The sequence below is a fragment of the Ananas comosus genome, linkage group 7, assembly GCF_001540865.1.
Source record: "Ananas comosus cultivar F153 linkage group 7, ASM154086v1, whole genome shotgun sequence".
Classification (NCBI taxonomy): domain Eukaryota; kingdom Viridiplantae; phylum Streptophyta; class Magnoliopsida; order Poales; family Bromeliaceae; genus Ananas; species Ananas comosus.
In genome coordinates this window covers 587,445-639,261 of record NC_033627.1, presented here as the reverse complement: position 1 = coordinate 639,261, position 51,817 = coordinate 587,445, and the positions used below count along the sequence as shown (strand labels likewise).

Here is a 51,817-nt window from a genome sequence, read left to right as displayed (position 1 = left end):
TTTGATCAAGTGAACTACACTTTAATTGTAAAACAAATTATTTATTTATTTATTTTTTTTGCTTATTTATTTAATAAAAGCAAACAGATTTTGTCTAAATTATCAACTATTTTAAATTAACTATTCAACCTGTCATATTCTAATTTGACTATCCAAACTTTCAATAAGTTAGATTTGATTTAGTCAACTATACTTTAATTTTAAAAATTTTAAGCTAATTGCATGAAATTTAGTAATTAAATATGTAAAAATAAACAAAGCAACTATAAATTCTAGCACTTTAAAAATTTTAAACTAAAAAAAATTATCTTAAATTTCGAAGGCAAAATGTTATTGACAAACACAATTCTTCTTTACAATTTTACCCATTTATTTTCAATTATATATAATAAAATATACCCTCGGTAGTAATTTACCAATATACCCTTGGTAGGAGTGGTGAGGAAAACCCACCAAATATTTTTGTTTATAGTTAATATCTAGATAGGACTGTTTCACTGTGGTCAACAATGTAGGCATGAATTGTATTAGTTTTTAACAATTTTAAACGAATAAAAGCCAATGCCTATATCATTTAAAGAGTATTCAATTTATATATTAACATTTTATGTAATTGCAAAAAAAAAGAATCAGCAAATTTTAGGATTAAATAGTTGATTAAATAGCCGGAAAACTTATGTCACCTATTTTTTATTTTAAATTTTGAACGACTATATGTAATCAAGTAAATTTCTGAAAATAAATATTATATTTATTTTTTTGAAAAACAATATTATCAGGATAATCTCGTACTCAAAGCATGTCTCTCTGTCATATGCCATTCCCACAAATCCCAAATGCACCTATCAATCAATTCCAAGCACCCCAAACCACTTCCATTTCCCCAATTTAAGCATTTTCCCAAATTTTAACTTCTCTTTTTTCAAAAAAAAAACCAAAAATAAGAATGTGCCTTTCTGTGGTACACGTCACCCCCCATCCCCACTCCCTAATACCTCTCCCCAAAGATAAGAATGTGCATGCCACGTCCTAATCCTCAAACTTTTACGCTTTATATTTTGACTAAAGTTTTAATATATTACTGATATAAAAGTACTGTTATATTTTAATTATTATCCTATCATCGTTTATAATACTGTTATATAATTTTTATATTAGCAATGCGTTAGTATTTACTCAACTAAAATAAGTTAAAACTTGATTGTAATAATTTAATAAGTACTAAGTACGAGAAGTGCGTCTTCTGCCCTTTCGAAAGCACGAAGACCTCTGTGTTTGTAAGTTATTTTTGACGATGGGACATCTGATTTCACGGTCGATTCTGTTAAATATAAATTATTTATTAGAATTATTTAAAAACTAAATTTTATAATTTTTTGATATTATTTATCAAGTAAACAAAAAATCTCAAAAACAATTATTTTATTTGTTGATGCGGAACGTTCATAAGTTTAATGAGATAGAAGAATCCAAATTATATAAAACTTTAGTGAACAATTCTACTTTCAATTTGAAATTTAAATTTTTTTTATTCTTTTTTTATTAAAATTTGTATTTTCAGCGATTCATTTTGAGGCTATTTGCTCCGTAAACAAACAAAATTAAAAAACTATAAACTTTAATTTTTAAATAATTCTAATAGCGTAAATCATATCTAAAGGAGCTGATCGCAGAATTGAATATTTTATTATTAAAAATAATTTATAAGCACGGATGCTTTCGTGCTTTTAAAAGCGTAGGAGACTGAGTCTGAGTCAAAAATTACTATAAATCAAAATATTAATTAAGGACTAAAAGTGTGATTTATAGTCAAAAACTTCACTCTCTCCTCAACACGTCCCCGAAAGAAAAGCGCAAGGGCGACGACCAAAAGGCACTCTTCCTCGACGCGCTATCCACGCCGAACCTTTTATCCGCACCGAAGCCGCCCGGTGCGGACGCGTAATCCCTCGCGTCCGCATTTTAGAAACTCAATCTCGTCCGCACGCCCCGCGAGCGTGCTGGATCCGACGGTGATGCGCGCCGCGTCTTCGGATAAGGGGAATGAGAATAAGTTGGCGGAAATAACATAAACATAAGAAAAAGTCGGAATAAGAATAGTTCCACACGTCGTCTCCCACATTCCCAGTTGCGCTCCCGATAATAAGAGAAGAGAAGAGAAGAGAAGAGAAAAGAGAAGCACAAACCCCCACCCCCCAAACCCTAGGAGAACTAGGAGAGAGGGAGAACGACGAGGAGGAGGAGGAGGAGGTGATGTTGCGATCGTGCGTTCGACCGTTGGAGAGGTGCTTCGGGAGGTTAGGGTTCGGCGGAGGGGACGGGCTCCTGTGGCACCTGGAGCTGAAGCCGCACGCGTCGGGGGAGTTCTCGATCGCGGTGGTGCAAGCGAACGCGGCGCTCGAGGACCAGGGCCAGGTGCTCACCTCCCCCTCCGCCACCTACGTCGGCGTCTACGACGGCCATGGCGGCCCCGAGGCCTCCCGCTTCGTCAGCAGCCGCCTCTTCCCCCACCTCGACCGTAATCAACCCCGAACCCTCTTTCCCCTAGATCGCCCTAGATCGCCCTAGATCGCTCGTCTAACAATTTTGGTGTTTGCTCTGCGTCGCAAAATTAGGGCTCGCGTCGGAGCAGGGGGGATTGTCCGCGGACGTGATCAAGAAGGCGTTCGACGCGACGGAGGAGGAGTTCCTGCACCTGGTGAAGCGGTCGTGGCTGGCGCGCCCGCAGATCGCGTCGGTCGGGTCGTGTTGCCTCGTCGGGGCCATCGCCGACGACACGCTCTACGTCGCCAATCTGGGCGATTCCAGGGCGGTGCTCGGTCGCAGGGGAGGCGACGGGCGCGCCGTCGTGGCCGAGAGGCTCTCCACCGACCACAATGTCGCCGTCGAGGAGGTGAGGAGGGAGCTCGCCGCGCTCCACCCTGACGACTCGCATATCGTCGTCCATAGCCGTGGGGTTTGGCGTGTTAAGGGAATCATTCAGGTATGCCGACCAATTTTTATTTGTAGTTCAGGATTTTTTTATTTTTTTATTTTTTTATTTTTGAGTTTGGGAAAATTATTTGATCTCATTAAGCATATTTTCCTTTTTGCGTATACAAATGGTGAAATTTATGCTTATATAGCTGAATTTCAGGTTGCTTTTGTTGAGATCTTTTTTGTGCAGCTAAAGTAGTCACTTTGTTTGAGTTTCTTTGTTCTCACTTAAATATCTCATCAAAGATTGAGTAGTTTGAACTTGAGGTGTATACATCGTCGCTTGGAGAGAAGGATCTCTCTTTGGGGCGCATCATCAATGTGATACAGGTGGAAAAGAATTGATTCAGAACTTATTATCGGTGTGCATTAAGTCGACCTGGGAGAGCTAATTTATCTTTCTTCTTCATCAAAACATGAAATTTTGATCTAGTTTTGGGTATTATTTCATTTTTTTTTAAAAGAATTTTCGGTCCTAAAAACCGTTAATATTTGAATTACGGATGGTTTAAAGAATTAGATGCATGCTTTAGTAAGTATTTGTGACTTTTAAAATGCAAGTAAGCATTCTGGCTGGCATTACCTCAGAGGAGGTATTTGTTGAGCACTTGAACTTTGTTATCTGCTTAGAACCATAATAATTAAAACTAAGTGCGAGTAATGCATCATAGTGTGGGCTTTCTTCATCCTTCTCCTTTTTGCCCGTCTTCAGTTGGTAAAACAAATTACTCAATTTCAAAGCCATATTTTGGTTGTTTTGTAGCGTTATTGGTATGCCGATATACTTTATCTGGCATGTAAAGTTTGGAGGATGCTTAGTAAGCTTTATGCTTGCAACTGCTAGATTGGTGCTTGCAAATAAAAACTGAAAAATAGGTGGCTCATCATTCACATACTTAGAAATTTTCTCCTCTCATCAATAGGTTCTAGCTATATCTTTTTGAGCTAATAATTTGTGATGCCCAGTGTGATTACGATGATAATGTTTCAACTAGCATTTTTATTCTTATGGCAATTATTTGTTTTCTGTCAAGATGCCTTGACTTTCGTTGTTGAAGAAAGTAATGCTCTTTTCTAGGATGAAATTCCCACAACTCTATAGCTGTTTTGTGCTGTTATCAGATGCATGCATGCATCTAATTATTCTCTTCGAAATAATTGTACTAACTGCTATTATTCTTTTGGAAAGCAATTGTGGTTTTCAATATGTTCTTTTAGGATAATATTCTTTAAAAGGAAAGGAGGTTGGACAACTTGTGCTATAATTTTGATGTAGTGTATATGTAAATGTTATTAGTCTGTTGCAAACTGTAGGGCCATTCATACTTAATGATTGATAGAGGTGTTGTAGAAAACAGGTCTCATTTGGTTCTTAGCTTACATATAACATGCTTTTGCCCAACAAAACTTTCCACTTTCTACTTTTACTCGATAGAACTTCCACTTTCTTATTGTAGAATTCAGATTACCTGCATATGAGAGAAATAGGCTTGTTGACTAGTTCCAATTCTAGGTATAGAAAACCACCAATGGGGTTAAGAGAAGAGCAAAAACTAACGGAGAGTTGTTTTTAAAGGCTTGCCTGTCTTGCAACCTCCCATATTCTTAAGATATTAGTCCTTTTTAGGATTAATCTGTTGTTTCCAAATACTTGACGTATGATGGTTGTACTCAAGCTGTTGAGCACGTATTGTATGTTTTGCGTGATACCTCGTAATCTCTCTTTCATATTAATTTTGTTGGATCTTCTGTAGAAACTTAGTAGAGCCACCACCTCAAAATTTACTTGCACCAATAAAATTTCCATTGCAATAATTTAATACTCTCAACATGAATATGAGCAAAATTCTTTCCTTGATAGGTCTCAAGATCCATTGGAGACATCTATTTAAAGAAACCAGAATTCAGTAGGGACCCTCTATTTCAGCAGTTTGTTTCTCCGCTTCCTCTGAAACGGCCTGTCATGACTGCAGAACCCTCAATACAAATTCGTAAACTTAAACAACATGACCTGTTTCTCATTTTCGCATCGGATGGACTATGGGAACAACTAAGCGATGAAGCCGCCGTTGATATAGTCTTCAAGAACCCTAGAGCGGTAAGCTCCTTTCTCTTACTCTTGTTTTGAAGTTATCTGTTTGGGCTTGTTCGTCCGGGATTGGCCTTCTATAGAAGTTCTATTGAAGTTGAGCTGTGCGAAGAAGCATTAGTAGCTCTTTTCATTTAAGTCTCCAAAATCTTATTTTGGCTTTTTGCCGGAACAAAAGCTCATGTCTTTGTTAATCAAATGTTTGATTCCAATGCCTTTGCTTTCTAGAGCAGAGAAGTTCATGTAGAAGCCAGTTCAATCCGGCACTTATTTATGTGCATCGGACCACCGTTTAAATGTGGGGATATTGTGCAGGGAATAGCAAAGAGATTAGTAAGAGCGGCGCTTAACGAGGCTGCGAGGAAAAGGGAGATGAGATACAATGATATAAAGAAGATAGGTAAAGGAATAAGGCGGCACTTCCATGATGATATTACTGTGGTGGTGATCTATTTGGATCATCGTAACCAAATTGGCCAGTCCCGAATGAATCGTGCTTATGACTGCACGAGTGCGCCTGTTGATATCTTTTCCTTCAATTCGGACGAATCAGAGGACCCTCTTCGGCCCAATGTCAGAATGGATGCTGGTTGGGGTTGAAATTGTAAAATATAACCTGAGTTGGCTTTTCGTGAAACGAAACTTCTATATACAGGGATGAGTACATAAGTAGAATGGATGAGGAGGGTTGTATGGGAGACGGATTACGGCCGACCAGTCGAAAGGATTGTAAGCGGATGCAAGATGCAATAAAGACTTAAGAGATGGTGTATATAATGGGAATTCCTGAGAGCTCGTCTTTCAAATTCCCCCCCTTTTCTCATAGTTTTTGACTATATTTGTTACTGATAGGCAACTTCACATATTCTTGTTTGAACACTTTTGATTTGATTCTTCTATAAATATATAGTTTATTCTCAGTAACATCAGCACTTCCGGGACTCAAATCTGTTTCATCAGGTGGTGCAGAGTTTAATTCAGAACAAGTTTAATGATTTGGTGTTCTTTTTCTTGGCGCTGCTATCATTTTCTGTGGGATGAATCAGCGATCAGCGTCTTTAAAGTGGATCGCTTGTCTCAAATCTTGGTTTATTTTTTCAGAACCTGCAAAATAAGATTCAACTTACTAACTTCTTTTTTTTTTTTTTTTTTTTTTTTTGAGAGAGAGAGATAGATAGTACGCTATCCGTTTCGTTTATTTCATTTAGAAATAAACTTAACTGAAAATGTGAACCAACTAGGATTCGAATTTGAAATCTCAAGTACCAATTATCGAGTTTTTTGTCACTTACTTTAGGGACAGTCGGTAACTTACTCTTTAAGTTGGGATATTGTCGCGACTCGATTTAAATCCGTGAACGCTTCTGGGATTCTTTTGTCTGAGACTTGACTAATAAAGTGGCGAAACTGCGTGGCCGCTTCCTTGCGGTTTAGACATTCCATCCGACCGACAAAAATAAAGCCCAAACGCAACGCCAACGCTTTTCCCTTTTTTTAAAAAAAAAAAAAATCCTTTTTCCCTTATTAAAGAGTGATCGAATCCAACATTCGCACCTCAGGAATAAAACTATCTACAAACTATCTCTGTAGTCTACATAAACACTTTATACTGATATTATACAATATACATCATTTTTTGATTGGATAAATTATTTTGTATCTTCGTTAAATAAAAAAGATTCCACACATTTCATTACCCACACTAATGAAAGTGGCGGTGTTTTCCGCTAATCAAGTGGTTTAGTAAGGTTTTGTGTATCCTAACCTCAACCGCCTCATCCTTCCCAGGGGGATGGCCAAATGAACGGTTCAGATGGCTTCTTCTAAGGAGATCCGACGGTTCGCAACACTTCGCATATGAATTCTTCTGGGCGCGTCCGTACATAACGGAGCCTGGCTGTATGTAGTATAGAAGAGCGAATGGATTAAATTTTTATTCTCACTCCCTTCTTATCTACCATCACGCTATTTGACCCCACGTCAACAGCACTAAACTTGAGGCTGGGATTATTATTATACAGATCATTTGACAATTAGGCGATTGGTGCACAAAAGTTTAAATTAATATAAATTGTATATTAATTATTGTATTTATTATAAAGAATAAAAAGATAACGCTTCAATCTTGCATATTTGTATAGCAAAATACATTAGATATATTGTAAAGTTATGAAATAAATATTGAATAATATCAAAATGAACTGCTTGTACTAAAATTATTGTAATTTTTTTTCCACTATTTTGAGAATTATTGATTTTTTTATTTTTTATTTTTTTCTCTTTTTATTTGTTTTTGAGAGCTAATAATCTTATATTTGTTATTTGTAGTTCAGTTTATTTTCTGAATAAATAAAACAGATAGTATATTATTTTTATTTTTAAAAAATATATCGTAAATCTAATAATCTTTTTTATCTTATAATTTACTCATATTATTATTACTAAACTTTTGTATTTTACAAAAAATCAAACTTATTAAAATTAGAATATGAGATAGATAAAAAATTAATAGAACCATAATATAATAATGCTATAATAAAGTGCAACAAACCATCCGAACCAAATCCACGCTGGGAGAGCGTATAATTACAAAATGGGAGTAGGACAATAGCCCAAATAGGAAAACGGAAAAGTAATAAAAAAGAAAGACATTAATTTAGTAGGAGGACTAAAAACAAAATAAAAATAAAATAAATAAAACATAAAAAGCCCCAAATCCTTCCCTCTACCTCTCATTTCCTCCGTTCTCGTTATTCTTCGGCTTCTTCTTCCTCCGTGTCCCCCGCGATCTCACTCGTCTCTCCTCGGCGAGAGGCGTCGCTGTGGGTGAGCTAGGGCACGCACCCTCTCCTCTTCGCATCGGGGGGGAGAGGGATCGAACGACCATGGCGGCGTCGCCCGATCGCGCGGAGCTCGCCAAGATCTGCGGCTCCCGCAACTGGTCCAAGGCCATCCGCGTCCTCGATGCCCTCCTCGCCCAATCCTGCTCCATCCAAGATATCTGGTTTTGAACCGATCTCTTTGATCCCTTCTCTAAATCTCTCCCGGTGCCATGCTGAATCGCGTGTTTTCGTTGGATTTTGGCGTCTTCTCCTTTGTTTCTCGGTTAAGATTATCGTCATTTTGGGGCTGGATCCGAGTTCTTATAGTTTCTGTGGTGATTGCAGTAATCGGGCGTTCTGCTACAGCAAATTGGAGCTCCACAAGCACGTGATCAAGGATTGCGACAAGGCGTTGCAGCTCGATCCCACTCTTCTTCAAGCTTACATCCTTAAAGGTTAGTTCGATCGCGCATAACTAGGTCTCGCTAAGTTGTAGTGTTTTTGAACTAATTGATACTGGGTTTTTAGATTGGGATTCTATTTTCTTAAGGTAAGTGGCTTTTCTGATTGATTCCTTGCTTTAATTTTTTTCTGTAACCTCAGATGGTGACCCTTAGGGGAGTTGACGCATTTGTTTGCTGATGCTTGATTGTTAGAACAGCAAACTAAAATGAATCGAGCATTATTTGGAAGCTTTGTTAAGATTTGGATCTGCAAACATCTTTAAGCAGCTATTTATGACTATTAACTCCTCTGGATGTGCATCTATAGAAATGGTAGCTGAAAACTGGATAATTCAGTTACTATATTCTTAGGCGGGTCTGAAAATTCCTGTACAATGTTGTTGTGCCCGTGAAGTTTTTTGGTCTTAATATAGATATTATGGGATGTGTCGTAAAAATCAATAGTTCAGATCAGTGCCTACAGTTCCTTTGGCACAATTTGTAGTTTATGATTGAGCAGTGTATGATTTGCGATTTTACATGCAAGATGTCACAAAAAGGTTCTGGGAATAAATTCAGAACAAGCTTAACTCTTACTACGTTCTTTTAATACTTTGTATGCCAGTGAGTATTACCTTTTGCACTTATTCAATCAAATTACACTATTTATCCTGCCAAATCTTGTTGCTAGGTAATGCTTTATTGGCTTTGGGAAGAAAAGAGGACGCTTCGCTTGTTTGGGAGCAGGGTTATGAGCATGCGCTTCGAGATTCAAAAGATCTGAAGCTATTGCTGGAGTTGGAAGACCTTCTGGCTAGTGTTAAACAATCTAAACCTGTTGTTTGTCAAGACCATGCCTTGGATACATCACCATGCGATACAAAAGTTGTCGTATCTGAAGTCTCTGTTGTGCATTCTGACACTATTCCAACGGCTGATATGAAAACTGTTGTCTGTGAAGAACAAGTTGTAGATTCATCTAGTAAAGTAATGATGAACAGTGATTCCGGGTCTGAAATTGACAATACTTCAGGATCAGAGGATATGTATGAAATAACCAGTCAACCTAGTAATAGCCAGGAGATAATCAGAAGGTGCAATGAAACCATAAAACCAGACCATAAGCTATTTGTTACAAATATCTCAAAGAGCAAGTCAATAAGCTTGGATTTCCGATTATCTCGTGGCATAGGCCAGGTATACTCCTATGCTTTAGTCTTATTAAAATGAATTTTTTTCATTGCCACTTTCTGCATGTTCATGGGTAACCTGTGAACCCCCTTTTTCTGACAAGTGAACATTAATCTATGTTTTATTATAATTTGCTTAAGTTGTGCAAGTGTAAGAAATAATGAATAATTAATTGGCATGGTAAAGAGCTTTTAATGGTAGGTTAATCTTTGTAGCTAACAGATTGTTCTGAACTTTCATTACAATTATTGAAAAACCTACTTTTGCTTAGATGCTTGTCTTCTTAATGTAACTTTTTATAGTTTGCATCTCGCCAATGTTACTTAGATTAATCGTTTCTTTAACAGGTAAATGAAGGAAATTATGACCAGGCAATATCCATATTTGACCAGGTTCATACCTTCGATTGGTTGTTTAGTTAGTGACAATTGTTATCTGATAAATAACTTCATCTAAATGTTCTAATTGACATGGACAGATACTGAGAGAAACTCCTAAATATCCTGAGGCTCTGATAGGAAGAGGTACAGCTTATGCATTTCAAAGAGAACTTGACGCTGCTATTGCCGACTTTACTAAGGTAGTATAGTCCATGTTAAAAAAAAGGGGCTTCCACAGTTTTCTTTCTAAAAGTGCTTTTCTAGGCTATACAATACAATCCATCTGCTGGAGAAGCATGGAAGCGGCGGGGACAAGCACGAGCTGCAATTGGAGAATTCATGGAGGCAAGGCCATTCCATCCTTTCCGAATTGAACTTTCTTCATATTAATCTTTGTGAACATTCCAGGATGTTCACAACTACTAAGATATAAACAACTAGCCTCATATTACTTTCTCTTGGTGATTTTGGAATTGTCTAGTTCTTACATTTTCTATCACACTGTGAATCATGCTAATTCCATGGCTGTTGATAATGTCTATCTTTTACTTGGTCAAAATATTAGATTCTTAATTCTTAAGGTATTCTTTTTTTATATAAAGAGTAAATTGTGGTGTAACTATCTTGGGTTGCTTTATTTAAAACAGCAGTGGTATATTTCTATGGTTGCTGTGGATCCTTATATTTTATCGTGTGCTTCAGAAGCAGCTATTTCTTGACTCTTATCCCTGTTTATTTCAGCATGGACTGACTCTTATTATCTGACTTCTATTATCGTCCTATATATGAAGTTTTAGTTATGATTTTGAGTTTCAGGCCATTGAAGACTTGTCTAAGGCATTGGAATTTGAGCCAAGTTGTTGTGATATTCTACATGAAAGGGGTTAGTGCAACAAACTTTTTGCCCAGATAATAGCATCATTGTTCCATTGGTTTCATGCCCCGGTAAATGATGTTTCTCATTTTAGATCCATCCTTCATAGCATGGAAATAGAAATTAGTCTGGTTTATCTTGCCCACCCACTCCCTCCCCCTTTTTAACTCTGCTACATGTGTGAGTGCATACATACGTGTCTGTCTGTTTGTCACATTTTGTGATGACAATTTCTAGTTTCCTGCATGTTGAAGTTCAACCTTAATATTTCATGGAAGATAAGTGCTGAATTTCCCATCCCCTTACTAACGGGCTCATGTTTTCTGCTGAAACTCAAATCATGAGTAACGTTGGATGAGATGCTACTCACGACTTAGGACTATCAGCTGCATCATTCGGTTGTTCTATTGTGTTTTTGCTATGATTTTTTCTTATCTTTTATTTAAGGTTAGTAAGCTTAGCTACTGCAGGGAAAGCTAACATTATATACTTTTTGGAAGTTGACTGTTTCACATGGCACTGTAGAACATCTACTCTTATTTTGAGAAATAGTTGATGTTTTGATAATCTAATCTAATTTTTCAGGCATTGTTAATTTTAAATTCAAGGACTACAATGCAGCCGTAGAAGACCTTTCTGCATGTGTTAATCACGATAGGAAAAACAGCTCTGCTTACACATATTTGGTAATTCAAGATTAATATTTTTTCTGGCAAATAATTTTTCTTATTGTATGATTGTAGCAGATATAATCAAGAGTCAAGTCTTATCTTTAACCCTAGGCATGCTGCCTTGGTTTTGTGGTTCAAAATTTTCTATACTACTCTTTCCTTTCAAGGGCAATATGGTCAATAATGTCCACCAATATGGCCTTAATCGGTTCATCTTGTTCCTTGACAAAATTCATGCTCTTTTCTCGTAATGGAAATCCTTTAATCTTTGATGCAGACCTCTACACATTTAGAGAATTAATTAATACAGCTATTCTGGTTTCTAACTTGCATTTCTGGAGTTTACTTTCTGAACATATCATATATTTATATTGTTGTTTTCTCGGTTCTCTTTTTGCATGCTTTTTCTTGTCAAATAGAGTTTGATGCCATGCAATGCTCTCACTGTGATACTATTAATAATAATTTTGTACTTGTTTCTGTTTTATTGGTGTGCAAAGATTATGAGAACTTTCAACTTTTGTCCTTTTTCCCGTCTTACTATTAATATTATGTGATGTTGTATTTTGTCTCTGACGTTCCATATGTATTTATTTTAAGGTACACTTTGTTGTACATGGTTAAATTATCGTTGGTTTAGACTTTTTATCTTAAATTTGCGTATGGTCTCTGTAGGGTCTGGCTTTATCAGCAATTGGTGAGTATCAAAGAGCTGAAGAGGCACATCTTAAAGCAATACAACTTGATGAAAATTTTCTTGAGGGATGGGCCCATCTTGCCCAGGTAGCTGTTTCACAGCCTCTTAGTAGACTTTTATTTAAATGTTTCTTTCCTTTTTTTGGATTGAAGCTTATTCTTAATATTTTTTAGTTGTTTACTATTATTTCTGGATTTATTCTTTGTAAGCTTTATATTCCCTGAAATCTGCAGTCTCGTGAAAAATAAATAGTGAGAATGAAGTTCCATTTTATCCTCTTAATTTTTTGGTATGTCAATCCACTGATCTCTTGATTGTATTCTGTGTAGCCGATCTTTCATTGTATAAAGTTATGAATACTGGCTGCAACTCTGCAAGTTAGACTTGAAAATGTAATTGATCAAATGTGAGACTTTTCACATTACACTGTCAAGTGATTCTTATATTAATTGTTCATGATTTCCAATCACAAGACTTTTCTTCAATTAAACTTTAAATCTATAGGCACTTGATTTTATGGATTCATTACTTTGATATGGGGAACATCATGCTGATGCAAATGTTTGATTTGGATATCTGATCATGTAGATTTTTTTCACCTCTTTGCTAATTACGAGAGCCATTGTTTGCACAGGCAAGTTCTTCAATTCCTCTTTGGAGTTGAGCTTGTTTGTTGCAAGTTAAATACTATGTTCTGCGGAACATTTTTATATCTTTGTTGTAGAACCATGTCATTTCCAATAGTTATGAATTTCATACCTTTGGAATAAGTCCTTTTTTTTTCTTCCGTGTATACTCGTGCTCGTTAATTACATATATGCCTTATTTTGTAGTATTACCAAGATCTAGCGAATCAGGAGAAGGCCTTGCATTGCCTTGAAAAAGTATTGCTTGTTGATAAAAGGTAAATTTACCAATTATTATACATAAAAGGGCATGGTGAGCCCCTGAAGTATTGGTCATTTTAAAATAGGTAAAAATGTATGGGACTTACTTGAACTATGGAGCATTTGGATTTGGCTATCCAATCTTTCAAAATTTTGACTTTACTACCCAACTCTTCAATTTGTTTGATTTGAGTCAGTCAACACTTTGACTCTAAAATTTAAGCTAATTACTTACTTTAATGAATATATAGTTGTGAGAATTATATGAAATATACTAACTAAATTTGTAAAGATAAATAACGCATTCAAATTTTAAAGTGAAAGTATTGTTGGCTAACTCAAATCAAACAAATTGAAAGGTTAGGTAGTAAAATCATAATTTTGAAAAGTTAAGTAGCCAAATCCAAACGCTCCATAGTCAGGTTAGTTCCATATGTTTTCACCTTTAAAATATTTACCCCTACTCTTTTTGACTGATCATTGGCACCCCTCTTTTTTTTTTTTCGCTCTTTTTCATTGTGAATTATCTATCGAAACTGGGGATTCCAATAAAATTAACGGCTCAATTGGTTAGCTATTAATTGTTAACCACATCCTCAATTTGTTAGCTAAAACAAGGGGCTAAGCTGTAAATTTATTGAAATCTCAATCCAATTAATGGAAATTATTGAAATTAAAGTATAACTTTACCACCCTGTAGTTTGGCAATTTTCTACCTTGTGGTTGAAAATGTAGCACATTACCACCCTATTTAGTAGCAGGTCCTTACGGTGAAATAAAAACCGTAGGATAGCAAAGTATAACATTGCAAACCACAAGGTTGCAAAGTGCAAATGTTCTAGTCTAAATCACACGTGCTGCGTGAAGTTTACCGTTTAAAAAATGAAGTTGGGAACTTGACAATCTATTTCTATATCCACCATAGTTGGGGGGTTCTCCTGACATTTTTAACATTTCTTTCAATTGCACCATAATTTCTGTCACCTTATATTCTGTTTTTGCTCTTAAACTTTTGCTAAATGTTGTAGCTATGCTAAAGCATATCACTTGCGTGGACTACTCTACCATGGAATGGGGCTGCACAGGTGAAATTTATGTTCTTATTTTTCTTGTTATTCTCCTGTGGTCACATAACATATAGCTAATTACATATTTAAGGCATGAGGCAATTTGTTAGAGTGGGAACACATAAGACTGCTCCAGAGCACAAAGTCCTGAACTTCAAAGTGAGATTCACCTCACCCACATACACAGTCTAGAGAAAATGGCATTGTAAGCACCCAAAGTTGACGGCACCATACAATGAGAACTAAAAGTATGTCCTTAAAAGTTATGAGCTCTGTATGATGTATTGCCTTCTGGATGCAATACGTGATACAGTTCAATCATGTTGTTTGATATATGATGCCTACTCAGCTTAGTGTCCTTTTCATAAGACAAGTTAAAATAGTGCAATGGCATATGCATACAAACACAAACAATTTAGTGTTGGAAAATTATTACTTTGAGTATTACTTTGATTGTAATTTTCAGTACATTTTATCTCAACTAGATTCAGCTGTTGTGCTTTTAGATAATCAGCCATATGTTTTATGCATAATTCAATAGCAGATAAACTAGGATCTAAAGCACTTAGAATTTATTGCTGCTGAGGAAGTATGTGTTGATAGAAGCTTGAATTAGTTCTTACATGACACTTAACCAGATTACAAGCTGGTTTCACATGCACAATTGCTCAGTATAGCAGTCTGATAATGTTGTCCTTTCAATATTCTTCTGTTAAACCATTTTTCTTTATTACTCAGATATACTCCTTTATTGTATTTCAATATTGCAGGATGGCCATTAAAGATTTATCTCTTGGGTTGAGTTTTGAAAGTTCAAATATTGAATGCTTATATTTACGTGCCTCATGCTATCATGCTATTGGAGATTTCAAAGCTGCGGTATTTATCTTCTTTTCCCCCCATATTTATCGCACTTAACCATAACTATCTCCTCTATCATCTCTCCAAGCTCGCAACCTTCTATATGCCTGTAAAAGCTCTTTTCTAATGAGAGTTTAATAAATACAAGAGGTAGTAAGCTTCTATTCATTATAAACCTAGTTTTTCATTTGACTTTGTTTCACAATTTGGGTTTCAGATTTCCTAGCATTTCCTATGACAGGGTGCTTGTTATTGTTTTCAATAATTTAACTATATCCGAGCTTGTTTAAATTTTCAATAGTTCATTTTTTATTTGGATGTTCATTTTCATTTGTGGACAATCTTCAGACTGGCTGTGGTTCATATTTTTCACTTTGAAATTGTAGTTCTTTTTTCCTTTGAAAATTTCAATGATAGTTTTTTCACTTTATTAGTACTTCTTTCCGCTTTTAATTTAGGCCAGGGACTATGATTCTGTCCTCGATCTGGAACTTGATTCTGTGGATAAATTTGTGCTACAGTGTTTGGCATTCTATCAGGTACTTGAATCACAATCTGATCCCCAACTTTCATCGTTAGTAATATAATCACAGAGAAGGATATGCAATAATCATGATTACCAATTGTTGTTCCATTGATACTGAAGTTTAGCTCTGCTTGATGTGCCTTGGTAATAAATTGGTGGCTTAATTACACCTTACTACACTGTACTTTAGTGTTATTTCATTTGCAACATTATACAATTTTTTTTTCAAAGACATGATTGTAATATTATATATTATCAATCTCTACACTGTATTTTAGATTTTTATTGGTTAAAATATAGAAAATTTCATTGTAAATACCTGCTTTTTCACTTTCCTTCCCCGACTTTCAGAAACCTACATTTTACCCCCTTAAATTTCAGAAATATTTTCAAGGGGGTACGGCGTTAATGGAGAGGATGAAATAACCAAATTGTCCTTAATTGTTATATATTAAAAAAATATTTTTTTAATAATCTCTGTCATTTTGAAGGGCATTTTCGGTATAAATTATAAGAAATGTACGGAATAATGATGGAACCCTGACAAAGGGGGGCTAAATGCAACAAGTTGAAATGTTGAGAGAGTAAAATATAGGTTTTTGAAAGTTAGGGAGGGAAAGTGAAAAAACGAATACTTATAAAAGGGTCTTCTATAATTTAGCCTTTTTTTCTACCTTACACTATTTTTTTTCCCATAAATATCACTGAACTATTTTTTTTTTCTCGCCAATCTCTACATTACATTTAACAAGTTTATTAATTTAAACAAAATCTAACAACTTTATTAAGATGCACCGGTTAACTAGTAGGAAACGTATAAAATGAATTTCCATGATAGGCTCATTGAAAGCTTCTATCAAGTTATTTTTAATTATAATTTTGTTATTTTTTATGTATTTTATTGTTTTTTTTGTGTCAAAACTAGTTCGATATATGCTGTAACTTTCAACCAGTATTTTTAACAGCTTTTATTTAAAATTATAAATTTATTATTTATAGTCATTAATTGGAAAAAAAAAAAGATAGTTAAGTGGTGCCTTAAAAAAAAGGACAGTGTAAAAAGTGAAAAAAATCTGTGAGGTATAGTATAGTATAGTGTAATTAAGCCTGTTTTCGCTTATATATTTCGCTCAAATCTGACTGTCGTGCTTGAACTAAATATCTGACTTGGTTTTTTTTGTTGCGCTTTGTTTAGAAGGAAATTGCTTTATACACTGCTTCGAGGGCCAACTTTGAGTTCTCTCAGTTTAATATTGATGGTGATGTTGATCCTCTCTTCAAGGTACTTTACTGTATTCAACAAATTTGCCTTATATGATGAATTGTTTATTATTATTTGTTGATAGAAATATCATCCGTTTTCTCTAGCTACAACATAGATTACGAGCTTCAAAATTTATTTATTCATTTATTGGTTACTTCCTTTTTTCCATCTTTTTATTTTACTCACCTGTTTCTTTTCATTCATCCAAAAAAGCTTGCTCCGCTGTGTGAGTTGGTGAAACATCAGCTCTTGGATGTATTTGAGTTTTATGTAGTGACATGAAAATGCTTAATTAGCGAGGCTAGAGAGGCACGATTATGGTCGAAATGTATGAACTAAAAGATGACAAAAATTATATGAGCTCTTTTATTTTCTGCGAAAGCTGCAGTTATGTATTATAACTTATGGTTCTCTCCTAAGATAAATTGTCCATTGTCCTTCCAGCTCTCTTTTTTCTTCCACTTGCTCTTTGACATGCTTTTTTTGTTCCTGTTTTTGCATCATGCCAATCTGAGTAAACAGGAATACTGGTGCAAAAGACTTCATCCAAAAAATGTTGCCGAAAGGGTTTTTCGGCAACCTCCCCTTCGAACTTCCTTGAAAGGTGGACGCATTAGCAAGAAAGAATTTAATTTGACGAAGCATCAAGACAACCTTCTTCAAGCAGCAGATTCAATCGGAAAGAAGATTCAATATAACTGTCCAGGCTTCTTACCAAATAAACGTCAGGTGAACTTCCTGTCACATTATTTACATGTGTCCTTCCTGTCACATTATTTACTTGTAAGATGCATGTATTTTCATGTCATTTTTCATCATAACTTGCATCGAGCCCAAATGTGGTGAATTTTTTTCAAAAAAACCATTTTATGCTTTACTGTTTTATTAGTTATCCTACGCATATTGATGAAAAATTTTAGCATAAATATGGAGTGTTGGAGAAAAAATATATATGTATAAATCTGATAGTCATCAAAATATAACTAATTTAATTATAAAAGATAAAATTGAACTTACAGATAAACACAAATATCCAAATAAAAGATTTGATCGATCTGGAAACTTGCGAGACACTGCCCTAAGGCGTATTCCCGTCCTTGCGTGCGGGATTAACCGAGAATAACACTGCAAGGTACGACCGGAATTCTTCCTTCTGCGAGCACGATCGTGAGGTTGACGGAGATTCTTTCAACACTGATAAGAAGAATAGGAAAATGGTAAAAGATAAAAGGATGTATATGGATTAATCTTTGATCTTAAGATCTTTCACTTACTCTGTCTTAACAGAGGAAAGGAGATTGCATAAAAAGAAAGCAGAATTCCACGTTCTTTCTCGTTAGGAGAAAGAAGTGGAACCCGTGCAGTGGAACGGGATTCCGTTTGTCGCAAGAAATGGAATGGAAAAAACAACCCGTTAGGTTTCTTTCTCGCTAAGAAAGAGAAAAAAAAAAGATAAATAAACATAAATAAATAAAATAATAAATAACAATAAATATTAATAAATAAATTCAAAATTCAAATAAAATAAATTCAAATTTAAAAATTTTGAGTTTTTCACCAACATGGAGAATATGTGAGGGTTGGTGAAACTGAAAAACATGTTAAATTTATTGTCACATCTTAATGTTTTGTTATACATTTTAATTTCCTTAATTAGTTGAGTGCACTGAATTAGGGACTCCAGTTATTTCAAATACAAGAAGAGAAATATTGCTCAATTAGGATTGTTATATTTGATATTTCCACTTAGTTCTATTAGATAAAGATGGTAGGAGAACAATGATACATTTAAATATGAATATATTAGTGGTATTACATAATTGTAAACAGGTCAATGATGTGTCTTTACGACTATCCTTGTTTTGTTTACACTAATTGCAACCTTTTATTTGTCCTCCTCAGTATCGCATGGCTGGTTTAGCTGCTATTGAGATAGCTCAAAAGGTTGCAAAGGCTTGGCGTGGTCTTCGAAATGTGAAAAAGAGTGGGAAACAAACCAGGAAAAAAGAAAAGCTTGGTATAGTGAGTCAAAACAGAGGCGGTGGCTGTTGTAGCTCTAGCAGCTCGTCAGACACATCAACCTCATATAGCTTAAATGAGGACAGGCATGCCTCTGGCCGTACTACATCATGGCAGGATATTTACCATATAGCTGTTAAGTGGAGGCAGATTTCTGAACCATGCGACCCTGTTGTTTGGGTAAACAAGTTGAGGTGAGTCAACTTCTATCAGTAGAAAACAACAAATTTAAGCTATCGTGGTGAAAGATGGCATGTTGCATAGTTACCCTTATTGAGGAATACATCATTCACACATGTGATTTAGTATAGGAATTATTTTGTTATTTTGGCAAGATAAACAAAATTCAAGTGTCTGGATTCTTAAGGGAAATTGAATAATTTTGTTGGAAATGGACTAGAGATGCAAAATTAGGTACTTAATTTTGGCATCAATTTGCTGTTCCTCATGATTAACATCAAATATTCAGATGCTTTAGCTGTAATTTCTTTCTTTCTTTCTTTCTTTTTTGAGAACATTAGCTGTAATTTCATATCAAGGTTGTTTGGACTGATGCTCCATACCATGCTATGCAATTATTATTGTTGATAATTTGTTTTGCACATTCAGTGAGGAGTTCAATTCTGGATTTGGTTCGCACACCCCTATGCTTCTTGGACAAGCGAAAGTGGTCCGCTACTATTCAAACTACGAAAGGTCTGAACACACTTCATTTCTCTTCCAAAGGCAGGATATTAGGAGGTGTCAACTAAGCTTTTGTTTAATTTGCAGGATATTAGATACTGCCAAGAGTGTAATAAAAGAGAGGAAGTATGTGAATATTGTGGAGGATAAATCAGTTGACCCCTCAGCACTTGTGGAATCAGAAAGAGTGAGCTTTCTCACCACTTCTTTACACTATGGCCAGTAGTTCTTCCAGAAGTCAGAGGATTTGTATCATATTAAATGGGTCCAATATTAGTAAAGCAATTTTTTTTTTAATATTTGTTTGTTCTTTTTAGAGGTGCTTTGCTCTAATAGTTTTATGGTGCTATGTCTATAAATGTGTACTTTTGAGTTAATTTCTGAGGTGCTAACAGTCAGAACTACAGATTTCAAATGCAGTATCTTGCTCCGACTTATACAATGTAGTTGGAGAGAACTTCTGGGTGGCTACTACATGCAACAGTACAGCATTTGAAGGGTAATAATCACCAAAATGGATTATGCCTGCTTTTTTTATTCGCATATATAATTGACCAATCCTAATTGACCTGAAGCCTTGTGTAGGATAAAATGTTCTATAATCTTTCGTGATGTTGATTGATTGATTTGTTGCCTTTTTCAGAAAGCCTCTTGAAGGGACAAGGATTACTGTTCAAAAGATGTATGTCCATAAGTGGCCTTGCCTCTGTCCAAATTACGTACTGTTGTGTTTTTCTCATTTTTCATGCTTGTGCGATGACCTGCAGGGACAAAATAGGATTTGATTTTGCTATCAGAACACCTTGTACACCATCTAGATGGGAGGAATATGATGCAGAAATGGCTGCCGCATGGGAGGTGAATGATTTTGTATCATTTTTTTTAGATATTTGATTTTGTGGTTTTTAACATCTATGTCGACTTTTTAGAAGCCTCTCTTTTCATCAATGCCTTTATTTTACTTAAAAAAGTTGTTAATGTACAGGCCCTGTGCACTGTCTATTGCGGTGAACTATTTGGCTCAAATGATGTCAATATGCTTGGTGATGTAAAGGATGCTATACTTAGAATGACCTATTATTGGTAATTGATCACTTCTGCATTGACCAAGTAATAACTCCCAAAAAGAAAAGTTATCAACAACATTAATGGAAACACTATTCAAATTTCAGGTACAACTTCATGCCGCTCTCGAGAGGGTCTGCTGCTGTGGGTTACACTGTTCTGCTCGGGTTATTTCTTGCAGCCAACATGGAAGTGACCGCGAGCATCCCACCTGGCATGCAGGTCGATTGGGAAGCCATTCTGACTTCCAATCCAGAAGCCTTTTCGGAAATCATTAAGAAATGGCTTTATCCGTCAATCAAATTCAACCGGTCTTGGAAAGATTACCCAGATGTTACTTCTACCTTCTCTACAACTGGATCAATTATTGCCGCCCTAAGTTCGTATAAAAATGAAACTCAATAGGTTGGAGCCACGAGAAATCCTCATGCTACACAAGTTATTATTAGTGATTTACTTGTTCCTTCGTCCAAACAGATCATTTGTTCCACCTGTTTAATGTTGCATACTTTCAGCGGTCGACACTCTTTGACTGTGTTCTTTGTTTGTCCAGGTTTGAGGTAATGCTCATCAAGCCAGCAGATGCACAAGAACATTCCGAGAGAGAATTCATCCTCGACTAATTCGTGCTTTTATCCCTAATATCCTCTCTATCTCTTGGTATGCGGTTTCACTGTACATTCTGTTAAGTAGCATAATCAGTCCCCTTAAATTTGTGGGAAGTACGTTGTTTCTAAAAATATAGAATAAATTATTCTAATGCTTTGAAAGCTCGTGAAATTGTCTGAAGGCTCAGGTGATGTTCGGCTTAAGGGGTAGACGCCAATAGGGTTGTTTGATTCCTCGGAAGAGCGAGAAAAAATCTTTTTTCTGAAATTTTTTTTTTCAATTTTTTTATTTGTTTAGTTTGAAAGAAAACAAAATCTTTTAAATTTTTTTTTTCTTATTTACAAAAAAATTAGTTTTTTTTTGTTTTTTTAATTTTTTTTAAGAAAACGAAGATATTAGTATTTTATAAAATATAAAAAAAATATATAAAAAGTTTGTTTTATTAGAACCAAACGGACGAAAAATTGAAAAAATATATTTTTCATGAATTTTATTTTTTTTAAAAAATTACATCTTTTTGAGAAATCAAACAGCCTATAAGGGATAGAGGCATTTGTGACGTTCTTGGCGTTATGCAGCGCCCAAAACCTTTTGCTTGCAACGAGTACTCTTGTTGTGTTGATGAGGTCCTTCTCGCAAAGGGGAGTGGTACTAAAGAAGGCATATTTTGATGGACGGTAGACAAAGTTAAGGGTGGTCTGTTTATATAACAAGCTTAGCAAAATCTCAATGTTTCTGTGCAAAGGAAAAGGTTGAATTATCAACCATTTATGAGCATGTAGTAGAGCTTCTCAAGTAAACTAAGAAATAAATTTGCAAGCAGCCTCAGCAATTCAGGAAGAAACTGCTACATGTATGGCACGGCATTGTCTGTTCTCATTTTGTTTGTCAGATACTAGGCATTGTTTTTCAAAGTAGAGAAGCTATTTCAGCGAGTAAACCGGCATATAACTTTTTCCGAAAAGCTGTCGATCATAAGCATATCCGAGCATGTAGAACATAGCTTAGATGCTTGTTGTTCAACACAGTCACTTTGAATTGCAATTCCCCAACGCCTCAAGCAATGATAGTCGTGAGCTCATCATCATATAGCGCTCCCAAACCGAATGAAACCGAAACGAAAATAACATAATACAAGCCTCTTCTCTCTAGACAAAGAATCCGAGTGAAAATGTGTTCCAGGGGTCCAAGCATCCATAATAAAACAAAGAAACACAGAGCCCAATCAAAAGCCTACTACAAAAAAGAAAACCACCCAACAGAGGTCGTACGTGACAGCAGCAACACCAGAAACACAGAGAGTAATAATAAGAGGCGCAGTATTGTAAAAGCCTATATGGCCACCACCGTAGCAACGGCCAGTAGAAGCGCCGAGCCCAACGTTCCTGCACCCCGCGTCCCAGCTCCACTCTGCATCAGAAACAAAGGTCCAAAACTCAATTTAGATCATCCAATCCAATCTCGGGAGAGTGCGCGCATTAAAAGCATCAAAAGCTTGGCTAATCAGATGGCCATACGTGTTCTCAAAGGACCAGTGGCCACAGTGATTGCCCTCGGATCTCAAGGGCCCACTCGCTGCCTCTCTTTATTTCTCATTTAATTTGAAGGGGGCCATCTCGGCCGTTGGTTTGTTACCCTCTACGGTTAAAAAGTAACTATCAAAAAAAAAAAAAAAATGGAATCTCGAGGTTACGGCGAGGATCACGGGGCCCGTGCGGCGCGTGACCCAACGGTCGAGATTCCCTCCTGCTTTAACGAGCAGTGAGAGGGCAAGGGACCGGGGCATAAGTTTGGAGAGGGCGGAATCCAAGCGAGGGGCTATGAATCGGATTTAAATGTAAATTCTGGGGTCCGGCTGGGTTTCTGTTAAGCGCCTTTGATACGGCGCAGGCTAGCGCAAAAAAGTAGATTTTTGCTACGATGCGCAACAGAGGTCGTGCGTGTGCGTGTGCGTGTGCGTGCGCGTGCGCGTGCGCGTGTGGGCGCGAGAGAGAGAACGTACCGTCTCGTCCGCGCCTCCGCGGCTGGGTCCGGGGGAAGAGGCCTCGTTGAACCCCGCCGGAGAGGGGGCCGTGGTGGCGGCGGCCGGAGCGGGGGTCGGGGTGGCGCCCTTCTTCTTGCTCGGCGCCGGCGCGGAGACCTCGGCGGGCTTCGGCGGCTCGGCGGAGGGCGCCGGAGCCGCCGTCACCACCGGAGCGGCCGCCAGGGGAGGCAATGCGGGCGGAGGGATCGGCGGGGAGCTCACCGGCGCCGGGGGAGGCAATGCGGGCGGAGGGATCGGCGGGGAGCTCACCGGCGCCGGGGGAGGCAATGCGGGCGGAGGGATCGGCGGGGAGCTCACCGGCGCCGGGGGAGGCAATGCGGGCGGAGGGATCGGCGGGGAGCTCACCGGCGCCGGGGGAGGCAATGCGGGCGGAGGGATCGGCGGGGAGCTCACCGGCGCCGGGGGAGGCAATGCGGGCGGAGGGATCGGCGGGGAGCTCACCGGCGCCGGGGGAGGCAATGCGGGCGGAGGGATCGGCGGGGAGCTCACCGGCGCCGGGGGAGGCAATGCGGGCGGAGGGATCGGCGGGGAGCTCACCGGCGCCGGGGGAGGCAATGCGGGCGGAGGGATCGGCGGGGAGCTCACCGGCGCCGGGGGAGGCAATGCGGGCGGAGGGATCGGCGGAGAGCTCACCGGCGCCGGGGGAGGCAATGCGGGCGGAGGGATCGGCGGAGAGCTCACCGGCGCCGGGGGAGGCAATGCGGGCGGAGGAATCTGCGGAGAGCTCACCGGCGCCGGCGACGGAGGTGGAAGGACCGGGGCGGGGGTCGGCGGGGCCTTCGCGAGGGGAGGAGATGAGGACGGGGCGCCGGCTGGGGGCGTGGCAATGGAGGAGGAGGGAGGGGGAGATACTGGAGCTGGTGTGGGGTTGAAGGCGGGTTTGGATGGGGAGGGGGCGGAGGTGGAGGTGGACTTGGAGGGTAAGGGAGCGGAGGTGGGGGCGGATTTGGACGGGGAGGGGGCGGAAGAGGAGGAGGAGGGAGAGAATGCGGGGGCCTGAGAGGCCACCGAGGAGAGGATGAGGGAGAGCACGGCAATGGCGAGGGCGACGCGCCGATCCATTCTCCCTCTCACGCTTGTCTCACCGAGTGTGCAAGTGTGCGCGCGCGCGCGCGAGACTGTGGGTTCGGTGTATATGACGAATACGAGAGAGAGAGAGAGAGAGAAGAGAGAGAGAGAGAGAGAGATATGTATGTGGAGGAGGAGGAGGAGTACTTGGTGCGAGGACAAAATGAGCTGGTTTATAAGGATTGTTAGGTAAGAAGTTATTGCTTGGCATGGTGCACCACGTCATCAGATGGGCTTTGGCTACTATTAGGCCCAGGGACTACACTTCGTCCTACAATTAGGCCCAAGGCCCATGAACAGGTGAATTGCATTACCTGTTCTGCCCCTCGCCCCTCCCCAACTTCCACTTCAAAATGTGCCGCTCTAGCTGCGTCCCTTCCCCCAATCCAAACAAAACCCAAACCGCCCAAAACCCTTCCCCCTCCTCTCTCTCTCTCTCTCTCTCTCTCTCTCCCCCTCACCTCAACCCTTCCAAGGTCCTCTCTCTCTCTCCCCCTCACCTCAACCCTTCCAAGGTCCTCCCATGGCGACGGTTCCCCAACATTGTTCCGCACGAGGTTCTTCCCCCCACCTCCTCCTCCCGCTTCCTCCACCGCCACCGGGCGGCGCCTCCGCTCGTGCTACGCGCGTCGTCGTCGTCGAGGCCCTCGGCCGTGGCGGCTGAGGCGGAGGGGAAGAGGCCGCTGAGGGGGATCATGAAGCCTCGGCCGGTGTCCCCGGCAATGCAAGCCCTCGTCGGGGTCCCGGAGATCCCCCGCACCCAAGCCCTAAAGCTCATCTGGGCTTACATCAAGCAACACGATCTCCAGGTCCTCATTATGCTTCATTTCCCTTTCGTTTTCTCTAATTCTACTCTCCTTAGGGTTTTAGGGTAACGTGTTCTCGTTATCTACTAGTTTTCTCTATGTTAAATCCTGTGCTAATCAGGCACCGACTCCCCTTTTGAATTATTCGCCAATACGTCATACAGCATTATTGGGTACTCATTAGGCACGTCATACTAATCTCTGTCCGTATGTTCTGTAGTGGTGATTATGATAGATTTTGCTGAGGGTTAGATCCTATTGGGCTTCATAAGAGATTATTTTGTAGTATAATCTCACTTATATTTGCTTTTGAAACTTATGAGCAAATCATGTAAGGACATATTAACAAGGGTCCTTGGTACTAGAGATACTAATATTATCGGGGCTGAAGAGGTTTAGTATAAAGATATATTGTATGGATGCTCTGGTTTGTCTAGGTTTTTGAGGTAGGCTAAATAGAAGAAATAAGAGCAATAAATAGGACCTGAGAAACAGCTTGTTTGATTAAGCTTGTGTAGTTACATTCGTGTGTGAGAATGATCTAGAAGATTTTGAAAATGGGATCAAGTATACATTTGTTATGCCGGGTACATGCTCTAAGCAACTCTTAGCCATTGCTGTTGTCATTTGGAGCTGAATGAAACTATTATATCACGGAGGGGATAAATTTGTATGAGAGTAGAACTTGTGTTAGACAACAGATTGTGAATTTGTGATATATTCTTTCAGACTCCTTTTATGTAATTTTGAATTGCTAAGAAGGTGAAAATAATACTTTTTTGTAATAAGGAAAAATGAAGAACTATATCAGTCAAGTATGAGCATAAAACCAAATATATTTTACTTCTTTCATTGTGAAAGTTGAACTCCAGGTAATTCTTCTTATTAGGTTGGAAACATTGATGGCATTAAATTAAGCACTCTGATAGGATAGATAATCATTGAATTTACTTTGCTACTACACAAATAACATAGTCAAGTTTTGCGTTCCACAAATTTTTCAGTCCATTATATTAATTTGCATCTTTGGCAGCTTAAACATGGTCAGAGGCTTATTGAGAGAGATGAAAGACTAAACGAAAAGGGAAATAGAAGAAAGAAAAGATCTGAAATACTATTTCCTGTTTATGCGTCAGTTGAATTCCTGTTCTCAAAGATCTGAAATACTATTTCCTGTTCTCACCAACCTTGCATGGATGAAGCCTATCGTCCCTAGATTGCAATGAAGATTATAATAGCCTTCTATTTAGCTTCGTAAGATCTCTAACGTAGGCTTGCATGATGCTCTCGTTCGGATGCAAGAATATCATCATTTTGGCGACATCAAGGACTAAAGCAAGTGCCATTTTTTTGCTGTTGATTTGTTTGCTTTAGGGCATGTTTGCTTGGGTGGAAGTGGGGTAGAAGTGGAGAGAAAGGAAGTCGTTTTCGCTATAAACGATCATTTCCGTTGTTTGGTTTGCTGTAAATAAGTTATGGTCGAAACTCGAGTTAACTTGAAACGGCGTAATTAACTTCTGCCCGTCGTGGGCCGAAGTCAATTACGATGAAAAGAGGTGAAGAAAAAATAATAAAATAATATACTAGATAAAGGTAGTTATACTTAAATATATTTAATTATGGTACTAATTACTATTTTATTCAGTTGACATATTTAAAATATGATAAAAATTGATTACTTAAGTTTTAATATTTTCTTTATTTAATTTGTACAATTAAAATATGATAAAAATTAATTAATTAAGTATAATATTTTTTTACTTTATAATTTTATTGTTGTATTACTATAATTTATGTATAAAAAAATAATATAGTTGTTTTAAATTAAATTTTAATTATATAAAAATATAATTATATTATTTTTATTTATTAAATTAATTATTATTTATATATAAATTATAGTTTTACATCATACACTTCCTACCAAACAAACAGCAAAACTAATAAAATTTTATTTCCATAACTACGAAATAAACAACGGAGAAGAAGTATTTTCCACCGAATTCTACTTCAACCCAAAGTTCAGTTTCGACGAAACAAACATGCCCTTAGTGTAACTACCTACTATAAGATTCATCTGGATCTCAATTCGGACATCAGTAGTCTAATGTTCTTGCCGCCATTATGAATCTCTTTCCTGATGCCATTTCATGGTTTCTCTTGTAATGTCTTTCATTAGGTGGGAGGTGTAGGGATTCAAAATCGTTTAAATATAATACCGTTTCTAAGCATTTGAAAAGTAATTCTATTTCCTGTATTTTACTGTCATTTCTCCAACTCAGGATCCAAAGAACAAAAAGATTATCATTTGTGATGAGAAGCTGAAAAACTTATTCGGAGGGAGAGAGCGTGTTGGGTTTCTTGAGATCTCAGGGTTGCTTAATCCGCATTTTGGAAAATGATATGTTCTCCTAAAACCCTGCTTTTTTGTAAATGAAACTAGATGCTTGCCAAAATGTCTCGTTTGGTTATTTTACTGATACTATGCTTTTTGCTTTGTTAGATTCATGTTTTGTATTCTGCTACCGATCATATTGTATCTTCAAAGTATTCAGGATCAGTAGTCATGCCTTGCTAATTAGGTGTCGGCATTATGCAATGAGCCTGATGTTTGCAAATGCTTATATTAGCACATTTGGTGATTTTTAGAGCAACACTCGTGATTAGATAAACTTAAAAAATTTACTCTTTCAATCATTCTTTTTTTATTTCCTCTGCTATGTAGGGTCGGTGAGTAATAGTTTTACAGCTGCATAGAATAAGTGAGATTTGGCATGAAAATAGGAAAAAGTCTAGAATGCATCTGATATTGCGGCCCTAACCAATCAGATCCTTTCTCTTGGATCCACCCATCCATTATGGTTATTAGAAAAATATTTTTATTGTGTTTTGCTTTTGATGTGGTGTGAGTGTTACGACGTAGACTTTAATGAAAATAGAGGGTGAATAAATTGGAGAGTGGTAATAAGTTGTTCATTGTTTGTTGCTTAAATTCCCCTATATCTATCTTTACCTGCATTGAATGCATCAATTCCACATAGATAGATACACTTGTGTGTCGAAACAATTGCGGTCCTCATGGATCGACCTAATTTCTGAGAGGCATTAATGTTCCATGTGCTCCTGTTTTGGTTATTTTTTCCAAAAAATCTTTGTAACAGCTATTTATTAGCTACTTGTAACGATGGCATTTATTCCTCTCATAGCAAAAATATTACCTGGTTGAGAAGATGAGTGTATAGCCGGAGCGAATTTCCTTCAAGTGGTAATTGTTTTCTGTGTGGGTTCTTTCTGAAATAATCTTTCTTTTTGTTGGAGCAATCGATCTACGTGAGATGAAACTGAAGTTTTATTTCAAGGCATGAACATTTCAGTGTTTTTTTCTCACGATAATTGGTTGAGGGTGTACACTTTTATTACCAAAGTTGAATGGGAGTAAATGAAATTTTAATTTTTCGATTGGGAATCAGTCCCATTACAAGTCCGTTAAGTCAAGCGAGAGAGGCCAAACTGCAAAATTTGTTGCTAATGTGGCAAAATTGTTTGTCGTAATTTTTATTCGAACAAACAAGTATTTTGACAACGAGGACTTGATTAACTAGTGTCGAAATCCAATTAAAATAATCATAGATACCAAAAACAAAATGAGAGACAGCAGTGTAATTAACCTGAAAGAGGAAAAATACTATAAAAAGAAAAAAAAATACCATAGATGCTTTTTATGTGGAGACCTCAATGGTTAAGTTACACGTCCCGTTTATTGCTCTGACACGTGGGGCCCACAATTTTCCAAAATGGGACATATCAGTTAGGGCGTCGTGGGCTCACTTAATGACCCGGCCCAAAAAGCCAGTAACCTTAGATTCAGTCCCCTCGACGCCCACACATTTGGGCCCAGTACGGCCTTAATGGGCCTCTCGAATCGGCCCATGCAAACTTCTAATTGATAAATCCATTTTGAAAACTCTCGCGTGTTTTTTTTTTTTTACCGAAGATAGCGAGTCTCGAGAAGTCCAACTGGTTTCACGTGAAATTTGCACAAGCAAGCAGCATCGGTGGGCCCAGCTCGAGCTTTTAAAAGGCCCCATGCAATTCGACACTCGCTTCTTCATCAATCTATCTACGCGAGGAATCATATTCCACAGCGCCCCAGTGGCATCAAGTACTTACAGGTCAAAGTTTTAATTCAACTACCGCTACTGATTATTAATTAAGCAGTACAAATCGACGCTTTATTCGCCTTATTAGTTTGGAGATGATAAACTTCATGGGCCTATTTCGAAATCTTCCTCTTTTTTTTCCTTTATAAGGTGGCTCCAATTGTGTGCTATTCGGTTTAAAAGGTGCAACCAGGTACCGACCGTCCCTAGAGCTAATGGCAAAGGGTTTGGTGGTTGGTATCCGAGACCCAAGTTCGAATCCTAGTTTATTCACATTTTCATCTAAATTTATTTCTAAATAAAATAAACGAAGCGGATAACATGCTACCTATCTCAAAAAAAAAAGAAAAAAAAAAAAATTGCAACCAGGTGAATGGCGATAGTACACCAAGAGCATGTGATCTGGGAGACAATCGTACGATCTCTTTATTGTGACGTGTATTGCTGTTATTGCGAAAAAAGGAGTCGTTTGTTGGACTTGGACCCAAAACAACCCCGACCGAGACTTAAATACCCCGGTATGGTTCATACTTCATACGTGAATTTTCTCACAGACCAATTGAATTCGAAGCTTCAACTAATCGTGCAGATTGATTGAACTGTTTGGCTTCGAGAAGCAAAACATAAATATACAGCAACATTGTACCTACACTTGTAGTAAGCATTTAGATCTAACCTTTTTTTTTTTTTGGTTACTAAAGTTGCAGAGAAATATAGAAGTAAGCAATGCAATTCTAGAGATTGAAAGGTTAGTATGAAAATAAACACACTTGTTTTTTTTTTTTTAATTTCAAGGGAATAATGCATAGGTTAGCAAAGTAAAAAACTAGGTACATCTAAAGAGACCTGCGATCTTACTTTTTTTACTCTCTTTTTTTCCTATCCACTATAGACTCTAGAAACAAAAGTAACAGTGATCATCACATCACCTTTACTCCTCTACATCCTGGTATTATAGACCCGGCCCCAGTTTCCTGAAGGTGAGAATTGAGGAAGCAGTGGATATTTTTTTTTATAGCCATTTGTTTATTTATTTTCATTATCGGTCCTCTTCATGCCCCAAAAAGACACGTTCCAGGTTTAAATATATCGACCTACTGTGCAGGAGGTGTGTGCAGAGTCATTAGTGCGAGCGACCTGAGAGTCATCATGATGCCCAAGCATGGTACAGCATTACATCAGAGTCGTGAAATTAATAGATCTAATATCTAACAAGTATAGTAGTGAATCATATTTAATAAAAATCATCTGTAAATATTAGAATAGAGCTGTTAACACCATCATCATCATCCATTACATTAGGAGCTAACTTCTCTCGAGCCCCTGTGGCCTCTAATCCAACCAATGGATGAAGGATGAAAGCCATCTCGTCCGCTAGATCCGACTTTTAGCCAGATCAGCCGATACACAGAAAAATAACTATAAAAAATATGGTCGTGTAGTATGGTCCCCTACACGACCCAGAAAGAAAAAGAGAAAAAAATAGGTAAAACTGAGTCCTCAGAGAAGGGTCCAACCAGACACAATGGAAACATGCCTGAGAGAGAGAGAGAGAGAGAGAGAGAGAGAGAGAGAGAGAGAGTATTCGTACGAGAAGCACATGGAGGCTTTCATAGTCCCAAGTAGTAGAGTAGTAGTTGCAATCATACTCTGGCATATCACTACCAGATAAATTAATGCAAGCAGAAGAATCGACCACAGCTATCTAGTATTAGGGATGCAAAACTATGGCGCACAAAAATACGGTTGAGAGCACTTAGCATATACAACCACATAAATCAACTAAACCCACAGAAGAAAGAATACATAACAGCATTCATTCAGCATCTGAAATAGTAGAAATTTAGCACGCAACCGTCTCATGCAATATGGAGAGATCGATTGCCGTTTAAGGGAAAGCTGATTCTCACCGCAAGAACCAACCCGATCAACTGATGAGAGTTATATCATCTACCAAAATACAGAGGACCTAAGTAAAAGCACACATAAGATAAAATCAAAAAGGAGAAACCATTCTCCATCGCCGGCGAAGAAGTTGCTTCTTCTCCTTCTTCTTCTTCTTCTTCTTCTCACCAGCAAGACAATTAATTCTACCAGTGAGGCAACACCAACACTGTGATCCTTCCACAGCTAATAATGAAGCTCATAAAAGATTCAAAGAGACTGCGAGATGCGAGACCTCTTCTCCTATATACAGAGAAATCTCCTTGAATTAGCTTTTTCTCTAACCTACCTTTCATGGCCGGTCGGCCGTATCAACAAATAAATAAGCTTAGAGTTCATCAGAATATATCAATCCGGTCTCTCCAGAGCTGCAACCTTAGCCCGACGACTAGATGCCGAACTGGTCTTCCCCCTTTCTCCTTGAGTAACATCTAAGGTTTCACCGATCGACCCGTATTTTATATCAGACGGAGGGATGAAACAATCAACGGAGAGGCCGGCAACATTGAACGCTACTTCCTCTATGGTCCACGCCTCCTCCATCCTGGTCTTCGTGTGGCTCATGGCCACTTCCCCGAACCTGAAAAGAGTGACTTGCGAGCGGCCAGAATGGGCGATCATCATACCGTCGATTGGGCGATAATCCTCGATGAATGAACTGATGGTGGTCTCCCAATACACGGCGTCACCACAGGTGTTGGATTGGATGCGTGTGAGGTGGGAATCCTCTATGTGGACTAGGAGCCCTGTCCTCTGGCTGAAATAGCCAAATAGGGCGTGCCGTATGACCTCCGCAGGGCCCTCACTCCGAGCCTGAAGGGTCTGCGGATCCGCAGAAAGCTTCAGGATGAAGCAGTCCTCTCCGTTCACCTTCTTCTCCCCGATGCATCGAGCATTGGCAAACATGCTTGCAGTTGTCAGTGGATCCAGGCCCTAGGTATTATTAGCAGAGATCAAACAATCACTACGTATTATGAGAACCGTGATCATGATATAATGGAATATCTAAAAAAATAGAACAGGGGAGCAACCTTAGCATAGCTTCAATTTGGAAAAAGGATTGATATCATATGATGAATTACACATGATCATCATAAAAGCCATTTTCTGACCTTTCAAATTATAAAATAGAGTTGATTTAGCTTATAAGGAAACTACATGACCATTTTTGTCCATTTACTTGATTAAATAAATTCACAAAAAAAAGGTGGAAATTGCATGGACATAAAATTATCCGACTGTTGGAAAAAAAGAAAAAAAACGACACTAGAAGATTGGAGGATCAATGTTCTCCATGGAATTGATAACCATGGGGAGATCCCCTCCGCACAGCTCTAGGTAGAAACTCCACTGCTTCCAATGTTTGATTATCCAAACTCTACACCCCAACTAAAGGCTACCTTAATGTGATTGACTCAAGGGTTTATTCTAAATTCAGGCACTGTAATTTGACTCAGGATTTCAATTTCGGCTCATAATTTCAACTAATCCAATTTGTCCCTAAAGTAACTGACACATACCAATATAGAATTTCCTCACCATCCTTTACAAAAGTGCCGCATCAAGCATGGATCAAACATTCTTCTTTTTCCCGAACTTGTTTCAAACTTCACAGATTACACTCTTCTTTAATCATTTATCCTTTTTACCTGGAGAGCTCGACGGAGAGGCCGGACGGGGCCCTTGGCAGCATGGGCCCCAAGCCAGGGGGTGTGGCGCCAGACGAGCTGGCCGTTGCAGCCGGCATGCACCTTGCTCCCCCCGACTACAATCTCAACGTACCACATCTCAGGCGCCATCTGCCACAGCACAAAGCCGCCCGATTCCGCCGACCTCATTGCATGGCGATTCTTTATGATCTTGTTCGCACTTTCAAACTCGGTTGCCACCATTTTCACCTTTCCCATTGCATATGAGTTCCGGATGGAGCTCAGTAGCTTCACGCCGCCACATGCCGCCGTGTACTGTTGCAGTATGTACTGAGCAGATGAAGTTTCCTATTGTAAGGGATTCAGGTGTAAGATCGCCGTGCATTTTCAAGGAAATCCATGAATTGAAGTGCCACATGATGATCATATTATTTAACGGTAAAACATTTATTTCATGGTACAGTTACAAGCTTGGCATCCAGGAGAAATACAATCATCAAAGCTAAAAAGTACAGAATTTAGCAAAGTTAAAACACAATCAATAAATAATTCTAAGTGTATAATCAATATTCGTAAATAATTCCAGAGTAGCTTAATTAGTTAAAGTAGAAGTTTTCAATCCTAAGTGTATAATCACGCAAACTTTCATGTAAAAGTACAAATAAGTTAAAACACAATCAATAATTCATCATGGCTAAGTTTCTTAAACAATTTGGATAGTTTGTAAACTTTACATAGTTCCTGCGATTTTCTATTGTGAAATATTCATGAGTTTTTCAAGAAATCAAATAATTTTAAGAGCAATGCTTGCATAAAGAGCCAACAAAAGCCACTGTGGCATTTGATCAAACAAGAGAACTGCAACAACAATAAATTCATTAAAGTACAAAAATATTGGGGAAAAGATAAATAAAACTAGGATGGAAAAAAAAAAAAAAAGGGGCAGTGAGCTTACAATGGGTGTGTCCTTTATGCTGAGGTGCGGGAGCGGCTCGGCGGCGCAAACGTGGATGGGGGCGAGCGGCGCCCCCATGACGCCGAGGAGGAGGCGGAGGTCGGAGCGTCGCCCGGAGGAGGCCGCGCCGCTTCCTCCGCCGCCGCCGCCGCCGCCGCCGGAGACGGAGGTCGCGCGCGCGAGGTGCCCCTTCACCCACCTCGCCCACCCCTCCTTCCTCCACTCCTCCCCCTCCCCCGGATCCGGCCCCTCCATGAGCGGCGCCAACGTTTCCCCTCCCCCTCCTCCTCCGCCGCCCCTCATGCCCCCGTATCTCGGCACCACCTCCACCTCCGCCGCCGCCGCCCCCGCCCCGTAGTACCGCTCCTTCCACCGCCGCGGGCGGAACAACCGCGCCACCTGGGACGGAGCCCTACCGGGGCTCTCCGACCTCGCCCTCCCCGGCGACAGCCCCCGCGCCACCTCCTCCCGGAGCGCCGAGAAGAACCCTTGCTTCTTCTCCATCCAAACCCCAAATCACCGAGAACCAAACCCTAGTCTCTCCAACTACACGTACCGATCATGCCAACAACTCTTCTTCTTCAAAGGACCTATTTGTAAAAAAAAAAAAAGAAAAAAAAATATCTCCCAGAGCAAAAGAGGAATGGAGAGAGTGAAAGCGTACGGCAGATATATAGAAAGTTGCTAGCCTGTGTGTGGGTTTGGTGCGATGAGTGTTTCCACTTTCCACAATAAGAGAGTGGGAAATAGAAGCACCGGAATTTGTGGACATTGGATTGGGATGCGAATTTAAAATAATACCGGGGGGTAATAACGAAAAAAAAAAAATTGCTAAGAGGGGGCAAAATAAATTAAAAAAGAATAAAGGGACGAAATAGAAGTGAGAACACAGTCGCCACTTGATACTGGAGCGAGGGGGTGCGCGGGGAGTGGTTTTACAGTTAGTTATAGGGAGTGTCAGGATCCGGTAAGGTCACCGCCCTTAAAGTTACCTCCGAAGGAGAAGCATGTTCCGCGGTCGCCAATGAAAGAATATTTGTGACGTGGCGTTCCTAATTAATTAAATAATTTTTTAAAAAATTATTTATTATTTTATGATTATAAAAATATTTTTATTATATTTTTTAAAAAAATATATAAAATAATTAGCTTGTTAATGATGATACGGTGTAAGGTTTAGTTTGGTATTGAGCTCTATTTAACGCTATTAGATAAAATAAAGTTGAGAAAAAAATATATAGGGATATGTTTCTGTGTTCTTCAGTGGAACCGTAGAAAATATATCGTAACCGATTCATCGCGATATGCGGAACGCAATATTACGTACGGAAACAAACAACTTATTTTTACAACGTACTTTCTCACTGCATGTAAAGCAATCTTTTCGTAATCCCAAATAAAGCCTAAGTGTAATACAGCGTGGTTCGGATTGGTTGTCTTTTGGAGGTGAACTTACTGAAGGTGACCGGACTCTAATTTGACGGCGCCGTTAGGCAAGTAACGGTCGCGCGTCACGTGGAACGCGGTTTCGTAACGGAAAGGATGCGAATGTATGCCGCGGCACGTGATTTGGGGTGGAGAAAATATAATTAAAATAAAAATTTAGAATTAATTAATCCCACTATCAAAAAAATATCAAAATTAAATTAAAAGGAGACAGATGCTAAACTCGGATTTGTGATGACGTTGATGTCGCAACGGTACTATGTTCATACAAAAATAGCAATAATCCTATGTTTACTCTCAAAACTATATTAATTTTCATAGCTTTTATTTTTTTGAGTAAATAAACTTTCTTATTAGGGAAAAAAAAAGGGTAAAAATGCTCACCAAACTTTTTAAAGTTTTGTTAGATGGCCTTGTAAACATTTAATTTTAACAGCTAAATTCTTTAAATTTAATTAAATCTATTTAATTAATTTTTTAAGTAAAATTACTAATTGAATAGTCATATAGGCGACAGGTCCTATAAATAATCTTATATACAACTTAAAAATGTAAAAAAAAAAAAAGCTAAATTATAAAAAATATTCTTATAAATATTCGTCTTTTCACTTTTTCTCTTTAACTTTTAAAATTTATATTTTATCCTCTCAATATTTCAAGTTATTATATTTAGCATCTCTCCGAATAAGTTCCATCGCTAGTTCCGTTTATTTCTTATGATTTATATTTAAAATACCTTTCAAAATAACAAAATTATATTTAAAATTTTATTTTTTTCTTATATACGAAATAAGAGAAATTTGGTTTTTTTTCTCTCCATTAATATCGTAACTCTCTGAAAATATTTTTAAAATATTAAAAGGATAAAATATAGATTTTTGAAAATCAAAAAAAAAAAAGTAAAAAAGCGAATATTTACAGAAGAATCTTATGTAATTTAGCCTAAAATAATTACTACTCTTCTATGAGATAAAAATAAAAAATCAAGCCTAAAAAATATAAAGACACCTAAGATTACATAGCAGGCATATATGACATATAAGTTAAGAGTGGCTATTTAATAAATCTTTCTCAAAAAAAAAAAAGAAGGGCTATTTAATAAATAATTTTTTTAATAGTAATGCCCGGCTATTAAACTATTTAATAAAATTTTGAAGATCTTTATGCATTTATCTCTTTCTATTATTTAGATTTTTGTTTTTTTGTAATAATGGGCATAATAAAGTGAATTAATATGCAGAGTTTTGAGGTTGTCACATCACTATAGTTTTTTAAATGAAATGGTGGGTGATGTTTAATAAGCACGGAGTTATAATGAGGTGGGGTTCCGCACAATAACACCCGTGCAATGGGGCAACTCAATGCCAGAATTAATGCAGTCCCCATCATGCATTGCCAAAAAAAAAAAAAAAGGAAATGGTAAAAATATTTGGCATACCCAAGTGTTTCCCAAAAGTGTACCAGTCAAATTACTTTTTTTTTTCCCTGCAAATTTTGATCTAAATTTTGAATTTTACTTTGGTAGTTTTAATTGGAACAAGGAAAGGGATAACCCCTATCCCCCCTTTATACCCAAACGTAAATTTTGTATCCGAAAATAGTAATTTTCGGTTATTTGAAATAAGTCGGTATAATTATTCTCAGCAATATTTTTATTTTTTATATATAAATACTCATTATTTTTCTTATTCCATATTATTTATCCGAACGCTATTTTTCTTATTTTCGGGAACAACCCAATTTTTATTTAAATACTATTTTTCTTATCTCCATATTTGTATCTATTCCTGTAATAGCTAGTTCTTATTTAATTATACCCGAACCAAACGTTACCTCAGAGTTTCTTTTTTCATACGATGTTATTGAACGTTTCTTTCGAGCTGGGCCAAGTTACTATCATTATTGATGACTTCGTGCTAGGATCATTTTCGTTTGAACTGAAGCTGAGTCTAAACTTTAAGAATATGATTACAATTTTTGTAGGTATAATTGAAACGGAGGTAAATTCAAAACTCAAGGAGATAAATTAAGGAGAGTTATTTAAATTAGAGTTCGCAGCAGGTAATTGTGGAACTTAATTAAAAGGGGAACATTTATGGGCTGGGTACATTTAGAGTACCCGTAGCAAATGGTTTCGGCCTCGTAACCCTGAAAATGATGCGAGTGACAACCGTCCAAATTACGATCCGAGGAGAATTGTACCCAGTTGCTATGGGCTTCTCAAAAAAGCGCTTTTAGTCGTGGCTTTTGGAATTATCCGCAGCTAAAATGGGGGGTTGGAGAAAGCGAAGTTACAATCTCGGTTTTATTGTTGGTACAAAAATAAAAACAAAATATGCAGGGCACACGTACAGGCATCTTGATCTTAATAAATTTTATGAAACAATCTAAATCGCGCATTTGTGTAAATGTATGCATGAATGGTTAAAAACTTAGTAGTTCGAAAGTGACTATTCGAAAACAACAACAAAGATACAATAGTATATGTATAAAACGATGCATGAATCCATGTATTTCGTGACGTTGGGTACGTTGCACTACAGTGCCTGATCACATGCTAACATGGGACCAGCCTAGCTAGCTAGAGGTTCCAATTGTGCACCAAAAGACAATGGAGCCCCCTCGTTTGATCAGCTCCTTCCTCTTTTTTTTTTTTATATATATATTTTTTGTTTTTTTATTTTTTGATGTCGCAGAATCGGAGTTTATATAGAATACCATCCAAATAGTTTTCTCAAACTAGTACTCGGATCCTCTTCCCCATTTAATCGCTTTCGATATCCTGTTGTATATTGAGAATCTTAGAAAACCATCCATCCAAATCCTCTTGCATTGATATATCTTGAATTAAAAAGATTGGAAAACTTGTTTGAGATACATGATTTGAAGAGGACTTTACGAAGCCTTACTGACCTTTTGGAAGGAGAAAGAATTAGTGTTTTTAGAGGAGGAGATATGATAATGGTGAATGCATGCAAAAAATGAGTTTTTCCTTCATAAATGTTTGGATATCAACTATCACAATTGGGAAAAAAATAAAATAAAAATGGAGGGATGAATGGGACCTATTGTATGGAGTCATTACTTGAATATATATATATATATATATATATATATATATATATATATATANGGTGGTTGGTTGAATAGTATGATCTAACGGATGAAAATGATCAAAATGGTAGATCTAACGGCAGAAAACTTGGTAGCACCAAGTGTTTCGTGCTATTAATAGCATAGTAGCCGGACTAATATATATATATATATATATATATATATATATATATATATGTATTCTCCAAATCCAACACTACAAGTACGCCAAATGATGCCTCATACATTGTTTGAGAAGTGCCTATTTGTATACTACAATATCGTATTCTATAGCAAATAAAAATTTATTGGAGATGGTCTTTAAAATGAAACTGTTCTATCTACTATTCATTACGTGTATGGTGCTACTCTTAAAGCCGCATGAATGGCCACTCAAATAATCTCATGTTAAAAACTGTCTTCATTAAATCTTTGTATTTAATTGGTGTTACTCTCAAGTTGCAATGCTTCTCAAAAGAATAATTATTGTGCATGATGCTCAATTCTCAGTGCCTTAAAAAAAAGAAAAACAATTAACTATGGATCAAACTGAAGTGTTAATTATTATTAATTGCTAAATGCAAAAAACGTCCTCTACGGAGGTGTGCTATATCCTGGGCATTGGCCACTGTACATGAAAGCTCCCCATCAAAAGGTGTCGTTAGGTATCCTATGTTCCAAATATCTGGAATTAATATGAAATATATTTTTGTACTCTAACTTTTTCTCTTTTTTTTTTTTTCTTTTCATTACTATATATACTTATCATTAATGCAGTACTGCATGCCTGTGTGTAAGTAGTAATTTTCTTTTTTTGTTTAAAGAATTAGAAGGTTAATCTCCTACATTTTAATTCCAAAGTCTCTTTAATTGAACTGGAATTCAACAAGTAACATTACTAATCACAACTTGCGCCTTACCGTTAGTATTCCAGTAATCTAAATATGGTCGTGATGCGATGCGTATTTATTTTATATATATATATATATATATATATATATATATATATATATATATATATATATATATATATATATATATATATATACCATATGACTTGTTTGTCTTTTTACTTTTTCTTCTATTTTATGCGACATAAAACTAAATAAATCATGAATGTGGGGATTATAAGGAATTATTCGCCTTCCTGCATGGCTTCTTATCGGTCAATATATTATCATCATCATTATTACTATCCAACAGCATCTTGTTCTCTAAGAATATATTATTTGTTGGATACAATAATAGAAAGATGCGACTTCATTATCCTGTTCTTTAGAATTCATTATTATGATGAGAAGTAAACTAGTTTCATACCCAACAAAATGCAGTTAATCTTTTGGCAAGAGAGTTTTAAATAATATTGGAGCAATTTCAAACAAAATTCTCGACTAAAACTTCAAGATATCATACACGTCCCTTCAAAATCTAAAATATTATTAATTCATACCGCTATAAATATATAAATTTATTACTTGTACCCTTCTAAACATAAAAATTTAACTTGACAATATTTAAACGTACCTCTATCTCTCTCTCCCTCCTTATGTTAGTTTATCTTTTCTTGGGACATCTCTTATCGATCAATGTATAGTATCATTTATTCCCATTCTTCTCTTCTTTTTTTTTTCTTTTTTTTCTTTTATTTTTTTCTTGTTTATGAACATAGTATGATTTTAGATCCTCCTTAATTACGATGTCACAACTTCTTTGCCCAAAAAGTAGCCTGTAAGACGCCATATCTACCTCATCTCATTAGGTCTCACGTACATTCTTAATCATTAAGCTTGACCACCTCTCACCACTCCTTTTTTTGAAAAAAGGAAAAAAAAAAAAAAAGAATGCTAGAGTTGTACTCTGCATCACTGAATGGCGCACCCTGGCCCGCTCCACGTTCATTCAGCTGAACCGTGCACGGATTCGGCCGAGCCATAGTGGTCCAATCGGACCCACGAGCCAGGTACTTGATGCAAAGTATCCGGACGCGACCCATTAGCACAATTAGTATTTAGAACTGACCCAAAGCATCTCGAGTCCAATCAAACCAGTCAGGTAAGATATAAAGCACCATATTACACTACAAAAGAATTAGATTATAGGAACATATTTAGAACACTTTTATGTAAGTGTCGTATTTATATCAAAACTTTTTTAAAAATTTACTAAGGCCTAAATATAAAACTCAATCCAATTGAAAATAAAAGATTCTCTACTCAACCCATCCCACCCAGCCCATTCAGCCCGATTATAAATAAAAAAAGAACAAAAAAAATAATAGATCATCATCTTCCCTTTCCCCATCACTCAATGCACTGAAACCTTAGACGAAGAGCCCTTTGCTCTCCTCCTCCTCCTCCGCAATAACAGCCAACGATGTAGAGTTCCGATAATTGCTAAATACTCAAATAAGTGTTTGTAAATTAGTAGCACTTTTTTTAGGTTATATCGACATTCTTAAACTGTCACTATATACCTAGCGATTTCATATATAGAAACACTTTTTAAAAGTGTCGGTAATTTAGCCAGCAACATTTTTTTTATCTGTACCGACATTTAAAAGTGTCGCTACACACTATTTTCGTTATAGTGTTAACTCAGTACAATTTGTATATTTAATTCAATTGATGTTAATTTCCATGGCGTAGTACTTACATTGAATCTGCTTGATTTGTCCGCGCTCTCAACTCAAGTAATATTACGGGGTTAAAAGTTAGAAATTATTTCTGAATGAAAAAATTTCTCTAATTCTCGTGTTTTCACGTGGATTTTTTTTTTCTTTATTTATATAGTTGTTAACTAATGGACATGAATGACTCAAATTAACTTTGACATGTGGGAGGGATTCATACCATTTTACCCATCAAATCAATCTGTTCGCAAATTAATTTGAATGCTCAATCTGAATTCTCACTACTTTTCATACGGAAAGAACAACTACGGCCAGGATATATAAATTCTGAACAATATTTGGAATCAGAATGCAGATTAAAAGAAAAAAAAAAGTTAGATTACTAAAACTAATTAAGTCTTGATTCTTTTGCTATTATCGGTAGTACACCCTACTTCTCAGTTCTTTGGTGATGTGATTAGATCCATATCAGAAAATTGGGATCCGCAGCAACCCCTTTTCTCTTCACAAAAGCACAGGGGTTGGGCATGACATGACACATGGGTCATGCCAAGGATTAGCATGGGCATGCTCTTTTGAACCACATGCATTGTAAACTTTGAAGCCCAAGCAGTGATGGTGGGGTTTGTTACCTTTGCATTTGGACTCTCTCTCTCTCTCTCTCTCTCTTTGTGTGTATATATATATATATATATATATATATATATATATATATATAGAGAGAGAGAGAGAGAGAGAGAGAGAGAGAGAGAGAGAGAGAGAGAGAGAGTTGAGCTAAAATGCTATAGNGCTCTAGTTTATAAAATTGGTTCAACCGCCGTTAAACCACCCAATAGACCTGCCTCGCATTGCCGTAAACGAAGGCGCTGCATGGAGAATTACAAAGGGCCCGAGAGCTTGCACAGCGGCAAAACTAGCTACGGACCTTGCCTCGTGAAACTAAGAGAGGGCTCTAGACGCGAAACGGGAGGCAAAAGGGTAAAAACAAATAAAACCAAAAGAAAACAAAGGACCCAGCGTGCCTGGACCAAAAACAAGAGAACAAAAAAGGAGCAGGGGAGCCGAGCCTCCGGGATCGACGAAGGTCAAACATACGATTTAAGTACAACGAATTACTTACTTCGTCTATCGAACGATGGACAAAGAGTTTTTTTTTTTTTTTTTTTCAAAGAGAGAGAGAGAAAGAGAGTGTGTGTGTGTGTGTAAGAGGACATTTGTTGTCAAAGAGAGAGAGAGAGAGAGAGTGTGTGTGTGTGTGTGTGTGTGTGTGTGTGAGTGTGTGATGTAGCGAAGGTGAGGTTCGTAGTAATTTCACATTTGACAAATTGTTTGTTTTGGTGTACTTCCATCACAGGAACGGTGGACGTTGGAGTAGGAGAGAAACTAGAAGAGAAGAACGAAATGAAAAAATGGGGGTGGAAATCCGAAATAGAAAGGGACGGTGACAGGAGACCCCTTACTTTACATGTGGTAGTAGGACCAAAATATATATATATATATATATATATATATATATATATATATATATATCTCAACTCGATCTTACGATAGCTATCATTTAGCCGTAAAAACGGTAGGTAAATAAAAGCTACTACCTCGGAGGTTTAGCTGCTAGCCGTGGCAACTTGTACTAGATATGATGAACTTTATAAATCTTTAGTTTAAAGTTTAGAAAAGCTGTAATAAACGAATTACTAGTTTCCCAAAGTTTTAAACATTAAAATTACCAGCTATACTCCGCAAAAGAGCAAATTGTCGCATTTCTATAGGTTTAATTAACTTAAAAACAATCTTTTAAGAAATTTGATAAATTTTGTTATAGATATGAGAACTAGAACTAATGTTCTGAGGATAGTAGTAAAAAATTTCTCATAAGTAAAAGTCGGAAAGTAAAAAGACAAGTGAACTACCTATTTTCTTGTAATAGCTTTTACGCACTTTAAACTAAAGATCCATCAAATTTACCAAATCTAGTATAAATTACCTCGGCTAGCAGTTAAACCTTCGAGATAGTAGCTTTTGTTTAGCCATCATTTTACCGAGCAAATTGGCTGTCATAAGATCGAGTTGATATATATATATATATATATATATATATATATCGTCCCGACGATACGAGAGTCCTCGTGCCTGCACTCGGCAAAAGCTACTACCTTAAAAGCTTAGCTGCTAGCCGAGGCAATCTGAACTAGATCGCATAAACTTCAAAGATCTTTTTATTAAAAACGCTAAAAAGTTATAGTAAATGGATCGTTAGCTTTCCTAAGTTTTAATTATTAAAAATTGATGACTTTTATTTTTGGGATATTTTTCACTACTATATCGTAATTTTAAAAGCTAGTCTTTATAAATAGAACAACATCTATCATATTATTTAAAACATACTTTTAAAGTAGACTAAAATTACGAAGATGTGGCAATTTGAACTTTTGCCGTCTTAAGAAAGCTAGTGATCTATTTACTATAGCTTTTTAGCGTTTTTAATAAAAGATCTTTGAAGTTTAAGGAATCTAGTTCAGATTACCTCGGCTAGCAGTTAAGCTTTTAAGGTAGTAGCTTTTACCGAGTCCTCGTGCCTCCGGAGGCACGAGGACTCTCGTATCGTCGGGACGATATATATATATATATTACAGCCTCGGGAATGTCCGAGAACTGTGTCCAAAGCTGTCGTACATCCCCCTCATCCGAATCCGCCTCCACTAAGGCTCCTACTTTAAAACGGAGAAATCTGACAACGATACAGTCGTGGAAAAGGTGATCAGCTGTTTCGGGTAGTAGCACACAGAACCTGCAGTGCTGCTCCACAATGCACCCTCGACGAAGCAGTCTGTCTGCCGTAGGTAATCTGAGAGAGAGAAACTGTTGTTTACAGGAGAACGTTAGTAAGAGTAATTGAAGGGAGATAGTACTCTGCTAGTCAAACGTTTTCACATGGCAACGTAGATTGTTACTGAGCAATATGAAGTTTTGGTCCACAGAGAACAAAGAGCACTGGAATAAATTCGGTTGTATCAGTTTCTTTTCCATTATAATTGTTCGAATTTTTACTGCGTACGTAAAACAATAGAATCCGTGACTGGCACGGAGATCGCCTGCCTGTTCGTCTTCTTTGAAGTCTCACGGAGAAGTGCCTGATCTGTGCTCTCCAATTCATGTACCATCCGTCTCAAGTCAGTCCTCGATCTCACTTCATATACGATAGGAAGTCATGACTCCGTGCGAACTACGAGCAATGTCGAGTTCAGAAAAGTCACTGTTCATAACTACCAAACACACCTGAAAGTCTGGTTCATCTCCGCCGCCGACGCGGATGCAAATGCTCGTAGGCCCGAAAGGCCTGATAGTATGAGGAGCAATATTTAGATGGGCTTGGACATAGGCCTAGGCCTATTAGATCACCACCAATTACTTAGCTGCACCCCAACTGATTAAGCCCTAGTTTGGTATTGAGATTTATCTGACGCTATCAGATAAAATTTAGTTGAGATAAAAGCATATGTATATATAGGAATATGTTTCTGTATTCTTCTTCGATGGGAATGCAGAAAATAGCGAAACGCAATATTATGTTCGGAAGATAACTTATCTATTAATCTACATATGAGATAGTGAGCTGAAAAAAAGCTAAGCATATAATCGGCCATTTAGCCCAGTTTAAAAATAAAGCAACGCAATAATAATAATGCAAGGAGCCCATCGGCCCAATGTATGCCCATTGGTTCATAAGGATAGCTCCGTGTGTGAAGCATATGACCTGTTGATGTATCATCAAACGGAAGACAACATATGAAGGTGTACATATATATATATAGTTATCGAAACTCAGGCCTATAACCGACCGTTCCTATAGCAAGTGGTAAAAAGTTTGATGGTTGGTATTCGAGACCCAAGTTCGAATCTTAGTTGATTTACATCTCTAACTAAGTTTATTTTTAAATAAAATAAACGAAGCAGGTAGCGTGCTACCTATCTCTCTCAAAAAAAAAAAAAAAAAAGTGGGATCAAACGATCGAGCTCCAGAAAACAGAAATGGGAGTGCGCACTCTTATTAAAGCCTAGCCCGTCGGTGTCGCGAAATTGCACTCCTGAGACGGTAGCTTAAAAAGCAAGCAAAGCAACACGGACCCCACTCGCGTGCGCTCATATCATTCATGCTTATTCATGCTTCTTCCCCTTGAAAGCTTTGACACATTCCTGCGTCCTACATTCTCAAAGATAAATAATTTTGTTTTTGTTTTTTTTTTTCTCTCTTGGAGAACTCCTTAATGAGGAAGTGGACGCAGGTGAACCATTGAGATTTAGCAAAAATTATATAATCAATATAACCTAATAAAGCTTAATTTGCAAATAAAGAACTAATTAAACAATATATTGTGAATAAGTTTGTTTTTATTTGACAGTACTAATTATTAAACGATGCTTCGTACTGTACTGTATCGTGCCTTACTTAATCATCACCCTCATTCAAGCCTTCTGGCTCAGCCTTTCAGATGCCAAACCCCTGCTGAGCTAAGGAACCTTGATTAATTACCAGTTACCACTCCACTCTCTCTCTCTCTCTCTCTCTCTCTCTATATATATATATATATATATCTCCATCTCACACCTATAAATATTAAACAAGCCTCTAGCTCCTCAGCTTGATCACCAAACCGATCATCCCACATTAACTCTATACTACCTACAAGGAGAATCATGAAGCTCCTCTACACCGCGTTACCCCTCCTCCTCCTCCTCCTCCTCCTCCTCTTGGCCTCTGATCATTTCCAAGCCACCATGGCTGGTTCAGGTGTCGTTCCTCCGCTTTTTTTGTTTTTTTGAATTCTTTGTTAAGATATATATATTCTTTCATTAACAATTAGGTGTACCTAGCTAGGTAGTAACAACTAATTAACAAGCTGCGTGTGTCACATATATATATATATATATATATGTATGTATAATTTGTGGTGATCGATGGTGCGTGAATGAGTTGCGCAGCATTCTGCAATGGAAAATGCAAGGTGAGGTGCTCGAAGGCGAGCGAGCAGGAGCGGTGCCTCAAGTACTGCGGGCTGTGCTGCGAGGAGTGCCGGTGCGTGCCCCCCGGGACCTACGGCAACAAGGACAGGTGCCCATGCTACCGCGACAAGTTCACGGGCCACGGCCGCAGGAGGCGCCCCAAGTGCCCCTAGAAGTATATCGCGTGTCCCTACGTACGTAATTCATGTTTGATGGATGCATGCACGCCATGCACCATCTTTCATGCAGCTAGCTAGCTTTGTACGCACGTACGTACGTGTGTTAACGTTTAATAAAGATTAATGAAGAGTTCCATGTATGAGAAGTTGCTTCAGAATTTAAATGATAACGGACGTCAGGATAAGTCTTCGACCGCGCTTGTGCACTGTTATCGATCTTATAGATTGTAAAAGAGTCGACGTTTTGTAACTCTGATTCTCGCACTTAGGAGTTGAATGATTTTGTGCTCAAATAATATTTTTTTTTTTTTTTTTGAGAGAGATAGGTAGCACGCTACCCGCTTCGTTTATTTCATTTAGAAATAAACTTAGCTGAAAATATGAATCAACTAGGATTCGAACTTGGGTCTCAGGTACCAACCATCAAGCCCTTTGCCACTTGCTCTAGGGACGGCCAGTTTTTGTGCTCAAATAATTGCCTTACAAAAATTAAGAAAAGAAAAGGCCAGCACCAAAGCCTTTTCTGCTGAAGAAAAGAGCCACAGGGTTAACGTATCTTTCAATTAAGATCATTTAATTCGGTGATTATGTACGCATTACGCGAGTCGTTCACGTGAACCACTTTAGCTAGGTTTTGTTCCCTACTTGAAGAGGCAGCAAGGTACAAAGAACCCGTGCCACGGCGAATCTAGTTAAAGTATCACTCCCCACTGCCACCACTTATAGCCTCTAGCTAGCCTCCTCTTTTATCTTTCCTAGCTGTTAAAAGATAATAATATAAATGAACTTGTGATGTACCCGGTCGATCGCTTTTAGTTATAAAAAAAAAAAAAACAAACAAACAAAAATTTGAATGAGAGATGATTTATTGAATTTTATTATCATTTAGTAAATTTGATGCATAGATAGTAACAATGACCTCGTTAATGAATAATGATACGATCGAAGCAAATTAGATCAAATTAGATAATCATATATAGCTAAGCAGTTGATACCTGAGGCAATATTGTTGTTTGCATTTGCTTTGCAACACAGCGAGAATCTTCTGTTTCATCCAGTCGACGAAGAAGCTGGGCTACAAGTTGGGAAACGAGGTTGTGGCCCCACAGCTTACATGGACCCTCCTGTGACCCAAGACCCAGTTTTGGTACATACGTATGGGCTTTCTCCCTCGCGCAAGCCTAACATGAAATCGAATTATTGTTAACACAACATCTGGAAACTGCATAGACATGCAGAACGGAACCAGTTTACCGCGGCAAGTGAAATGAAAAGAAAAGAAATACCCAAATACAAGTCGAAATAAGAGGAAAAATGAAATGCGTGCAATATAAACGATCCATGTGATTCGAGAATAAACTTGAAATGTTCGGTAACCAAGCATTGAGATGATAGCAGGCTCGGCAAACAAATATAATTTGCTTATTCCTCTTCCAGTATCGTTCTTCTCTTCCACAACTGTTCAAATTCTTACAGGAAAAAGTAATGACATACAGTATTTAGGCAAAGGCAATAATACTCTATAATGATGTAGTCCAGAATTACCTATTTAGTACATGGCTATATGAATTGGCTCAGCTGATGACATGAATCTGTTACAACCGAAAGAAGTGAAATATAACATGTATTATTACAAAAATATTGGCTGCTTCAACACAGCAGCCGAGTAAGCCAAAATTTCCGTTCACATAATTTCGCTGCCACACTTTATTATTCCAAAATACAAGAAAAGCCCTTCTACATGCCCCCCTCCAAAAATTATGTATCCGCCATACTTTCCCCCTGAACAATTGTAGCCTCCATTCTACTCCATTAGCAATACGTCTTTCTAGGCGGAACATGCAGGAAGGAGGTGTGAGGGTGATATACAAGTATCAGTATCTCATGATGGAAAAAAGAAAAACTCGATAATTGTAAGGGGGTCCTGTAATTTAGTCTATTGCTGCATTCTGTGAGTCCTTGTTGGATGGAAATACAAGAGGCCATACTCTTCGATATTTCATATCTTTGCTGTATAATGTCGCCTGTATCCCAAAAATAATGGTAATTCAAACTTATGCTCTCTACATTCCGGTGACGGAGAGAGGAGTTCACTATGTCACTATCCTTCTAAATTCTAATCATAAGAATCTCTTTCGGATTTCTGAGAAAAGCCGAGTTGAAAACTCACTGCCGCGGAGAATGAGATAAATTATAAATGAGGCATAAATAGCTATAGCTGCAGAGACAAAAGAGCCAAGCAACAGGCCACGTATTTCAGAAGAGAAGAAATCCAACAAGAGGTAGCCATTAATTATTATCAATAAAGCAGCGACCATCCAGGTTACAATCTACATACAAAAACAAAAACAAAAACACCAAAGATGAATGAGAACTTCAAAGAATGTATATATGGACACGTTAAAACAAATAAAATCTGCCCATCAAAAAATAAAAGACATGCGAAGCATAATATTCATACGGGTCAAGCTAATCTAGTCTACTTGCCATTGTTATTAATAAATGATTGAAACCAGATAATATATTGCATAAGCTTTTTTTTAAAAAAAATCCAAATTGCTAAATTTATTATATAGTGTGTGCTGTCTAACTAGCAACAAATTTCTTCAATATAAGTTTTTCAAAAACAAACATAAACTACTGTATAAAAATAGGCAGAGATCATTGGAAATCCATTTTAAAAGCATGATAAGATACATGAATAAAGGAACTAGATTTGTCTATGTTATTTTTAATTAGTCTACTGTCTACATCGACAAGCATATAATTTAATGATGAATGCGCACCTCCAAAGAACACAAATACTTTTAGTTAAGCTATGGCATGCATGTTTTTGACTCTTTGCAAACAAATGAATTTAAAAGTTTCAACTAGTCAACATAACCTTAAAAAGTTTGCAACATTTTTTATCGAAAATTTTGTAATCTAATAGAATATTTTTTTGTAATCTAATAGAATATTCTATTATTTGACAAGTTGTTTTATAACTTTTTTTTTGACGAAAATCATTTAATTTTGACCTTTCCATAGAAAACGATAGAACTAAATAGAACTTTATGAAACCAAAAACAATGAAAGGTTAGTTGGTAAAAGACTAAAAGCGAAACTTTCCAATTTATGCCTGTTTCAAACTGTGTTATTGTTCAGGTAAGGTCTGTACAGTTTTAGCAAATAAGAAAATACCTAATAGAATAGAAATCTTGGATATCACTTACTTGAGTGTTGGTACCAATTTTAAATACTCCCATAACTTGCTCCTTTGATACCAAGGTCAGCAGCGGAACAAGGGCAAATGGGATCTGAACTGATTGGAGCACATTAAGCCACTCATTTAGAGTATCCAGTGCAGAGTCAGATCTGTCAAAGAACAGAGCCACAATGATAGTCGGCACAATTGCAAAGCTTCTAGTGATCAACGACCTAACCCATTTCTTCAATCGAAGATTCAAGAACCCGCCCATTATAAATTGTCCAGCATAAGTGCCCGTTATCGTACTACTTTGCCCAGCAGCTAATAACCCAACTCCCCATATGTAAAGAATAGGGAACAGCCCCCCACCAAATTTCTTTTGCAGATACTGTCCAGCATTTTCAAGACCTATACTCCCGGCTTCTTTAGTACCATAAAATCCTTTTGCAAAAACTGTTGTCACAAATAGATTAATCATGAAGGAGACAATCAAGGCTACAGTCGCCTCGATTGAGTAATATCTAATGGCTTCACGAATACGGGTTTCTTTCTTTGGATTGACTTTTCTTGACTGTACAAGAGCTGAATGTAGGAAGACATTGTGGGGCATAATAACACAGCCGACAACACCAACGGCTTGCCTTATGGTTTTTGAGCCCAATTTTGGAATTAAAATACCTATCGAACAAAAAATGGATCAACTAGAGTTTTAGAAGAATGAATTAAGAAAGTACAGCAGTAGTTGAAGGTGAAAATACAAATAGTTATTGCAGTTAGGTGCTTACCCATGAGAAGCTCTTTTCCACTAGGTTTGATTTCACCAAACATCCAAGCAAAGGAAAAGGCCATTGTTGCAATGAGAAGGGCAAATACAGCTTCTAGTTTCCTTACTCCATAGTTCTCAAGAAACAGAAAAATGAAGCTGCCATAAAGTGACGAGGATAAGGCCTCCACAACGGAAAATTATGGCATATAACGAAAGTACAGGGAAAAGTAGAAAAACAATCACAGAAACAGTATAGTAGGAATAACTATCACATAACACATCACATGGTTATGACGTCTCGGAAAACACTGTGCTGAATAGAAAAAAATACTATTCAGCCCGAAAAATAACCCATACATAATAAATAGCTCCTCAACAAGACCAAATTCACCACAAACATTTAAGACTTCTCCCCAAAATACACATTCAACTAGTGGACAGCTCAAAGATTTAATGGGATCAATGAATTGATAAATTTTCATGACTGTCTCTCAATAACAAACAACTTAAAATAAGAACTACCTTTTAGATTGCAGCTTAAACACGTAAATTAAGAGCAATGCTACAAAATATCTACCAAATACGGAAATAGTTAAGCTGGAGAATTAAGGAAACTACTTTTAATTTAAGGATTTGTCTTCATCTTGATGGATTGATAAAGAGCCAAAAATAAGATCAATCCAACATGCACAAGACGAAGTATGGCATTTCCTTCTTTCATACAATTGCAACCACTTCAACTTCGTAGATATGAAGTTAACTAAAACAAGATAAACAAAAGACTCTGCGGCTAGATTAAAATAAACAAATTTATCATTATTTGAATGACTTTCAAAAAATCGTCCATTCCATAGCACAGATATTTTATATTTTCTAACACCATTAAACGATTAAAGAGTGATGTATAGAGCTAATGCCAACAATTTACTTGGATATTTTGACTGATACATGGACTATTTCAAGGGTTAAAAATTTCCATCAAAATACTATAGGCTCGAAGAAGATAGGTTTGAATCTCGAAGTCTTCCTATCAATGCCAGCAAAAAGGGCTAACTATAGACCTGGAGTGTCGACAAAACAACGAAAGCAGAGAAAAATTGCAGAATCTTAGGAAGCATCTTTCTAAAACCCTCAGATTGTAACCAACTAGAGAAGAAGAAAGATCTTAATCGATTATCTGCTGCAAATTCGGAAATTCAAACGAAAATGAGATCTTCATAGTAGATCCACAACAAGAATAACAAAATAAGAGCTGATTCGTGCAATAGAGGGGGAGAAGTGATGTTCTCACCAGTCCATGGCGGTGATGACGACCCCAGCCCAGAGGGGGAGAAACCCTCTGCTTAGGATCTTAATGGCGATGGCGCTCCCGATCACCTCCTGGATATCGGCCCCGATCATGGCGACCTCGGCCATGAACCAGAGCGCGAGGCGCGCCCACGTGGGGTACTCCTCGCGGCAGAGCTCCGCGAGGTGCCGCCCCGTGGCGACGCCAAGCCTCGCCGAGAGCATCTGGATCAGGAGCCCCATCGCCGTCGCCCACAGCAGCAGCCACAGGAGCGAGTACCCCGCGATCGCCCCCGCTTGCAGATCCCCCTCCAAATTCCCCGGATCTAAGAACGCGATGCTCATCAGGAACCCCGGCCCCGTGAAGAGCCATAGCTTCCGCCATGAAAATGGCGGAACAGATCCCCCGCCGCCGCCTCCCTCTTCGTCCGCGTCCTCGTCCCCTTCCCCCTCGCCATCGACCGCCACCACGATT

The 51,817-nt window shown here is 37.8% G+C and overlaps 7 protein-coding genes across 10 annotated transcripts in view; 4 read left to right on the top strand and 3 right to left on the bottom strand.

The window, feature by feature from the left end:
* Positions 1,885–5,997, top strand: LOC109712961 (probable protein phosphatase 2C 78). The gene is made up of 4 exons (XM_020236828.1): positions 1,885–2,518; positions 2,616–2,983; positions 4,838–5,074; positions 5,381–5,997. The coding sequence occupies exons 1-4, from the start codon at positions 2,254–2,256 to the stop codon at positions 5,663–5,665; spliced, it is 1,155 nt and encodes a 384-aa protein (XP_020092417.1). The 5' UTR covers positions 1,885–2,253; the 3' UTR covers positions 5,666–5,997.
* LOC109712661 (suppressor of RPS4-RLD 1) lies at positions 7,771–21,305 on the top strand. Of its 2 annotated transcripts, XM_020236370.1 has the most exons (24): positions 7,771–8,069; positions 8,233–8,342; positions 9,022–9,527; positions 9,869–9,913; positions 10,000–10,101; positions 10,166–10,246; positions 10,718–10,784; positions 11,361–11,461; positions 12,122–12,229; positions 12,977–13,047; positions 14,059–14,115; positions 14,868–14,976; positions 15,417–15,497; positions 16,680–16,766; positions 17,271–17,477; positions 18,651–18,961; positions 19,377–19,463; positions 19,539–19,638; positions 19,859–19,950; positions 20,095–20,133; positions 20,219–20,309; positions 20,437–20,534; positions 20,624–20,921; positions 21,070–21,305. In XM_020236370.1, the coding sequence occupies exons 1-23, from the start codon at positions 7,951–7,953 to the stop codon at positions 20,919–20,921; spliced, it is 2,967 nt and encodes a 988-aa protein (XP_020091959.1). In that variant the 5' UTR covers positions 7,771–7,950; the 3' UTR covers positions 21,070–21,305. The 2 variants fall into 2 exon arrangements, with proteins under 2 accessions (XP_020091959.1, XP_020091961.1); XM_020236372.1 differs by lacking the exon at positions 15,417–15,497 and having other exon boundaries at positions 21,070–21,283.
* Positions 22,233–24,463, bottom strand: LOC109712716 (coiled-coil domain-containing protein 8 homolog). The gene is made up of 3 exons (XM_020236458.1): positions 24,385–24,463; positions 23,128–24,249; positions 22,233–22,535 (listed from the first exon to the last, which is right to left on the bottom strand). Exons 1-3 carry the CDS (start codon positions 24,461–24,463, stop codon positions 22,351–22,353), a joined length of 1,386 nt encoding a protein of 461 aa, XP_020092047.1. The 3' UTR covers positions 22,233–22,350.
* Positions 24,236–28,277, top strand: LOC109713422. Of its 3 annotated transcripts, XM_020237491.1 has the most exons (3): positions 24,236–24,713; positions 24,753–25,046; positions 26,077–26,487. In XM_020237491.1, the coding sequence occupies exons 1-3, from the start codon at positions 24,591–24,593 to the stop codon at positions 26,203–26,205; spliced, it is 546 nt and encodes a 181-aa protein (XP_020093080.1). In that variant the 5' UTR covers positions 24,236–24,590; the 3' UTR covers positions 26,206–26,487. The 3 variants fall into 3 exon arrangements, with proteins under 3 accessions (XP_020093080.1, XP_020093077.1, XP_020093078.1); XM_020237488.1 differs by having other exon boundaries at positions 24,236–25,046; XM_020237489.1 differs by lacking the exon at positions 26,077–26,487 and adding an exon at positions 27,326–28,277 and having other exon boundaries at positions 24,522–25,046.
* LOC109713119 lies at positions 30,960–34,656 on the bottom strand. Its single transcript, XM_020237085.1, has 3 exons — positions 33,752–34,656; positions 32,797–33,144; positions 30,960–32,080 (listed from the first exon to the last, which is right to left on the bottom strand). Exons 1-3 carry the CDS (start codon positions 34,253–34,255, stop codon positions 31,496–31,498), a joined length of 1,437 nt encoding a protein of 478 aa, XP_020092674.1. The 5' UTR covers positions 34,256–34,656; the 3' UTR covers positions 30,960–31,495.
* LOC109713100 (peamaclein-like) lies at positions 45,552–46,275 on the top strand. Its single transcript, XM_020237063.1, has 2 exons — positions 45,552–45,708; positions 45,900–46,275. Exons 1-2 carry the CDS (start codon positions 45,615–45,617, stop codon positions 46,091–46,093), a joined length of 288 nt encoding a protein of 95 aa, XP_020092652.1. The 5' UTR covers positions 45,552–45,614; the 3' UTR covers positions 46,094–46,275.
* LOC109713099 (metal transporter Nramp6-like) overlaps positions 47,497–51,817 on the bottom strand; it is a 4,691-nt gene continuing 370 nt past the window's right edge. The window contains exons 1-4 of the mRNA XM_020237062.1: positions 51,347–51,817; positions 50,075–50,211; positions 49,315–49,967; positions 47,497–48,429 (exon numbers count right to left, since the gene is read on the bottom strand). The exon at positions 51,347–51,817 is cut by the window's right edge and continues 370 nt beyond it. Coding sequence (XP_020092651.1) covers positions 48,220–48,429; positions 49,315–49,967; positions 50,075–50,211; positions 51,347–51,817 — 1,471 coding nt within the window. The 3' untranslated portion in view covers positions 47,497–48,219. The remainder of the gene's footprint in view (positions 48,430–49,314; positions 49,968–50,074; positions 50,212–51,346) is intronic.

What these genes read in the sequence shown, in the direction of transcription:
- LOC109712961 (XM_020236828.1), top strand. Translation starts at nt 2,254, where the DNA reads ATGTTGCGATCGTGCGTTCGACCGTTGGAGAGGTGCTTCGGGAGGTTA. An exon ending in CCTCTTCCCCCACCTCGACC is followed by an intron (nt 2,519 to 2,615) that starts GTAATCAACCCC and finishes TCGCAAAATTAG; the next exon opens with GGCTCGCGTCGGAGCAGGGG. An exon ending in GTGTTAAGGGAATCATTCAG is followed by an intron (nt 2,984 to 4,837) that starts GTATGCCGACCA and finishes TTTCCTTGATAG; the next exon opens with GTCTCAAGATCCATTGGAGA.
- LOC109712661 (XM_020236370.1), top strand. Translation starts at nt 7,951, where the DNA reads ATGGCGGCGTCGCCCGATCGCGCGGAGCTCGCCAAGATCTGCGGCTCC. An exon ending in TGCTCCATCCAAGATATCTG is followed by an intron (nt 8,070 to 8,232) that starts GTTTTGAACCGA and finishes TGGTGATTGCAG; the next exon opens with TAATCGGGCGTTCTGCTACA. An exon ending in TTGGAGATTTCAAAGCTGCG is followed by an intron (nt 14,977 to 15,416) that starts GTATTTATCTTC and finishes CTTTTAATTTAG; the next exon opens with GCCAGGGACTATGATTCTGT.
- LOC109712716 (XM_020236458.1), bottom strand. Translation starts at nt 24,463, where the DNA reads ATGACGTGGTGCACCATGCCAAGCAATAACTTCTTACCTAACAATCCT. An exon ending in TCATTTTGTCCTCGCACCAA is followed by an intron (nt 24,250 to 24,384) that starts GTACTCCTCCTC and finishes ACACTCGGTGAG; the next exon opens with ACAAGCGTGAGAGGGAGAAT. An exon ending in GCGGAGGCGCGGACGAGACG is followed by an intron (nt 22,536 to 23,127) that starts GTACGTTCTCTC and finishes TTTCTGATGCAG; the next exon opens with AGTGGAGCTGGGACGCGGGG.
- LOC109713422 (XM_020237488.1), top strand. Translation starts at nt 24,591, where the DNA reads ATGTGCCGCTCTAGCTGCGTCCCTTCCCCCAATCCAAACAAAACCCAA. An exon ending in TCAAGCAACACGATCTCCAG is followed by an intron (nt 25,047 to 26,076) that starts GTCCTCATTATG and finishes CATCTTTGGCAG; the next exon opens with CTTAAACATGGTCAGAGGCT.
- LOC109713119 (XM_020237085.1), bottom strand. Translation starts at nt 34,255, where the DNA reads ATGGAGAAGAAGCAAGGGTTCTTCTCGGCGCTCCGGGAGGAGGTGGCG. An exon ending in GCATAAAGGACACACCCATT is followed by an intron (nt 33,145 to 33,751) that starts GTAAGCTCACTG and finishes CCCTTACAATAG; the next exon opens with GAAACTTCATCTGCTCAGTA. An exon ending in CTCTCCGTCGAGCTCTCCAG is followed by an intron (nt 32,081 to 32,796) that starts GTAAAAAGGATA and finishes AATAATACCTAG; the next exon opens with GGCCTGGATCCACTGACAAC.
- LOC109713100 (XM_020237063.1), top strand. Translation starts at nt 45,615, where the DNA reads ATGAAGCTCCTCTACACCGCGTTACCCCTCCTCCTCCTCCTCCTCCTC. An exon ending in AGCCACCATGGCTGGTTCAG is followed by an intron (nt 45,709 to 45,899) that starts GTGTCGTTCCTC and finishes TGAGTTGCGCAG; the next exon opens with CATTCTGCAATGGAAAATGC.